The sequence below is a fragment of the Hemibagrus wyckioides genome, linkage group LG29 (genome assembly GCF_019097595.1).
Source record: "Hemibagrus wyckioides isolate EC202008001 linkage group LG29, SWU_Hwy_1.0, whole genome shotgun sequence".
Taxonomy (NCBI): domain Eukaryota; kingdom Metazoa; phylum Chordata; class Actinopteri; order Siluriformes; family Bagridae; genus Hemibagrus; species Hemibagrus wyckioides.
Window position 1 is genome coordinate 18,489,686 of NC_080738.1, and position 72,089 is coordinate 18,561,774.

The window sequence follows — 72,089 nt, forward strand, 5'->3', positions numbered from 1 at the left end:
TGGTTTTGCTGGCCCAAAACATTTTGATTCTGGGAAAGCCAAGGCAGGCCATGTGGATCGAAATCCCAAAGAAGATCCTCATTTCTTCAGCGGTGGTGTTGAACGAGATACCCTTTGTCTGTAGCTCTCTCTGATTTGTAAATGTTGCCAAGTCTTCAAAGACTTTGTTGTCAATGTACTGTGAAAAGTACTGAATAGGACTCCAGTTTCTACGAATGGTGGGGTCCTCTTGACAGTCAGGAGGCCTGGGCAGCACAGGTTTGAATCTATGATGGGGAGGAAAAAACCCACAAACAATCATTGAGGTAATGAACACTGTGTCTTATCTTATCTTATCTTATCTTATCTTATCTTATCTTATCTTATCTTATCTTATCTTATCTTATCTTATCTTATTCTATCTATCTATCATACATGCTGGTCTTGGCCCACAGAGGACGACGGTTTTCCTGTTCATCTGTGTCTGTCAGCTCATCTGATGAGCCTCCTGCCTCTTCTTCTGAGCTTTCTATCTCTTCTTCAGCAGGAGCAACCTCATCCTCAGCATTTTCCTCATCTGACAGTTCCAGATCTGAATCTCCCTCAACCATTCGATCCAAAATTCTCTCTGCCTTGGTTCTGCCTTCTATAATAGTGTAAAATTCCACAAACGGTTCCTGCGACAACAGCGTGTCAACGACGCAACATCTAGTACAAATGACGTATCCCAGGTGGCATGCATGCTTATGTTTTTTTTTATATGCTACCGAACGCCGCTAATTGGCTAAAACACCAAACAATTAACCATAGGGGCAGTTGCCCCTCCTGCCACACTACAATGGTGAGTCACTGATAAACTGGCAATGTAAATTAACCATACTCTGTGTGTGAAACGTGGCACATTTTGTTTTGTATTTTTTATTTTCAAATCCTAATATCTTTGCAAAAAGAGACATGATACTCATAATCTAATCTAACTACAGTGTAATGTTTTTGCCATTTGACAGCTAATTTCAGTGTTTCAGCTAAGTTCTTTTGCATCTCTAGTCCTTATTTGTCCTGGACTGATGCTCAGGCTTACTGCCGAACACATCACACAGACTTGGCCAGTGCTCTTAACAGCTCAGATAACAACTTCCTGTTTCAGCTGAGGAATATCCAGGGTGATTCCTGGATTGGGCTCTACAAAGTGGTCAGATGGGAAGTGGTCAGATGGGTCAGTCGTTACAATCCTACCATAGGCTCCTGGAGAACCTGATTCCACTGTGATCTGTGAACTGCCAGCAGAACATATAACCTGACCACCAGCTGTGGTATTTTATAATGACTGCCTTCAGATGGCTTCATTCTGGATCTGCTGTGAATTCTGGAGTGTATTATGGGCTGGAGTGTGAGTGTTTCACTTTCTTTTCATTCCAAAATACCTGATGCTGTGAGCTGCATTTAGCCTTTAAGCCTAGTGTTTGACACATATGGTCTAAATGTTTTTTTTTTATTATTATTTAACAGACAAACATTTCAGCTTTACACCAGTAGGGGGAGCGTTAGCATCACCTAGCAAAGTAAACAGAATTTTAGTGGGCAGGTTGTAACACACCCTTTTTAACTTCACCGCTTCAAATGACAATAGTTTTATAAAACATATTTAATATTTAACACATTGAAGTGTTTACTGTAAGTGGCCACTCAATATGATGATGAGGAAAAGATGCAGAGGGCAAGTCCAGTACTGGAACAGAACGTTTCTAGAATAATCTTAATATAAAAGTTATAAAATGTGATAGAACTTTCTAACCAATGACATGGGACTTAAACAGTCAAACATTCTTGCTAAAATCAATGTATTTCTTTCTTTTTAAAAATGCAATTTTCTTTTTCTACACACATTATAATATACATAAGTCTAATAAAAATCAGCTGTTACTACTTTGTAGTCATAATAGAATTATGGCCTGCTATTATTAATTCAATATACAGCATTTTTATATTCATCATCACATCAGTTCAAAACTGTTCTCATATCATCAGCAAACAGAGCAAAGGGTCAGAATTTAGAAAGGTTTCATATAAATCAGTCAAGTCAAGAGTCAAGTGAATTCACATATAAATTGTGACACTACAAATAACATTAATTACACTGAACACAAGATAAACAGGAGAACAATCTGTAACACAAAACAGAATTACTTCCTGACTTGACATGCAATGGAAATTATATAACAGCGGTCATCTGTTTGGGAAGCAGGTGATGAGGTTTGCATGTACTTACTCAAAGGTCAGAATGTTTTGTTGTGTTTTGGATCTGACTGACTTTTGAATAGTTACTGTTTTGGTTAGTTGGTATGAATCATTTAATCTCCTGCTTCATGCCAACATCTGAAGGCATTAATGACTCCAAATCCCAGCTCAGGCACTCTGACTACTGGAAATGTATACAGTTTTAGTGACATTAGGATTTAATCTAGTATTGAATTTACAGTTTTGTCCACAACTTTGTAATATGAGACTCAGTATCGTAGAACCTGGTGATGACTAGCACATGGGTTGGTTTAGTTTGCATGTTTGCTCTCTGGCCTTAACATCATGAATTTGCATACCCTCTACAGTGATACTCTTGGTGACCAGTGAACGACAAAGCTGTATATCATTAGCTCCTACTTGGAAAAATTACCTTTAAAAACCTACACTTGACAAAAACACCAAGATAACCTGGGAGCAGGTTCTTGGTATACAGTTAACCAGCGTTATTTTCACGGATAAAGGTAGTACTAATGCAGGAGGAAGAATAACCCAACATCCTGCACTGAGCACATTGAACAAGCTGAATGTTGCCAAGTTGAGTGTTTAACATACCTTAGCAAAAGCTTGTTGGTATCATTTTATAGAAATACAACATGGATGGACTCCGCTTGCTGTTTTAGACAAAACAAACAAAAAAAACACCAGAGAAACACCTTCTTTTCCTAAGAAAAAAAACGAGTCTTTATATTTACATTTCTATTCCACCATGAAGGCTTATTGTACAGGTCAATCCACCACTGGAGAGCTGTGCTAATTTTAATTTGCTTAGAAAATGTATTCAAATAGACACAGTGCACTTCATCTAATGTAAGGTGTAAGAATCCTGACCTGACCTTTTTCTGGCCTTTAACACATCATGTAGATCTTCCTTTATGAGTACAATACTCTGTAGCTCCTTCGTAGATCCATCATTTTGAAATCATTATGATTAAAATTCCTCTACATTTTTCCTCTGGTTTCCCAATGGGTTAGATTTTATCTCACTGCCCAAAACTGCTGCCTCCTAGTTAACAAGAGGCAGTGATGATTTTATAAAGCAGCCATGATAATATTGTACATGTTCATTGTTGGATCTGATTATTGGCACATGACTATTCCACACTGAAGGAACCTGATCAGGCTCCAGGACTGAATTGCACAAAAAACTCTCTCTCTCTCTCTCTCACATACTCACACACACACACATACACACACACACACACACGCACACACACACACACACTCTCTCTCTCTTTCACCTGTGTGGACACACACACATAACTTATTGTTCACTATTTATTTCAGTACCTCAAACCCTGTTATTATTTCATTACACTGCTATGTTTATATTTATGTTTATGCCTATTTCTATTTGCACTTCCTCAACCTCTGTACATCATTTCATTTTTATTCCATTTCATTTTTTTACATTTCACTACACGTTCTTGTTCTTTCAGCGCTAAGTGTCTTGTCTTTGTGTTGCCTTTTTCTTTTTGTACCTACTGTTTTTGCACTGTCTTGTCTTTGCACTGTTTGCACCTAGTTGCACACTTTGCACTTTATGTGGCTAAGACAAAAATCTTGGTCCTAGCTCTGTGTTGTTTTTTGTATTTGATCTGCATGTTGTATGTTTCTGTAGCAGCAGGTCCTGGAGAAACGTTGTTTCATTTCACTCTGAACTGCGTCAGATATATGTGGTTGACATGACAATAAAGCTTCTTGAATCTTGAATCTTGATGAACTCCTTCACTTCCTTTCTGTGCTGAAATCTGAGGAAGAGGGGTCAGAATTTGGTTTTGTTTATTTAAGGAGTCTAGTGTCTATATGAAAGTTAAAGTAAGATGGAAATCATTCTGCATCACGTGTGACACCATGGAACAGGTGAAGTAAAGTGGCAGATGACGGAGTTGTTTGTAAGCAGTGAAGCTCCAAAAAGGAACTACTGAAGAAACACCATCCTTCATATTGTCATATTACAGGTATGTTTTAATGCTCAGTGCTTCTCCATATCCTTAGAAATGACTACAAATTAACCATAAAATGTCAAACTTTGTCAACGTTTGGTAAAATACACCAATTATAAGCAAGTAAAAGTAGCATATTTATTAAAATATAATGATAATTAATGAATAAAAGTTGAGTAATTTGAGAAAGTAATTTTAGATATATATCGAATTAATATTAAATAAATCTTATATGGTTAATATGGATTAATTAAAGTAACACCATGCAAAACTAATACATTTTTCAAAAGCTGTGGGTTTCTAGTAATGTAGAATTCCTGCTGTTCTGCTTTTCCACAAATTGCTTAATTAATATATTTATTAATTGATCCAAAAATATTATCAGAAATCTAGAAGCAAATTTTTTATTGGGAAATATCTTAAATTACCAGATTTTCTGAAGTCTGTCTTAACGAGTGTGATAACATTAACATTATTTATAACCAGTGGTGTAATGTAACAAAGTAAAATTACTTCATTACAGTACTTAAGTATTTTTTGAGAGTTTTTGTACTTTACTTGAGTTTTTATATTTCTGTCAACTTTTACTTCACTACTTTTTTGAACAAATTCTATACTTTTACTCCGATACATTTTCTGTTCGGCATTTCCGTTACTTACTACAAAAAAACCTGTGTCCAAATTTGCATCCAAGTTTGTGGTTAGTGATGAATTTACGTCCACACGTAGCTGGGTATTTTTCTACTTCGTTTTTTTTTTAATTCTGTCCACACGACCTATGTGGTAAAAATATCTTTGTCCACATCAAAACGCCCTGTTAAGTGCTGTCAGGAGCCTAGCCAATCAGAAGCCTAGACAAAACTTTATTACCGGTTCTGGTAGTTTAACAACAATGCTCACAGAATGATGTCAATTCATCAGAATCTCCGTAACCCTTGCACACAACACCACTGAAAACGGTGAGTTTTGGAAAATCTGCTCTTTGGAAGGAGTTTTCCAAAAGCTCCGTTTTCAATGACCTCAAACTGCATTAGCATGTGGACGAAAGGTCAAAACACAGAAATCTCCCTTCTTAAAAATCCCCGGGTTCGAGTGGACATGGCCTTAGTTACAAGTGCACATGTATGGAAACACTGATACTGTACACTTCATTACAATACAGTTCTAAAGGCCTCTTCTCTTTCTTTCATGCAAGTCTTGTTTTTTTGGTGCTGCACTTATTGAGAAGTTTAAGAAAGAAAGCAATACAGAATAAAATTCATAATTCTCCAAATTATCACAGTCTTGCTTTTTTATTAATTTACTTCTACTTTTACTTTCCATACTTGAATACATTCATGAAAATACTACTTTTGATACTTAAGTACAGTTTATTTCAGATACTTTAAGGCTTTTAATCAAGTAGAATTATAATGATTGACTTTATCTTTTACTGGAGTCATTTTCTAACAAAACACCTGTACTTTTACTCAGGTGTGGCTTTTGGGTACTTTATACAACACTGTGTATAACATACTACCTGATCGTCCTTCTATCATTAAGCAGTATTGTGAATGGTCTTTTATGGAGGTTTAAATAAGAATAATTGTGCTGCAGTGTTACATGGTGCTTTGTTTGGTCCTCTTTAAAAACAACATAACTCTATGTACTGAAAACAACATAATACAGGGTTAGATGATTATCAGTGTGTGCTGCTTGATAGTAAACATCACATAAATTAAGACGTGGACAGATGAGTTCTAATCGTTTCTTTTTTTTCAGTGTTCAAGATTCAAGATTTAAAGAACTTTTATTAATCTCAGGGTTAATTAGTGAAATTAATTTAGTTAAGTTTAATTAGTTAAGTTAATTTCCTTAAAGATGAAGGGTTTTAAGACAAATGTAAGTGTTTCATTTTGAGTAACAGATAAATAAAGACTGGACACAGACTATACAAGTGTGAAATAAATATGTCATGGATCAGATACCATCTATGGCACTACTTACAGCAGACACTAGACTAGGAGGGTTATTTAGGTGTAGGGGCATGTCTAGAGCATTGTCAGTGGGGTAGGGGGGGCATGCTGGGGCACTACTTCAAAACAGGGTGGCCACCAGCGACCTCCCCCGGCTAAATCTATAGTATACCAAGTAAATCCTGTTGTTTATTGTTTTTAAATTAAATAAAATCAGTTGTATTCAAGTGTAATAATGTCCTTTTTTGTCATCCCTGTATAAGTTATTAAGTTAAATTTATTTAATTACCAGTATTTATTTTTTCAATGGTTTTCATAAAACTAACTGAAGTTTATAAAATAATTCTAAGCAGTTTTAAAAATACTCTATATTGACCATTACAATATACAGTATTTTTATTCACAATATCTTACAAAAATAAAAGCTCACACAATTTGTTCAAAAATCGCCAAAAATTGTTCAAACTGTAAATGAAGTGCAGAGAACGCATCCATGTCATTTCACGTGTAAACGACTAAATTAATGCTAGGCATTTTCAGAACATTCAGTGTGTATTGCCATTTGGGGCCATCTTGCATCTCAGTAATTGTCTGCAATGGCAGATGGTCAATAGGGGGCGCTGGGGCACCGGACCATTAAAGTTAGTCAGAGAAGACTGCTACTTTAACACGTTAACCATAATTATATATTTTAATAATGAAATAAAATCATCTGGACAAAAGAGTGTGTTTGTAGGTCCATAAACTTTTGAAAAGCATGTGACTTGGGGCTGAGCTCTGATTGGCTTGTTTCAAATTGTCCTTGGGGTGCCGCACACTGCTCCACAAACTTTTGTTGTTAGTGAATCAGTATTGTTTTTATATATTTGGCCTCATGTGATTGGACCATTCTCAACAAGTCTCATCATTGGGGGTGTTGGGGGGTTGTTATCTTGGGTGGCCACCATATAGACCCGCCCCTGTTTAGGTGTGATTTAAATACATTTTGCATCAACTGCGTTCAGGTGTTTGTGATCATGTGACACTATTGGCTCTAACCTGACACCTGATAATGATGATCTAAAGCTTGATTAGATAATTGTTTAATATCCATTTGTGAAGCAGTACAGATGAATCACTTTGTATTTAATACTTAAAACTTTGTACCTTTTTTCTCTCCAGTGACTCTACCATGAAGCTGAATCTTTTTCTTCTGCTGTGTCTCACTGGTGAGAGATTTTTTTATTGTATAGTTGAGTTATAGAAATGATGGTTAATATTACACAAATTAATGCATTCTGTGTTTTACTTTTAAACCTATTTATATCATTGATCTTTACTAAACTGTGTGCTGATCCCAAAACAATTAGTTCTGGATGATTAATGAAGTCATAAAATTGAATTAGGATTAAATTAAATTGATAAAGTGATAAAATCTCACCCACAGGTCTCACCCCAGTTGTCATATCCAGATTAAGAACCGTCCATCACAGTTATCACCTGATCATGCAAACATATTCATGGCCAATGGCTCAGAATTACTGCAGGGTGATGTACACTGACATGGCAACGATCGTAACTGATGATGATTGGTTACGACTAAACAAAGAAGCAGTGAGCAAAGGCTACACTGGATATTCCTGGATTGGATTGTACAATGATGTCAATAGCTGGCGTTGGTCATTAAACGAGCTCCCACTGAAGAATGTCACTTATACAAACTGGTACACTGGACAGCCGGATAATAATGCTGGAAAAGAAGCGTGTGGTATAATTAATAGTTTTGGAACCTGGGCAGATATTCCATGTACACGTCTAAAACCCTTTATATGCTACAATGGTGAGTCACTGATAAACTGGCAATGTAAATTAACCATATTCTGTGTGTGAAACGTGGCACATTTTGTGTTGTATTTTTTATTTTCATGTGCTAATATCTTTGCAAACAGAGACATGATACTCATAATCTAATCTAACTACAGTGTAATGTTTTTGTCATTTGACAGCTAATTTCAGTGGTGCTGACAGGTTCATCGGCATCTCTAGTGCTTTGTCCTGGACTGATGCTCAGGCTTACTGTCGAACACATCACACAGACTTGGCCAGTGCTCTTAACAGTTCAGATAACAACTTCCTGTTTCAGTTGTGGAATACCCAGGGTGATTCCTGGATTGGGCTCTACAGAGACACGTGGAAGTGGTCAGATGGGACACCTGCAACAAACCTTCCATGGGTTCCTGGAGAACCTGATAATTATTATGGCAATGAGAACTGTGCATCACATATTAACAAAGTGTTCAATGATTATTTCTGTGGCACAATACAAAATTTCTGCTGTCACACCAGTGAGTCTCTTTTTTTCTTGCTATTGATTCTAATATCAGATCAATGAAGATGCCAAGGAATTGTCTGTGTGTGTGTGTATGTGTGTGTGTGTGTGTGTGTGTGTGTGTGTTCCACAGTTCTACCAGTGAGAGAACAGCAGATAGTGAGACTGCAGGTGAAGTCTGATGGCAGTGTGTTAGATCCTGCTGTACAGTCGTCTATTTTAGAGCAGGTGAGTCTCAGGACATCTGTAAAAAAATTTAAAAGTGCACTAAACAACAAATATTTATTTTCCTTTAATATTTTCTAATTAATTTTTGCTTCTGATCTTCAGATTAAGCAGAAACTGGCAGAAAAAGGCATGTTGGAGAACACCACAGTGACCTGGAGGGTGCAGACAGATGGAAACATCTTCCAGAAGAAAAACAAGGATGATCTGTAATGTCTAGGTCAGGGATGTCACACTTAGATACAGTCTGTCAGCATTTTTAAGACATCCTAAAAAGTTTTAAAAGTCCTTTTTGTTTTCATATATCTAATATATTCCTTTAACTAACACCAATAACGGACTCAGAAAATATCAGTGGTGGGCTGTCAGGGTCAGCAGGTCCATCTCTGCTGGCCTAAACAGCAATATTCTGAATCACTGACTTGCATTTTAATATATTTAATATATTTTCCATGAATGTGTATCAAATTATTCCCAATAGTCTGTTCTCTACATTTCATAGCTTTCCTTTTGGTTGCGCTGCTTCCAGTACTGTATATTTATGATAAGAGTATTTATCCAATCATATTTCAGCAAGTGACTGACATCATGTGTTGCCAGGGTGAAAGAAGTCTACCTTAAGGCCTTCAGAATCAATAGTGCAGGCCCCCGGAGCTTAAAGACATCCTTACAAATGCATTCTCAAGGCGGACTGTAATAAAATGTACTATTCCTTGTGAGGTGTGAAATACTGTAGCCTAATTTCTATTGTACTTTGCTATTTAACGGTTGATTAGTATCTATTGCCATGGCGTCATAATAATGGTATAGAGGTGGATTAATTCAGGAAGGACACCAATGAAATGCCTAGGTGTGAAATGCACGGCCCGTCACTGGAAAATAGAATAGGTATGTCTATAGGAAAATAAAGGGATAATAGAAACTTTTTAAATGCCTACTAGAGTTTATTATAACAGAAACTTGGATCAGGATTTATAATATCTAAAGTTCTCCTATTATTAACATGCTGTTATTCAATCTCACTGGAACTTCCATATATATATATATATATATATATATACTACAGATTACAGAATACTATTGATATGTGCAGATTTCTTAATAATAAATCACAAGTTGGTGTGACTCATTTAACTAACTTTTAGGGAAACAATCATGATTTCAATTTGGATGCTTCTTAAGTGCTCTGAAATTCATTTCTGGTCATTCCACTTCCAGCAGAACATATAACCTGACCACCAGCTGTGGTATTTTATGGTGACTGCCTTCAGATGGCTGCACTATGAGTCTGCTGTGAATTCTGGAGTGTACCATGAGCTTTTTCACTTTATTTTCATACCAAAATACCTGATGCTGTGAGCTGGATTTAGCATTTAAGCCCGGTTTAGACACATATGGTCTAAACATATGCGACTTTTTTCAATTTTATTTATTTAGACATTTCAGCTTTACACCAGTAGAGGGAGCGTTAGTGTCAACTAGCAAAGAAAACCGAATTTTTGTGGAGAGTTTGTAACACACCCTTTTTGACACACCGCCTCAAATGACAATAGTTTTACAGAAAAATAAAATTAATATTTAACATATTTAACATGATGATAAAGGGAAGATGCAGAGGGCATGTCCAACACTGGAACAACAAGTTTATAGAATAATCTTAATATAAAAGTTATAGAAATGATATGTTACTTGAACAGTCAAATATACTTGCTGCAATTATTGTACTTTTTTTTTCATTATATAGCACTTATAAAATGCTATTTTCTTTATTTACACACATAAAGTCAATAATAACATTATTAGGGTCTGCTATTACTAATTCTTGTCATCAGTTCAAAACTGTCCTCATATCATCAACAAACAGAGCAAAGGGTCAGAATTTAGAAAGGTTTCATAGTCAATTCAATTTCAAGTCAAGTCAATTCACATATAAATTGTGACTACAAATAACATTAACTGCAATAATTACATTGACCACAAGTTGGCAGTAGAACAATGTGTAACACAATACAAAATTATTTCCTGACTTGACATACAATGGAACAGTTGTCGTTTGTTTGGGAAGCAGGTGATGAGGTTTGTATGTAAATGTTTTCAGTCTGCTTTGCTTTTATAAAAAAAAAAAAAAAAATAGCAGTGACTCTGTGGTGTCTAATTTTCATTGGCTATGACGTACTTACTCAAAGATCAGAATGTTTTGTTGTGTTTTGGATCTGTCTGACTTTTCAGTAGTTACTGGGTTGGTTAGTTGTTGTGAATTTCTTAATCACATGCTTCATGCCAACATCTGAAGGCTACACACTAATGACTCCAAATCCCAGCTCAGGCACTCTGACTACTTGAAATCTAGAAATGTGTACAGTTTTTTTTTTTTTTTCATTCATATTAGGATTTAATCTAGTATTTAATTTGCAGTTTTGTACACAACTTCGTAATATGAGACTCAGTATTGTAGAACCTGGTTACATATTGGTTGGTCATGGATTGTCACTGATTAACTGCATCTGACATCATATCTGCTAATTTGCACACCTTGGCAGTGTTACTCTTGGTAACCTTTGAACAACAAAGGTGTATATTATTAGCTCCTACTTGGACAAACTACCTTTAAAATCTTATGCTTGACAAAGACTGTCTCTTGGTATACACCTAACCAGTGTAATTAACACTTTTAGCAAACTTTGTTAGTACTTATGCCTGAGTAAGAATAACCCAGCATCCTGGACTCAAGTTGAGTGTTTAACATACCGTAGAAAAAGATTGGTATAATTTTAGACAAATGCAACATGGATGGTCTCTGCTTGTAAATTTTAGACAAACAAACCTAAAACATTCTTCCAAAAAATGAAAATGCAGCTGAGGAACACCTTCATTTACTAGGAACAAATGAGTCTTTATATTTATATTTGTATTCCACCATGAAGGCTTGTTGTACAGGTCAATCCAACACTACAGAGCAGTGCTAGTTTTAATTTGCTAAGAAAATGTATTCAAATAGACACAGTGCACTTCTCCTAAGGTGTAAAAATGACCTGACATGTTTATGGCCTTTAACACATCATGTAGAGCTTCCTTTATGAGTACAATACCCTGTAGCTCCTTTGTAGATCCATCATTTTAAAATCATTATGATTAAGAGGTCACTACATTTTTCCTCTGGTTTCCCAATGGGTTAGATTTTATCTCACTGCCCTAAAATGCTGCATCTTAGTTAACAAAAAGAGTCAGTGATGATTTTTAAATCAGACATGATAATATTGTACATGCTGACTGTTGTTTCTGAATATTAGCACATGGCTATTCCCCACTAAAGGAACCTGATGAACTTCTTCACTTCCTTTCTGTGCAGAAATCTGTGGATGATGTGTCAGAATTTGGTTTTGTTTAAGTAAAATCTAAAGGAAAATGGAAATTAGTCTGAGTCACACATGTCATAATTTCACCTTTAAAAGAGGACAGGTGAGGTGAACAGATAAGATTTGAGGATTTGTGTGTAAGCAGTGAAGAACTCAAACGGAGATACTGAAGAAACACCAGCTTTCAGATTTTTTACAGGTACGTGTTAAAATTCAATGTATATCATATTCTGAATAATAAAACCCTTGATTTTGGAAAGCAGTAGGTTTCTAGTACGATATAGTGCCTGATTTGGGGGTTTTTAACAAATTGCTTAATTAATAAGCTTATGTATGTACTTAATTCTTCTGAAAATATTATCAAAAATGTAGAAGCAAATTTAGGAAATATCTATTACTTAATGGGTGTGATAACAGAAATTATTTACAACATACTACATGACCATACTTCTGTCTATAAACAGTATTGTAAATGGTAATTTATGGAGGTTTAAATAAGAATAAAGTGTTTGCTAGTTGATACTAAAGACTAGAACTATGTAACAAAAACAGTTTAGACAAATGTATTTAAACCTGACACTAGACCTGGCATGCTATACAGACTTGATTTAAATAATAGTCCTTCATTGTGACTGAGACTGAGAGAGAGAGAGAGAGAGAGAGAGAGAGAGAGAGAGATGATTTTACTGAAGGGGCGTGTTGGAACATAAAAAACAAAAATTCACTCAGGTTCTGTGGTGCAGACCATTAATTGATTTATAGGTGACTATTTTATATAATCAATGAGGAATTTGATTGGGAGCCAATGTAGTATAGATAAAATAAGCATGATGAGGTCATGTATTCTGGTTGAAGTAAGAACACTAGCTAGTGATGTTGATGATGTAAAACATTATTATATATGCATTTGCAAATAAATCACTTTGTCTTTGACTCTTATACAGTTTTATTTTGTACAAGAGTGATTTTTTTTTCCTCAGCTATCCATCCATTATGAAGCTGAATCTTTTTCTTCTCCTGATTGTCTCTGGTGAGAGCGTTTTAATAAACCAATTATTGATCATCAGTTGCATAGTTTACAAATAGTTTTACATATATATAACATGTAACATTAATTTGTCTTATATAAATTTTGTAAACTATGCAATTCTTCTTCTTCTTTCGGCTTTTCCCTTCAGGGGTCGCCACAGTGAATCATCTCTCTCCACCTATCCCTATCTTCTGCATCCTCAACACTTACACCCACTAGCTTCATATCCTCATTTATTACATCCATATTCCTCCTCTTTGGCCTTCCTCTTTACCTCCTGCCTGGCAGCAGCCCAACATTCTCCTACCAATATACTCACTCTCCCTCCTCTGGACATGTCCAAACCATCTTAACCTGGACTCTCTAACTTTGTCCCCCGAACATCCAACATGAGCTGCCCCTCTCGTTCCTAATCCTGTCCAACCGTGTCACTCCCAAAAAGAACCTCAACATCTTCAGCTCTGCTACCTCCAGCTCAGACTCCTGTTTCTGTCTCAGTGATACTGTCTCTAAACCATACAGCATGGCTGGTCTCACCACTGTCCTGTACACCTTCCCCTTGATTCTCGCTGAAATTTTTCCATCACACAGAACTCCTGACACCTTTCTCCACCCATTCCAACCTGCCTGCACTCGCTTCTTTACCTCTTTCCCACACTCTCCATTACTCTGGACTGTTGACCCCAAGAACTTAAACTCCTGTACCTTCTTCACCTCTTCACCCTGTAATCTTACAGGAAGGGGCTCAGAGCCGATCCCTGATGCAGTCCCACCTCCACTCTGAACTCCTCTGTCTGACCTACAGCACACCTCACCACTGTCCTGCTCCTCTCATACATGTCCTGCACCACTCTGACATACTTCTCTGCTACTCCTGACTTCCTCATACAGTACCACAGCTCTTCTCTTGGCACCCTGTCATACGCTTTCTCCAAGTCTACAAACACACAGTGCAGCTCTCTCTGACCATCCCTATACTTCTCCATCAACATTCTCAGAGCAAAAATTGCATCTGTTGTGCTCTTTCTGGACATGAAGCCATACTGCTGCTCACAAATTTCCACTACCTTCCTTAACCTAGCTTCCATTACTCTTTCCCATAGCCTCATTGTATGGCTCATCAACTTTATCCCCCTATATTTGCTGCAACTCTGCACGTCACCCTTATTCTTAAAGATCGGCACTAATACACTTCTCCATTCCTCAGGCATCTTCTCACTCTCTAAAACCCTGTTAAACAAACTAGTTAAAAATTCCACTGCCGCCTCTCCTAGACACTTCCAGACCTCCACCGGGATGTCGTCAGGACCAACTGCCTTTCCACTTTTCATCCTCTTCAAAGCCTTCCTGACTTCATCCTTTCTAATCTTATCTACTTTCTGTTCCACAGAGTTCAACCTTCTACTCTTTTTTCCCTCTCATTTTCCTCATTCATCAGCTCTTCAAAGTACTCCTTCCATCTCCTCTGTACACTCTCCTCACTTGTGAGCACCTTTCCATCTCTATGCTTAATAACTCTAACTTGCTGCACATCCTTCCCATCTCGATCCCTCTGCCTAGCTAACCTGTACAAGTCCTTCTCTCCATCTCTAGTGTCTAACCTAGTGTATAACTCATCATATGCCTTCTGCTTGGCCTTAGACCCCTCCCTCTTCACTCTGTGCTGTAACTCCTTGTATTCCTGTCTATTCTCTTCAGTCCTGTCCATGTCCCACTTCTTCTTGGCTAACCTCTTCCTCTGAATACTATCCTGAACTTCCTCATTCCATCACCAAGTCTCCTTATCTTCTTTCCTCCTTCCAGGTGACACATCCAGCACCTTTCTTCCTGTCTCCCTGGTCACTTCTGCTGTAGTTTCCCAGTCATCTGGCAGCACTACCTGACCACCCAGAGCCTGCCTCAACTTCTCTCTAAATTCCTCACAACATTCCTCCTTTTTCAGCTTCCACCACTTGGTCTTCTTCTCCATTTCTATCTTTGACCTCTTCTTCTTACAGACCATCAAATTCATCCTACACACCACCATCCTATGCTGTCTGGCTACACTCTCTCCCACTACCACTTTACAGTCACTAATTTGTTATTTGATATATTTTTTTGTTATATTTTTCTACCCTAATTTGGGTATTTTAGTATTTTTGTTAAATTCCTTCCTATTTTATCTATTACCTGTGTTTGTGGATACTGCTGGAAACTGTGAATTTCCCTTTGGGATGAATAAAGTATCTATCTATCTATCTATCTATCTATCTATCTATCTATCTATCTATCTATCTATCTATCTATCTATCTATCTATCTATCTATCTATCTATCTATCTATCTAAAGGATTAAAGCATTAGCTGGACACACAGTAAAAGTATTCGTTTACAGTACATGTACTGTGCAAGATTGGATTGTTAATTATACAATGCTAATTCTGTGTTTTAAAAAAAAATTAAAATGTCACTAACAGGTCTGGTCCAATTTGCTGTATCTCAGAGTTATAAGTTAATGATGACAAAGGTGAACTGGTCTGATGCACAGAATTACTGCAGGGAGATGTATATTGGCCTGGCAAAAGCCATATGTGATAGAGACTTTCTAAGACTGAAGACAGAAGCAGCAAGCAAAGGTCTGTCAGGATCTGCTTGGGTCGGATTGTACAATGATATCGATAGCTGGCGCTGGTCCTTAAACGAGCTCCCACTGAAGAATGTTACTTATACCAATTGGTCTGTTGGACAGCCTGATAATCTTGATGCAAAAGAAGCATGTGGTATATTATCTGCATATGATGCATGGTGGGATGTGTCATGTACACTAAAAAGACCCTTCATCTGCTACAATGGTGAGTGAATATCATGATACTGATTTGATTAGCATCAGCTTGATTAGCGTCAGTGATTTTGGTTGTATCTTGGTATCATATTTATATATCTCATATCATGACTCAGTCAGGTGACCATTTTTTCCTTTTTTTTCACAGCTGGGTTCAACAGTACTGCCAGGTTCATTGGCATCACCACTCGTCTGACCTGGTCTCAAGCTCAGGCTTACTGCCGAACACATCACACAGACTTGGCCAGTGCTCTTAACAGTTCAGACCAAAACATGTTAGTGCAGATAAAGAATATCCAGGGTGATTCCTGGATTGGTCTCTACAGAGACACATGGAAGTGGTCAGATGGGACGATCACTACAGGCATCCCATGGGCTCTTGGAGAGCCTAATAATTATGGTGAATTAGAGAATTGTGCAGTGGTTAAAAAAGGCCTGTTCAATGATGTACCCTGCAACAACTTGTACTATTTCTTCTATTAAGTTTGCTTTTACTGCTATTTCTATAAATATCCAGTCAAAAAACAAACAAACAAAAAGGATAAAATTTTGAACTGTTAAGGGTTCATTAAAAGGTTTTTAAAAATGCAGGAGAAAGTAGCTCACAGGTTTTTTAAATAAATGATGAGATGATGTACAGAATGAGGAAAGAGGAGGAAGTTCAAATATGACACAATTGTTGTATTTTGGTGCTAATGTCTAGTAACTTAAAATATGACTGAATTTTACATAATATAAATAAAAATATACCAAATGAAATCTAACAAAGTGGTTGTGCAATTAATGTAAATTTAAGATTTTACTCATTAATACATATCCCAAAATATTCATTCAAACAGTGCAATAGGAAGAGGAAACCTGGTGCATTATAGGGAACAGTTAAACTACTGTATGTGTGTGTGTGTGTTTATACCACAGCTATCTCTATGAGGAGTCAGATAGTGAGACTGCAGGTGAAGTCTGATGGCAGTGTGTTTGATCCTGCTGTGCAGGCGTCCATTATAGAGCAGGTGATTCACAGGATGTCTGAAATTTGGAGAAATTTAGTCTAAAACATTCTGTATAATATAATTTAATTATAAATTCTCTGTGACCTTTTCTTTTTGTTTTGAATGATTAAATCTTGATTCTTTTCTTTAGATGAAGCAGAAACTGAGAGAAAAAGGCATGTTGGAGAACACCACAGTGACCTGGAGGGTGCAGCCAGATGGAAACATCTTCCACAAGAAAACAGATGACTTGTAACTGACTAAAATTTATTTAACCTCCTTATTGAAAGCCAAGATCAACTAATTAGCCTGCTCTCTGATTTGTCTGCTGCCTGGCCTTGACTCTGGATTATCCCAGATTAACTAGGCCTGTTATGAGACTATGTGCTACGCCAGAAGAAATGAGAGGAACACCACCCTAACAGTCCAGTTTATAAAGAACACATTATTGTCAGAGTACAATCCAGACATCCAGCAATTCAGCAACCCCAGGTTTCTGTCTATATTGCCTCGGCACAGTGGGATGGAGCCGGAGCATAGTGCAGCATTGGACATTGCCTTCACTTATTTACCCACCTCTACAATGTTATGCTTATTAACCTCTGACTGATGAAGGCACAGAGCTTTTTTAGGTTTCTTAGTGGATGCTTCAGTGTAGAGAGAAAACCTGTTAGACACATGAGGACTGGTGCTTCCATGAGCAAGTCTAAGCTTTAGCTTTGGCTTTATTATTATGCCACAGAGTCGTCACACCTTCACCCCACACTGAGGGCTCTAATACCATAGTTTAGTGATTGTTAACTTCACCTTGTTATGTCTAGTCACATAGTCTTTATTATTATTATTATTATTATTATTATTATGGGCTGTCACAAGTCCTATGTTCTTTTGTATTTGTGTTTTTGTGTTTCTTTTTCCTCCCTCTTTTTCCTCTCTGGCTCCTCCTAATCAATCCATCTGACAGGTAGTTGATTGCCCTCAGGTGCCCCAACTTACCAGTCAAAAGGGAGACAATATAAAAGCGAAAGGTTGAGAAAAAGAAACTCTTTCTTCAGAGTGCTGTCTCCTTAAGCCTAGTTCACATGACAGGATTTTAAGCCCGATTTAAGCCCGATTTGCAAATTAACGAGCTGGCCGACAGATCGGTCTGTGATTGTAGGAAAATCAGCAGGTGATCAGCGCTCGGCAATCTTTGTGTGAACTACTCAACGACGCATCAAAGAGGCTCACAGACACCTCGCAGACAAAATCCAGATATCTGGCATGTTAAATATCTGGGACGGTCGGCCGACTCGACATCACGTGGTGTCAGTTGTAGCTACGACCTCCAGCCAATGAGAGAGCAACTCAACAGAGTTGAAAGTTGTTGTCAGATGGTGTGGTGTGTGATCCCCTCTTGTGGATCATTTACGAAGCGTCACATAGTGTGAACACCACAAGGACAAAAAGACATACAGTGAAGTCATGTAGTCTGAACAGCAAAGCGATCTGCTGGCGGTTAAAGTCTTGTAGTGTGAACTAGCCTTTAGCTGCTTAATATCATTACTCTGTGGTGTTTTTCACAATATCTAGGTTGCTATTTTTTTCTTTTTCTTTGCTAGTTTACCTAGATGTTTTGCTGCCCCAGGCAGACAGTTTTTTGTTTGTTATTTTGGCCTTGCCCACTCCTGAAGTTATTGCTTCCCCATATACATTTATATTTAATTTATTTAATATATCTTCTATTTGTTCTTTGAGCTGTAAATAAAAATCTCAAAGATACATTGTTTGTTCATGGTGCTCAGACTAGCACTCTTTAAAACCTAGACACATGTTGGATGTAACAACATAAAGCATCCAGACATTCCCCAACAGAAACCACACTGCACACTGCCCGAATGTGCACCTCTAATGCTGCAAACTTCTCTGTCAGGGAGCTAACTAAAATACACTTCTCACAAATAGATGTATTACTAAAGATAGAAGAAGAGTGACTCAGCATCCTGCACTCAATACAGTGAACAAGCTGAACGTTTTGTGAATGTGGAAAACTAGTTTCATTTTGCTAAGACAATTTATGCAAAAAGTCACAGTGCACTTCTCCAAACATTGTATGGTGTGTATGAATCTAGTCCTGACCAGGTTTTGGCCTTTAACACATCAACAAATGCATTGAATAATTAATGAAATCCATTGTAGAAAGGTAAGTAATTTAAAAAAGCATTTTTTGTAGCAATATTAATACATAAATCTTTTCTGGATAAGTTTTTCTGGTAGTTTCAAGGGTTTACTTAGTAATATCATTCAAAACTATATCTATTAAACAAACAGAATAGATTAAGATTTCATTTTGAGTGAGAACATTATGAACCACATTTTGATAATTAGTTGCATAGTTTACAAAATTTATATATTTTATTTTTACAGGATTTACCTCTATACCATTTATGTTACTGATTTTGTAAACTATTATATTTCATTTATCTAAACTGTACACACATTTATATCATTATAATGACAAATATTGCATGGAAATGGAAACATTTGGATTAAATAATTTAATTTATAGTTAGACAAAAGCAATAATAATTTCTATTTATTCAGTTGTCTATATGCAGCTCTGGTCAGGGCAGCATGGTGGATTAGTGGTTAGCACTGTTTCCTCACAGTAAGAAGGTACTGGGTTTGAATCCCAGGTTTGAACAGGCAGGAGCCTTTCTGTGTGGAGTTTGCATGTTCTCCACGTGCCTGTGTGGGTTTACTCTGGGTACTCTATGTTCCTCCCACAGTCCAAAAAACATGTACATTAGGTTGATTGGTAATTCTAAATTGCCCATAGGAGTGTGTGTGTGGTTGTCAGTCTATATGTGTGGCCCTGTGATGGACTGGTGACCTGTCCAGGGTGTACCACTGCTTTTCGCCCAGTGTATGCTGGGATAGGCTCCAGCAGATCCCCATGACCATAATTAGGAATAAAGCTGGTACAGATGATGGATGGATGTAACAAGTCAGCATTAAATTAAGTTCAGTAAGCAAGTGCAAGAGAGGAAAGAAGACAAAGCACAAGTACATCACACTCTGTGTTTAGAGTAATTTATAATCACACTCTCCAGTGTCACCCAAATGTAGATGGGTTCCCTTTGGAGTCTGGTTCCTTTCAAGGTTCTTCCTCATAGCATCTAAGGGAGTTTTTCATTACCACTGTCGCCTCAGGCTTGCTCACTAAGGATGATTTTATCTAACATCTAGGACATGTTTTTTTGTTTCTTATGTTCTGTAAAGCTGCATTGAGACAATGTTCATTGTTAAAAGCTAATAAAATTGAATTGAATTACTTATTGTCAGTGAACTGAACTGCAGAACTGAATTGTTAATTCCACCTATGTCTATCACTAAAAGATCTGGTGTAATGTGCATTTGTCCTGTGGACCGTCCCTCACAATTTCAAATACCAAATGTATTTACAGTATTTAGTAAAAATATATTTCCATATAGCCACATGAAAAAAAAAACATGTTACAACAATCATCCTAACCACCATGACCAGCAAATAAGACTTGAACCATGAGAGGACCATGATAGTAAAATTTAATTCACCACTTTAACCAATGCTCTCTCTGTGCTATGTTTGTGATGAGGCCTGAATGCTCTCTGATACATTTCATGAATTTCATGTTATTCCTATGTATAAGAAAGCATAAAAAATTCTCTCAGTTCTTGGAGATAATCACACACACACACACACACAAAGGAAGAGCTGAAGAGGTTAATAAGTTTGATCTTTTGAAGGGAAGTAAAATGTTCCAATTGCTGATCTGCATAGTTAGTTAGTTGGTTTTAGATTTATAGTCTGATTTCTTTGCCCGATATTTTCAATTCATGATGTTATTGCTGCTATATGTTGATATTGTGCTTGTTCCTGTGTTTGTCTTATTCCTAATTAATTTGCCTAGAGTATTAAATAAGAATCTAGGATTATTTTTGTATATCCTATTACAGTATAGACATATGTACATTGACTTAGCAGAAATTAGAGATGAAATAAATATTAAAGTCTCTAACAATTAATTCATCTACATTTTTCAGCTTTCTCAGCCAGAGCTTCACTGTTTCATATGAGCTGGAGGGGAGCGGTGCAATGTGAGGGCTTTAATGCTGGAGTTGAGGGATTTCCTAACTCTGTCAAAGGCATCCAGGCTTTCTCCTACAGAAACTATAATGCTCACACACTTAATAACCCTCTCTAGAGTCTCTAGATACTGCTATCTTCTCTGTCAGTGATGATTGAGAAGTCATGATAATATTGTATATGCTGAATGTTCCTGATTATTGACACATGTCTATTCCACGCTAAACCTGATGACCTCCTTCTGTTCCTTTCCATGCTGAAATTTGAGTATGGTGGGTCAGTATTTGGCTTTGTTTAAATAGTAGTCTGGAGACTAAAGGAAAAATTGAAAAAAAAATGGAAATCAGTCTATACTTTCCATAATGTAATATTTCCATTTTCTATCTCCAAGGACGTTGAAGTAAACATATAAGCTTTATTAGAAAGTTTTGTTTGAGTTGTGTCCAGTGTGTCCAGTAAAACAGAGCTACTGAAGAAACAGCAGCATTCAGATTTTTATATTTCAGGTATGTTTTAAAGTTGATTACTTGTGCTTATTGTTAGAATTTACTGAAACAACATTTAAGTAAAATGTTAAAACATGGCAGTAAACCAATAATAAACAAGTAAAAACCAACATATTTATTAAAATTTAATGATTAATTAATGACATTTTGTCTATTGTAAAGAGTTGAGTATTTAAAGAAATGAATTGTGTACTATATAGCTTTAACTATAATATGGTTACAATTTGAAAAGTTTTCATTTAAATAAGACCAACAAATATAATAAAACCTTCAATCAAAAAAGCAGAGTCTCTCTAACACTGTAGCTCTAATCCCAGCTGTTTTGAAATCTGGCAAATTTCCTTCCTGATGGATGATTTGGAGATGGATGCAGGTTCAGTATTTTATTTTGAGTGACATAGAACAAAAACCTGAACTATACATCACATAGATATAGATGTGGCAGACAAGAATGGAATAAACAAGAACATGGCATAAACAACCAACAACAATGGTAACTGTAGTCTTCACATTTTAAGGCATAAATAGCCTGCACCTTTTGATTAAAGTGGGTATAGTGGGTCATATATTAAAGAAAAAAAGGAAGAAAAATTCACCCAGGTGCCGCACTGTTATTAGGTTCAATAGTTTTAACAATACAAAATTTTACAGGGAGCCAACGTTATGTGGATAAGGTGTGGATATTTCCTGTGGAAAAAGGTGCTGACCGAGACATGTACAGTTTTAACTTTTTTCCACAGGCAATTTCAGTGGCACTGACAGGTTCACTGGCATCACTACTCCTATGAGCTGGTCTCTAGCTCAGGCTTACTGCCGAACATATCACACAGACTTGGCCAGCGCTCTTAACAGTTCAGACGAAGACATGATAGGGCAGATATGGAATATCCAGGGTGACTCCTGGATTGGGCTCTACAGAGACACATGGAAGTGGTCAGATGGGACCATTGCTACATACATCCCATGGGCTCCTGGACAACCTGATAATTATGCAGTATACTGTGCAATGGCTTATAACAACGCAGCAGAAAAGTAGCCACAGATTTATGAGTAAATGAAGCCACAAAAAGAAGAAAGGAGAGGAAGTTCAAATAAGAAAATCATTTCATTTTTGTGCAAATGACCAGTAACTTAAAAACATGACTGACTTTCTAAAATGTCTATCTAAAAATAAAAATATACCATAAATAAATGATTACATAATCAAATCTAAAACATAAAGAGATTAAATTTATGATTTAACTCATTAAGCCATATACACAAAAAATGGTGCATTATGGGAAAATTAAACTATTGAAGTGTGTGTGTGTGTGTGTGTGTTTATTCCACGGCTCCCTTAATGAGGAGTCAAGTAGTGAGACTGCAGGTGAAGTCTGATGGCAGTGTGTTCGATCCTGCTGTGCAGTCGTCCATTGTAGAGCAGGTGAGTCTCTGGACATCTCTGAGACTTCAGGAACCTGGTGGAGAAGGTTCGCACCACATCACCCCCAACGAGGATCATTGTGTCAGGACCACTTCCCACATTCCAGCGAGGAATCGAAAGGTTCAGTAGGCTATTTGCATTTAATGAATGGTTACAGTCTTGGTGTCAAGAACAGAATATACCATTTGTTGATAATTGGAATGTTTTCTGGGAGCGTCCTAGGCTCTACTGTTACGATGGCCTTCACCCAAGCAGAGCTGGAGCAGCAGTCCTCTCGGACAACATCTCCAGGACACTGCGCACCATCTGACTGGTAAGTCATTCCTCAGATTACATCTATAATAGCTACTGTTCAACTCGCCAGACTAATACAAGTTCACACATAGCTCGTCCTATAGAAACTGTGTCTGTTCCCCGATTAGTGAGATTAAAGGATAAATTCGTTAATAACTCTCGAAATAATCTTATCACAATTAAACCTGAAAAAGGCCAAATAGGTAAAGAAAAACAATTTCTTAAGTTTGGGCTTCTCAACATTAGATCCCTTGCACCGAAAGCACTTATTATTAATGAAATGATCTCAGATTATAGTTTTGATGCACTCTGTCTCACTGAAACCTGTCTTAGACCAAATGAATACATTGGTCTGAATGAGTGTACTCCCTCAGGATATTCATATAAGCATGAGCCCCGTCAGACAGGTCGTGGTGGTGGTGTTGCAACCATCTATAATAATTCTCTTACCGCTACTCAGAAAACAGGATCCAGGTTTAACTCATTTGAAGTGCTTGTCCTTAATGTTGCTCTCAGACAGGCATAAAAAAACCCTACTATATCTTGCCCTGGCCACCGTGTACAGACCCCTGGGGCCCTACAGTTTTTTTTTTTAATGAGTTTTCACATTTACTCTCAGATCTTTTGATTAGTTTTGACAACGTGTTAATTGTAGGAGACTTTAACATTCATGTAGACGTTGCTAATGATGCGTTAGGACTCGCATTTATAGATTTACTAAATTCCTTTTGGGTTAAACAAAGCATTAATCGCCCAACCCATCGTTTTAATCATACACTAGACTTAGTTATATCACATGAGACTGATGTTTCCGATATAACCGTTCTACCTCAAAGCGATGACATCACAGACCATCACCTCTTAGTGTACACTCTACCTATAGAACATATTAGACACGTCTCTCCACGTTATAAACTTGGTAGAACTATAACTCCGACCACTAAAGACAGATTTACAAACAATCTGCCAGATCTGTCTCTTACTTACTTACTAGACCCCGAAATGCAGATGCACTAGATGAAGTAACCAACAGCATAGGCAATATTTTTACCAGCACACTAGACACACTAGACATCTGACTACAAAAGGTCAGAGATAAAACACCTGCACCATGGTACAATAGTCATACTCACGCCCTCAAGAGAGCAACCCATAACCTCGAGCGAAAGTGGAGAAAAAACAAATTAGAAGTTTTTAGAATTGCGTATAAAGACAGTCTGTCAAACTATAGACAGGCTCTAAAAGCTGCTAGGGCTGAGCATCTGAGCAAACTGATTGAAATAAACCAGAACAATCCCAGATTCTTATTCAGTACAGTGGCTAAACTAACAAAACATATTTTGTTAGATTTCTGGAGAGAGTATTTCAGCACAGTTTAGTAGTGAGGACTTTATGAATTTCTTCACTAAAAAAATTGATAGTATCAGGAACAAAATATTGGATGTTCAACCACTGACTGCATCCGGTGATCCAGACCACCCTATAGCTCCACACTTAAAGCTACAATGCTTTACCAGCATAGGACAGGAGGAGCTAGCTAAACTTATCACCAAATCAACGGCTAAATCAACAACGTGTTTGCTAGATCCAATTCCAACTAGATTGCTGAAAGAAGTGATACATGCAGCTGGAGAGCATCTTCTTAATATTATTAACTCTTCATTATATCTAGGTCATGTCCCAAAATCTCTTAAGTTAGCAGTTATTAAGCCTCCTCTTAAGAAACCGAAACTAGACCCTGATGAAATATCAAATTACAGACCGATTTCAAACCTTCTGTTTATATCTAAAATATTAGAAAAGGTGTCAGCTCAATTATGCTCCTTCCTACAGGAAAACAATATCCTTGAAGAATTTCAGTCAGGTTTCAGGCCCCATCATAGTACAGAAACTGCACTAGTCAAAATCACTAATGACTTGCTTTTACCTTTGGACCAAGGCTGCATCTCCATTTTAGTCCTGCTTGATCTTAGTGCTGCATTCGACACTATAGATCATAATATTCTCATAGATCGCTTACAAAATCACACAGGTATGCAGGGACAGGCATTAAAATGGTTTAGATCCTACCTGTCTGATCCATACCACTTTGTAGATTTAAATGGAGAACTGTCCAGTGTAGTGCCAGTGAAATACGGGGTCCCACAAGGGTCAGTTTTAGGACCTCTGCCTTTCTCAGTATACATGCATCCATTGGGTAACATCATTAGAAGGCATGGGATTAGTTTCCATTGTTATGCCAATGATACCCAGTTATATATCTCATCAAAACCAGATGAAATATCTAATTTGTCTAGACTAACTGAATGTGTTAAAGATATTAGAAATTGGATGACCGATAATTTCGTATTATTAAATTCTGATAAGACAGAGATATTTCTTATTGGCCCAAAAACCAGTACACAGAAGCTCTCGCAATCCAGCTTGCAACTAGAAGGATGCACTGTTACCACTAGCTCAACAGTGAAAGACCTGGGTGTAATATTAGACAGCAACTTATCCTTTGAAAATCATATTTCCAATATCACAAAAACAGCCTTCTTCCATCTTAGAAATATTGCCAAGCTTAGGAACATTTTATCTGTATCTGATGCATAAAAACTAGTTCATGCATTCATGACCTCCAGACTGGACTACTGTAATGCATTACTAGGTGTTTGTCCTGCATCTTCAATAAACAAGCTACAGTTAGTCCAGAATGCAGCCGCCAGAGTTCTTACCAGATCAAGAAAATTTGATCATATTACCCCAATATTATCATCCCTGCACTGGCTTCCTGTGAAGTTTAGAATTGACTATAAATTAGCTCTACTTACGTACAAGGCTCTAATTGGTTTAGCTCCCACCTATCTCTCCAGTCTTCTAACACGTTACAATCCACCACGCTCTTTAAGATTTCAAAATTGCGTACTTCTATCCCAGAATATCAAAGTCCACAAAAGGGGGTAGAGCGTTTTTGTATTTAGCTCCAAAACTTTGGAATAGTCTTCCTGACAGTGTTCGGGGCTCAGACACAGTCTCCCAGTTTAAATGTAGACTAAAGACTTATCTCTTTAGCCTGTCATACATCTAACACATCCCATAACCCTGTGCTCCAGTACATCTGATTAAATACACATTATCATCTAGTACTGCTAATATTATGAACAGTAGCTACGCTAATGCTGTTCCATTGTTTCCCTTCTTCTACCCATCCCGAGGCATACAGAGACTCCAGTCGGGTTCTGCTTGTGAGGATTGGGATATTCAAGTAGCGCTGTGGACAACAACCTCCTTATTGATTTACATAACACTATACACATGCTGTATCTGTATCACACAGTTGTCACCCAAATGAGGATGGGTTCCCTTTTGAGTCCGGTTCCTCTCAAGGTTTCTTCCTCTTACCATCTAAGGGAGTTTTTCCTTGCCACAGTCGCCTCAGTCACCTCAGGCTTGCTCACTTGGGATAAAATCTAGGACTGTCTGTCTGTTTGTCTGTTTATATGTTTGTTGTTTTCTTATGTCGTTTCTCATGTAAAGCTGCTTTGAGACAATGCTCTTTGTTAAAAGCACTGTACAAAAATAAATTGAATTGAATTGAAATTTTGAGAAATTTGTTGTAAAATGCTGTCAGTGTTTCTCACTGCTTAATTGCTTGAACTTTGGTGATTCTTAAGATTTTGCTCCTTTTATTATTTATTAGCTTCTCTTTGACATGTATTCCTTTTCTTTTTAGCTTGAATAGTTAAACCTGATTCTGTTCTTCAGATGAAGCAGAAACTGAAAGAAAAAGGCATGTTGGAGAACACCACAGTGACCTGGAGGGTGCAGCCAAATGGAAATATCTTACACAAGATAAAGGATGACCTGTAACATCTAAATGCTCACCTTTAAGTCAAGCAGATTGTAAACTGAGTGAAGCTTTAATCAGTAGGAGACACCAGATGACATGATTAACTAGAAGTAGAGAAATAAACATCTTATTTTATACACCTGCAATTTAATGTCAGTTTCAATGTTTTATAAAATAATTACTATTTAATATGTTTAGCTTTTGCTGCAAGTGGCCATTGGACACAGTGATAAGGAAAAAGTCAAAGAGGGTCTGTTCAAATACTGGGTTTAATACAGCATGTGTCGTATGTGTGTCGTAAAATAACTCCTATATAGCAGTTAGAAAGTGTAATAGAACCTGTAAATACAGATTGTAATACAGATAAGTCAAGCAGATTGTAAACTGAGTGAAATTTATTTAACCTACAATATTAAAGCTTTAATTAGTAGGGGGAGTCAGAGGACAAGATTAACCAGAAGTAGAGGAATAAACATATGATTATATTGCTCTGTTTGTAACACACCCCCTTTAACTTTAAATATAACATCATTTTTAATGTTTTGTTAAGTAATTAATAATCGATATGTTCAGCTTTTGCTTCAAGTGTCCACTGGACACAGTGATATGGAGAAAGTTAAATAGGGTTTGTTCAGATACTGGGTTTAATACATCAGTGTGTAGTAAAGAATAATTCCTATATAGAAGATAGAGAATGCAATAGAACCTGTAAATACACTGTGTGAACTTTGAACAGTCAGATATACTGCAATTGCTACTATTACTGTCATTAACTGTCATATACTGTTATATACTGTCATATACTGTCATATACTGTCATATACTGTCATATACTGTTATATACTGTCATATACTGTCATATACTGTCATATACTGTTATATACTGTCATATACTGTCATATACTGTTATATACTGTCATATACTGTTATATACTGTCATATACTGTCATATACTGTTATATACTGTCATATACTGTCATATACTGTCATATACTGTCATATACTGTTATATACTGTCATATACTGTTACATACTGTCATATACTGTCATATACTGTCATATACTGTCATATACTGTTATATACTGTCATATACTGTTACATACTGTCATATACTGTCATATACTGTCATATACTGTCATATACTGTTATATACTGTCATATACTGTCATATACTGTCATATACTGTTATATACTGTCATATACTGTTACATACTGTCATATACTGTCATATACTGTCATATACTGTCATATACTGTTATATACTGTCATATACTGTTATATACTGTTATATACTGTCATATACTGTTATATACTGTCATATACTGTCATATACTGTCATATACTGTCATATACTGTCATATACTGTTATATACTGTCATATACTGTTATATACTGTCATATACTGTTATATACTGTTATATACTGTCATATACTGTTATATACTGTCATATACTGTCATATACTGTCATATACTGTCATATACTGTTATATACTGTCATATACTGTCATATACTGTCATATACTGTCATATACTGTCATATACTGTTATATACTGTCATATACTGTTATATACTGTTATATACTGTCATATACTGTTATATACTGTCATATACTGTCATATACTGTCATATACTGTCATATACTGTCATATACTGTTATATACTGTCATATACTGTTATATACTGTCATATACTGTCATATACTGTTATATACTGTCATATACTGTCATATACTGTTATATACTGTCATATACTGTCATATACTGTCATATACTGTTATATACTGTCATATACTGTTATATACTGTTATATACTGTCATATACTGTTATATACTGTCATATACTGTCATATACTGTTATATACTGTCATATACTGTCATATACTGTTATATACTGTTATATACTGTCATATACTGTCATATACTGTTATATACTGTCATATACTGTTATATACTGTTATATACTGTCATATACTGTTATATACTGTCATATACTGTCATATACTGTTATATACTGTCATATACTGTTATATACTGTTATATACTGTCATATACTGTTATATACTGTCATATACTGTCATATACTGTTATATACTGTCATATACTGTCATATACTGAAGATGCACACAACCAAAAATGTGATGTCCTTGTATGAGGACGCCAGGTTGTAGGGGGTTAAAAGGACAGGGGAAGTAAACAGATAAGATTTGAGAGAGTTGTGTGCAAGCAGTGAAAACAGAGCTACAGAAGAAACAGCAGCTGTCAGATTTTTACATTACAGGTATGTTTTAATGTTCCCTTAATTGTTTGAATTGACTAAAATGTGCATTTAACATTTAAGTAACACTTTCAGGTAAGTTGGGTAATTAACCAGTTGTGATTAAATAAGATGTAGCATATTCAGTAATATTCAATGAAAAATTAATGAAAGAATTTTTGTAGAAAGTTTAGTAATTAACAGCTCTGGAACAAATGGTGAACAAATAAGGTCGCTACTTATTTGATACTTAGAGATTTTTATTTTTTATTTAAGATTGAGATTTTTTTCCCCTTAGCTAGACGTCCATCATGAAGTTGAGTCTTTTTCGCCTTCTGCTTCTTACTGGTAAGAGGATTTTTATAAAACATTAATGGTATAGTTTTTTAATATAACACAATTAATATAATATCTTTTAACCATAACCCTAATTATCATTAATTAATTTTACTAAACTGTGTGGAGTTTCCAAAATCAAAGAAGGTATTAGACCTTTTAATGGGAAATAATATTAGTTAATACATACATTTAGTGTAGATTTAAAAATACATCTGTTATGAATAAATAAAAAACAATAACTTTATATTATTGTGCTTTTATCAATTGCTTTCTGAACAGTCAAATATTCACCAGTTAAAATTTATTACAAAAAGTAAAATGTCACCAACAGGTCTGGTCCAAGTTGCTATCCTACAAACTGCCCTTTACAAATATTACCTGATGATGACAAAGCTGAACTGGTCTGATGCACAGAATTACTGCAGGGTGAACTACAATGACCTGGCAAAATTCCTAAGTGACAGTGATTGGCAAAGTTTGATAACAGAAGCAACAAGCACAGGTCTGTCAGGACCTGCTTGGGTTGGAATATACAATGATATCAATAGCTGGCGTTGGTCCTTAAACGAGCTCCCACTGAAGAATGTCCCTTATACCTGCTGGGTCTCTGGACAGCCTGATAATCGTTATGGAAAACAAGCCTGTGGTCTCCTTGGTGCTTTTAATGCATGGTGGGATGAACCATGTACAGGGCTAAGACCCTTCATCTGCTACAATGGTGAGTGAATATCCTGGTACTGATTTGATTAGTGTCAGTTTGATGGCTGGTGTTTAACATTTTAGGTTGTATCTTGGTATCATATGTCCTGTAGAGACAGGTGCTGATTGAGAGGTGACTGTTTTTTTTGTTTTTCACAGCTAATTTCGTTGGTGCTGCCAGGTTCATTGGCATCACCACTCTTCTGACCTGGCCTCAAGCTCAGGCTTACTGCCGAACACATCACACAGACTTGGCCAGTGATCTTAACAGTTCAGATCACAACATGTTAGTGCAGATAATAAATATCCAGAGTCATTCCTGGATTGGGCTCTACAGAGACACATGGAAGTGGTCAGATGGGACCATTGCTACATACACCCCATGGGCTCCTGGCCAACCTGATAATTCTGGAGGACATGAGAATTGTGTAATGATTTATAACGGACAGCTCAGTGATGCATCCTGCACCAACACGTCTAATTACTTCTGTCATTCCTGTGAGTCTAGTGTTTTCTTTTTTATTGCTATTAATGTCAATTTGATGGCAGCTTCAAAATACTCAAATTGCTATATTTATTTCATCTTTACATATTTTTTGTACATGATGGTGTCAAACATTTTATAATAATAAATGCTTCTCTTTCTATTCATGAACAAATTTATCTAGAATTCATTGCAGTGATCAGTGCTTCTGGGTAAACTGTCTATTACAAATTTACTGCTATGTTGATCCAACTTCCTTTGAAATAAAGTATAGGTTAGGGGAAATTGATTAGGACTCATTAAATTATGTAAATGCAGCAGAATTTTAGCTCACAGTTCAGGAATAACTGACAGTACAAGAAGAAGAAAGTGGAGAAAGTTCAAATTAGACAATTGGAAAAGGAAATTAAACTACAGCATCTGTGTGTTTATTTCACAGTCATCATGAGGAGTCAGACAGTGAGACTGCAGGTGAAGTCTGATGGCAGTGTGTTTGATCCTGCTGTGCAGTCATCCATTGTAGAGCAGGTGAGTCCCAGGATGTCTCTGAAAGCCCCTGCTATAACTGCTCACCTGTTCAAATTTCTGTCATTTGCTCTTTTCATTAATTCCTGTTTTCTGGGTTATGTGTATTTTTTTCTTTTTGTTTTTGAATAATTAAGTCCTGATTCTGTTCTTCAGATGAAGCAGAAACTGAAAGAAAAAGGCATGTTGGAGAACACCACAGTGACCTGGAGGCTGCAGCCAGATGGAAACATCTTCCACAAGATAAATGATGACCTGTAACATCTAAATGCTCGCCTTCAAGTCAAGCAAGTTTATTTAACCTACAGTGTTTAAGCTTTTTTCATTGCTCTGTTTATAACACATACACCTTGACTTGGATCACCATGGATTTAAAATCAGTTTTAAATGTTCTGTCAAATAATTAATATTTAATCTGTTCAACTAGTGCAAGTGGTCTCTAGCCACAGTGATGAGGAGAAAGCCAAAGAGGGTCTGTTCAAATACTGGGTTTAATACATCATTGTGTGGTAGTAAAGAATAATTCTTATATAGAAGGTAGAGAATGTAGTACAACCTGTAAATACACTGTGTGCACTTCAGTGGCAGGCCATGCATTTCACACCTAGGCCTTCACTGGTGTCCTTCCTGAATTAATCCACCTCTACACTATCATTATGATGCCACGGCAGTAGATAATAATCAACCATTAAATAGCAAAGTAAAAAAGAAATTAGGCTACAGTATTTCACACCTCACAAGGAATAGTCAGTTTTATTACAGTATGCCTTGAAAATGCATTTGTAAGGACGTCTGCAACCAAATTGATTTCTTCTCCTCTGTCAGCCATTGTGAGATAATATATTTACATATATATATATATTTATATTTTATTTAGTTTGTTCACTGCCTCTGATCAATCAAAGGATGGGAAATTGCTGACGTAATCGTATGCCTGCTAGATGGCCCCAGTGACACCAACTCGAAATCTGATGGGTTAATGTAATAATTCCATTGCCACTTACTTTAAGCTACAGGCGCCTGCACTATTGATTCTGAAGGCCTTGAGGCAGAGTTCATTGAGTCATTTTCTTCATTTATTTTTATTTTAAAATATTTAATTCTTTCTTGTGTTTGATTCTATTTTCTGTACTTATAAGCTATCGGAATGTACATTAATTTGATCAATAAACAATTTTAATTATAAAGGGTCAGAATTCTGTTAAACTATTAGTAGGACCTATATGAGGAATATGTTGACTAGCTGAGCTACAGAAGTGCTCACTCCAGTTCCCAGCATTTACACTCTGACTGCTGGACATTTTTAGCTTTGTCTGGAGCTGATGATTATGGGCTCAACTGCACGCCAGGAACATGCAGAACATTTAGCAGAAGACATGTAGACATCAATGTAGAAGGTCTAACACACATTTTTAGCATGTTGTAGACCTTAGGGAGGTTGTGTTGAGTGTATGTACTGTAGGGGCCACCTGAGAGAGACTAAAAGTAATTCCACCTGCTCCACCTGTGTGTTGCCTATTTAAGCGCTGCTTTCAGGTTGCTTAGATGTTCAGTTTTGATTTCTCCTTGTGAGTGCCAGACTAAGCTGCTGTAAGGAACTTCCAGACGCAGTGGACCATATGATCCATATGTACCTTTTAATACTCAGCAAACTAAATCAACAGGCAGAAAACGAAAACAGGCAGAATGATCAGAAAACAAAGAACACTAGCAAACAAAACCAAATCACAAAATCAGAAAGTCAAACAATGAGAAAACTAAGCAAGATCATACACTTAATAATACAATGGAACACAGGACAACAAGGAACAATACTTTGCATCAAGCATGGTGTACACGTCGTTTTTATGTCCCTGTAGAATCCAGAAGTCATTTTGTCCCTGAAAACAATTTTGACACAGAAGTTCTAGAACTCTGGTTCCCTCTGGTGGTCTGTTCATGGTGTTGCTGGTCGAGATGTTACAGATGTTACAGCTGTTGTCTTTTCTCTGTTCTATTATATATATATATATATATATATATATATATATATATATATATATATATATATATATATATATATGTATATATACACTACCAGTCAAAAGTTTGGACACACCTTCTAATTCCATGGTCTTTCCAATGCTGAAGGCGCCCGAAATCCACAATAATGTCCTTTGAACAGTTGATATTGAGATATGTCTGCTACTGATGCTCTGTAAAGCCTTCATAACGCCTCTAATCTGAGGTGCTGTTAATTGGTGATTTCTGAGGCTGGTCACTCTAAATGAACTTCTCCTCTGCAGCAGAGGTCAGTTTTGGTCTTGCTTTACTGGGATGGTCTTCATGTGAGCCAGTTTCATCATGGTGCTTGATGGGTTTTGCAAATGCACTTGACAATACTGTTCTTGCAAGAACTATTCCAGAACACCTGACCTTCGTGTCTTAAAATAACAACTGACTGTTTTTTGTTGTCATTACATATGGATTACTTAAGTCCATGTGTGTTATTTCATAGTTTTGAAATCTCCAGTATTGTTCTAGAATGCAGAAAATAAATCCCTAAACAAAAAACATTGAATTGAAAGGTGTGTCCAAACCTTTTGGACACAAACCTTTGACTGGTAGTGTATATATATATATATATATATATATATATATATATATATATATATATATATATATATATATATATACACACATACATATCAAAGCTTGAGTGTAATCGCCAACAAACACCTCCAGATTACCCGAAAAGAAACCACCAGGATTACCTTTACTTCAACAGGTTGGAAATAGCCTGCCCATAATTATAGCAAATGATGGAGCTGTGAATTAGGATGCAGTGTTAAGTGAATTTCACAAAGAACCGAGGGCAGGAGATCCACACAGTTTTGGCTGTTCATTTGTAATAATGCTTTAGTGAGTGCTTTAGTTTTTAATGGTTCTATTCTTTCTTTTTACAATCTCTGAACTTCAGAAATGGTAAAAAATGTGAAAATTCTAGTCAAGGGAGAGATACTGACAGAGTTTCTGAGTCATTCTTGGTGTGAAAGTTGTACCATTAATGCTGTCAGTTGATTGTGGGATACCATACCTACCCTATGATTATGACACAGTAAAAGCTGCGAGTCTATGAGCTTGTACCCGAAGCTTATCGTCAAAGGTTTTGGAACTTCTGAAAGACACAGACACAAACTTATGGGCTCTGCTTTTTGATCCGTGAACTGAAGCTAGTAAGTATAACAGTCAGGAAGCAGTGAGGGAATTACTGCTTTTGGAGGATTTTAAAAATGATCTGCCTGAATGATAAAAGTATTGGGCTATTAGATAATACAATCATTTATTGTAGTGTTAAAATACACCTGTCATTATATTCTAAGTAAATAAATAAACAAAAACTTTATATTAGTTGGCATTTGCTGTTTTACTAATACATATATATCAATTTATCATACTCATAAAACATTTTATTTTATATTTTAATCCTTAAAAAACTGTCACAATCTGCAATAATTGTTTGATGTATTTATATTTTATTTAGCTAGACTGATCACATCTGGGCTGCACTTACCGAAACAATTTTAAATAATTATAATGACATATAACTAAATATAATTTAATGAGAAGTTATGGAATTATCAGTATTAGTTTTAACTTTTAAAACTGAAGGTCTGGGCAAGATCTAAGATGCACACACACAATTAATCTCCCAATCTCACAATTATAACATTTGTATTAAAGGATTAAAGCATTATTTGAACACAGTATGGTTTTTATTCATATTTTTTTCAGTTCTGAACATGCAGATTTAACACACTATTAAAATTACACAAGGTTATTTATGTAACCCAGTTCTGTGTCATGGCTGATGCTATGGGAATGCTTCTTTGCGAAAGTGTTAAGTCATGCCAATTATTTTGCTAGGGTAGGTCATGTGATGAAGCAAAGCACTCCTGCAAGACCATATATGGACATCTACATCACATTACTCCAGCTTGTATTTGTCTGAAGGAATTGTCGACACCCAGAGTCTGGCAAGTGACACAGCATCTCAATACCTTCTCAGGGAACCGGGTTGCATACATAACCTGGTTCCCCTTGAAAGGGAACTTAATGCTGTGTCAAGGCTGATGCTATGGGAATGTCAATACGCTGCCACACGCTAGGAGATGTCTGTCCCAGTGGTGTTAAAAGGGCACAAATGAGATGGAAGCAGGGCACCACTAGCCCTATAAGACCCAAGACCAAGGAGTGAGGTCCTGGTCCAGGTTATGGAACCTGATAAGGGTGTACATAGAGGACCTGCATCATCACAAACATTCTGGATGGGAACACCCCTAGCCAGAGTTCTGGACAAGGCGATACCCTGAGTGGAAGGAGCCCTAGAGGCAAAGCAGTGACGCAGCTGCTCAGGATGCTCTCAATGGTTCCTCTGTAGAACATGGTCAGGATGGAGGAGGGAGATGGAGGTGTTCCTCAGCCTCCACAGGATGTAGAGACACTGCTGGGCTTTCTTGCTGATGGAGCTGCTGTTGATTGACCAGGTGAAGTTCTTTGCCAGATGAACATCAAGGAATATGGTGCTGCTGATGATCTACACAAAGTACAGCAGAGAATGCCCACTCTATGCTCTCCAAAAGTCACCAACAATCTCATTAGTATTGTCAACATTCAGAACCTGTCACATGCGGTGGGTGTCTCCATTTTCCTGGACATGGCCATGGATTCTCTGGGTGTGTTTATGCTTCGCCTCTCTGACGGTTCGAGACAGTTTGGCCCTTGCAGTTTTTATGGACGTTTTGTCCCCTGCTCTGAAGGAGGAGTCTCTAGACTTCAGCAGCGCATGCACCTTTGCGGTCATCCTCTGCTTCTGGTTGGAGCGTGTGGTGATGGTCTTGGAGACTGTCATGTCACTGATGCACTTGCCGATGTAGCTGGTCACTGATGCATGTACTCCTCCCAGTTGATAGAGTCACCATTGGTTGCAGCCTCCCTGAACACAGGCCAGTCAATGCACTCAAAACAGTCCTGAAGAGCAGAGTTGGCTCCTACTGGAGAGGTTTTTACCTGTTTCAGAACCGGTTTAGAGCATTTGATGGGTGTCCTGTATGCTGGAATTTGCAGAGATGTGGTCTGAGTAGACGTGGAGGGGTACGGGGCTCTGTATGGTACGCGCTGGGGATGTCAGTGTAAACAAAGTCCAGCTTGTTCACCCCTCTCATTGCAAAGTCCACATGTTGATGGGATTTAGGAATCACTGATTTGAGACTTGCATGGCTGAAATCTCCAGTGATAATAAACAGTCCAATGGGGTGAGGATTCTGCAGCTCGCTAACAGCCACATAGAGTTCACATAGTGCCTGCTTAACATTAGCGCTGTGCAGAATGTACACTTTGAAAATTAAATAGTGGTGAATTCCTGAGGTAAATACAATGGGAAGCATCTAACAGTCACAAACTCCACTAGTAATGGACAGTAACTAGAAACAAGCACAGAGTTCTTGCACAATTCCGTGTTGATGTAAATACACACACCACCCATCTAGCTGAATTGCAGTATCTGGAACTCACATGAAAACAAATCTCCACATCTCCATGAAAACAAAGATGCAGCAGTCTCTAAACTCTCGCCATGTGATTTGCTGGAGTCGGATGTAGTACAGTTTACTGTACAGAGAGCAAAAGTTTGACAGAACAATGGACGAGAGAGCCGGATGGCTAGGGTTTGTTTTTAGCCTAGCACAGACACCTGCCTACTTCCCACACTTCTGCTTCCTTGAGCACTGCTTTTGATGTCCCTGCTCCTGGCCATCAGCATCAGTATCTCTGCACCAAGCCGAGGTTGTGAATTTTTTGAAGCACATCATCATGCAGGTTGGTTATTGCATGATCTCTGAACTGTAATAATGTCACAGACATGAACACCACTGTATTTGTTTGAACACTGCTGAGATTTTGGATCTGAAGTGGCCACTCAGTGCTAGAGTTCCTGCCAACCTGCCTCTTTAAGAGCCTATCAACCTCTACATTGAGGTATATGTGGCAGTCATTGCTGTGAGTCACATGCCTTCTGTGTGCTGACAGGTGGCTGAGGATTTTCCTTGTTTAGCACTCTGGCTAGGGGTGTTCCCCTCGTACCCTGGTTCATACAGGGCTAATGGTGCCCTTTCACAACACTCAGGACCGACATCTCCCAGCATGTGACGGCATTGGTATTGGTGTTCCCAAAGCATCAGCCATGACACAGTAATGAGTTCCCTCGAAAGGGAACTACACCAGGTTATGTATGTAACCCAGCTACCTGAGAAGGGAACTGCAAAAAATTGCCAATCACTTATTACAGTTTAGAGATTCCCTGTTTACATGAATGTACAATGTCTGCCAAATTTCAAACTAAAAAGCATTTTAGTCCATTTGCTATTGTATTTATCATGTTTTATAGAAAGCACAGTGGCTTAGTGATGTTTCCTCCAGGTTCTCTAGTTTCCTTATTCTGCCCAAATGATTGGTATCTCTAAATTATGAATGTGTGTTTGCAGTTTTGGTTTTGCTTTGTTTGAGGGGATATTATTTAGACCAAACAAAACATTTTCTAAGCACATTTATATCCAATCTAAATCCTTCACCAGTCTGTTCCAGTAAACTATACAAATTTCCAGGTAAATATTTTAAATTTTAAAGTTTTAAATATAAATCATTAAAATAATGCCATCAACATTAATTTCTCAAACAAAAGGAAACAAAGCTGTACATCTGAGGTAGACGATTGTAATCATGTGCCCAAAACAGAGGGTCTTGGATCCAAATGCAGATTTAATGCTAAGGAACAAATCCAAATCATTAAACAGATAAGTGTAATTGGGTCACAGGAGGAGAAGAATCAAAAACAGGAAAGCAAGAAACACTGGCAAACAAATCTGATAAACAAAACCGAAACTTGAAACACAAGGAAACACTTTAAAGGCCATACACAGGTAGACGATACATGCAGGAATATGCGGCTTGATAAGTCTTACGAGAAACAATACTTCACATCACTGATAGCATGCATAGTGCTTAAATGTCCTTCTAAAACCTGTACGGGTTACTTCCTTGGCAGTGCTAGAACTGGTGATCAGATGGGATTGTCAGCCGAGGTGGTGTATGGATCCTGACAATGCTAGTTCAATACTTTCCAAGGATCTTATTGGAAGCACTGGTCACACCATCTAGCAGTTGTATTGGAAACTACATCTGATGGCCTGATGGAAGTGAAGTGTTGGCATGGCTGTGTAAGTGGATTTTTGACAGAAATTGCCAAATTTGAGGCAAATTTTGCTGAGATAAAAAAATATATACCAGCTTATTGTTTACTTCTACTTCTGACATATCGGAATGCACTACATGGGATGAAAATTTTGGAAGTTATTTGCAGATTTCCCAGCTTTTATTGTAACCAGTACTATTTCTTCAGTCATTCTAGAGATTATTGTGTTTTTGTTTTGTTTTTCCTTTTTGAAGTGTTGGTTGATGAGGGCTGAGGCTTTCCTGCAGACCATGTCTACCCTCCTGGGACCTCTCAGTGGTTCCCTAAGCCCCTTTGAGCCAACGGAGTCAGTTTCTGACCCTTGAAGCAGTTTTGTCAAAAGTCTGCTTTTGTGACAGACTTCTCCTGGCATGTGGTGGTAATGTTTTGGCATTCCCATAGCTTCAGCCATGACACAGTGTCTCTTTCCCATAAAAGGGAACTACACCGGATTACACATGTAACCTGGTCCCCTGAGAAGGGAATGAAACCACACCTCGGTTGTACACACATGCTTCTTACAGATAAGTAGAAGCTGGAGTAATAACATATATGCCCTTTTAAGGTCTTGCTGGTGCACTCCACTTTGTCACATGGGCTAGTGAAATCAGCATGATTTCACACATAGCTTCGGGCACACCTTCCACAAAAAAGCGTTCCCATAGCGTCAGCCATGAAACAGAGTCTGGGTTCCTTCTTAAGAACTGGGTTATATACGTAACCCGGTGTAGATTAAATTAGGTAGTAAAAGTATGATTCAATGTAGCCACATTCAATGAAAATCATATTACAACATTCATGTAGACCAGGCGTGTCAAACCGTATCCACAAAGGGCCAGTGTGAGTGCAGGTTTTCATTTCAACCAAGCAGAAGCCACACTGAGTCTACTGAAAGCCAAGATCAGTTGATTAAACAGGTGAAATCAGGTGTGGCTTCTGCTTGGTTGGAATGAAAACCTGCGCTCACACTGGCCCTTTGTGGATACGGTTTGACACCTATGATGTAGACAATGACACACAAAGATCCTCCAACTTGTTCAACTGTTCGGGCAGCAGGTGATGATTAGGTTTACATGTGAATGATTCCAGTCTGTTTTGCATTTATATGTTTTGTTTTTTTGTTTTTTTGTTTTTTTTAAATTATTTAACCTTTTTTGTTCACAGCTGTTTAATAAGATACTCCTTCTGGGACATTTAGACCAGTGAAACTGAATTATGGAGTTCGGTAAAACTTTGGTTTTCCTATGTAAAACAGATTTTTTGTTTACATATTTGTAAACTACAGGGTGAAGGCTCGTTTTACATTTTATCCTCCTACAACCTGGTGTCCTCATACGAGGACATCAAGTCAGGTCAAGTCAAGGAGATTTATTGTCATACTACTGACACAGCACATTGTGAAATGAAAAAATATTTCTCCAGGACCCTGGTGCTACATAGACAACCTAGAACATATAACAACAAAACAGAGCTAGTGACAGAAAGTTTGTCCTAGCTACATAAAGTGCAACATGTGCAACCAGGTGCAAACAGTGCAAGACAAGGCAGTGTAGAAACAGAAAGTACAAAAAAAAAAAACAGCACAAGACAGTACAGGACACATAGTGCCGAAAAACATGTGCAACATGTGCAAACTAAAGGAATGGTAAAACCAGTTGTATCTAATAACATATATGTTTGTAAACATATATATAGCTGCAGTAGGTGACAGTGTGAAGTGTGCAAAAATGGCAGTAGCAGCAGTTGAATTAGTGCAAATAAAATGTAAACATTTATAGTCAGTTCACACAGGTGTGTGTGTGTGACTGTGTGAGTGAGTTGATACACTTTCACTTCTGGATGTTGAGGAGCCTGATGGCTTGAAAAAAGAAACTGTTACACAGTCTGGTTGTGTGGGCACTCCCAAACCAGGCAGTGATACAGCTTCTCAGGATGCTCTCGATGGTCCCTCTGTAGAACTTAGCTCATCTCCAACAAAGACACGCAAGTGTCTAAACTTAGCAGCACAGCTATTCAGAAAAAAACATATAGAAGAAGCCTAAGCTACATCTACACCATGGTGTCCAATCCCAGAGGGGCTGCTGAAAAGAGAAATCCTCAGGATACAATGGGTTGACTACTCAGAGACACATCTGCCTGAACAAAAATATGAGTTCCAATACTTGTGGGTTGAGACGCCATTCCCAGGACCTACATATATAAGGAGCTTTGATGTCATTATGAAGCATTATACTACAGAACTTCTGCTTCAATCTAGAGCAAAGTTCTATAAGCATGGAGACAAGGCCAGCAAAATATTAGCACGGCAGATACGACAAACATCTTCATCTTGTCAGATCCTTTAGATCCAAACACCTTTAGGCATAACCATGGAGTCTGCAGAAATTAATAGAGCATTTAAGGACTTCTATATGTCTATTTAATCATCTGACCAAACATCTACGTCATCTGATTTTGATGGTTTCTTTAATAAACTGTGTATTCCTAGTATAGACCAGTTTGTGGTAGGGGATATGGAGAAATCAATCACTACTGACGAGCTTAATGTTGCCGCAATATCCCTACAAAGTGGGAAATGCCCAGGACCAGATAGTTGTCCTTAAAATAAAATAAAAAAATTCTGGCATAAGCTAGCTTCTTTGTTGATTGATATGTTTAATAAATCATTCAGTTCTGCTTGCTTTCCACATACCCTTATTCAAGCTTCCATCTCTCTCCTCCTGTCAAAAGGTAAAGATCCTTTAGACTGCACTTCTTATTGTCCCATAAGTTTGTTGAATGTTGATTTCAATTTGTTATCTAAAATTCTGCCATTATGACCAGAACCCATTTTCCTATCTATTACCTGTACAGATCAAACAGGGTTTAATCGAAACAGACATGCCTTTTTTAATATCAAATGATTGTTCAATATAATTTCTAATGCTTCAACAACTGATACTCAGGGGTCTTTGAAATCACTAGATGCTGAAAAGGCTTTTGACAGAGTGGAGTGGACTTACCTCTTCGGCTTTGGGAGGAATTTGAGAGAAATTTGGTTTTGGGAGGAATTGGATTTCATGAATTAAGCTGACCTATTTCTTTCCATAAGCCTCTGTTAGGACAAATAAAACCCAGTCTGAATACTTTTGCCTTTACAGATCAATAAGGCAGGGCTGCCCATTAAGCCCACTATTATTACTGTTGCAATTAAACCCGTTTCACTAGCTTTGATCTAACCCTCAGATTACTGGTATACTTGTAATGTATAAGGATATACTTGTAATGTGAAGGTCTCCCTCTATGCTAATGATCTTTGGTTGTATGTTTCTAACCTGCCTGTTTCTTAGTTTCTTAAACTAAATGTAAACAAAAGTTAATTATTTCCTATTAATTCTTAAGAACTATTAATTATTAAGAACTATCCTCTACATAACCTACTGTTTAATATTGCCCATCATAGCTTTATATCTTGGGATTCATTTTCTGCATAGATTCAAGGATCTTTTCAAGGCTAATTTTGCTCCCTTACTGCCTCAAATTCAAGATGATTGCAAACGTTGGTCTTTGCTTAATCTATCAATTTGATTAAAATGAATATATTTTTCCACAGTTCATCTACTTGTTTCAATGTATACCTACGTTTCTTCTGCAGACCTTCTGTTGCAAAGTGGATTTCCTGGTCTCTCCATTTGTCTGGAGCAAGAAGGTTCCTAGGTTGTGCAGGCAATATTTACAGAGCCCCTTGTTCATTCTCCTACTCACTCCTCTATTTCATCCCATACTAAGAATGTGCTTAGTATGGGATGAAATCTCTCTCAGAATCTGGGCTTAGTTTTTGCGTTAATATGGTTTACTTCTGCCTATACCCCACTGGCTGCTAATCATGCATTTCCACCCTCTTTGGTAGACACTGTCTTCTTTATGTGGTCGAATTTTTATATTAATATCTTTAAAGACCTATTTTTGATAACAATTTTGCATCTTTTCAGGAATGATTGGATGTATTCACTTTCTAGGCAACATTTTTTTTTTCAGATATCTGCAGGTTCGTAGTTTTGTAAGAAGTACTTTCCCCGCGTTCCTTCAGTTACCAAAAGACACTGTGCTAGATGTTTTTTGACACCATTTCCAACTCTGAAAGGCTCAATCTTATACATTTATAATCAGATCAATCTTTACAATCGGTTACATAAATTCCATGAAGACACTATGGGAGGGGGATCTGCAACAGGAAATCCTGGAGGAGGTTTGGTCAGAGGTTTTGGAACGCATACATAATTCTTCTGTTTGGACAAGACATGGCCTTATCCAATTTAAAATAGTACATTGTAAGTATTATACTTAAGCCCGGTTATCTAAGATGCATAGCAATGTTTCCACAATGTGATAGGTGTCAACAGTCTTCTGCAGATCTCTTACACGCTTTAATTTTGTCCATCATTTTACAACTTTTGGATGGGATTCTTTGATACCTTATCAGAATTGATTGGGGTAAAAATAGAAATGCAATCTTATTGCATTGTTTGGCGTCTTTCCCCCATTGTCTTCCCTTTCTATGATCAAAAAGGATGCCCTGGCCATTGCTATTCTACTTCTATTAGAAGACTAATATTGATCAATTGGAAATCACCAAAACCTCTGTCTCTTTCTTATTGGATTAGAGATATTTTTTTTGTAAAATTTGAAAAGATTTGAATTTTATTAAGGGGTTATCATAATGCATTTGGGAAATTATGGAGCCCTTTTGGATGAGGATGGATTTTTCACCATCCTTGGACGAATATGGGTGCTATAACAACACGAATATGTTGTTATAGTTTGTTATAGTGGGGATGATGGTCTGGTTGTTCATTTATCTATTACAGATTGTAAGGAATTGCCAGAGGTGCTGTGAAAAGGTTTTTGCCCCCTTCCTGTTTTTATAATTTTTACATATTTGTCACACTTAAAAGATTCAGATCATCAAAGAAATTACACAAAGATAATGCAATGAATACTGCGAGACCTGTTGAATCAAGAAATCATTCAAATAGAACCTGTCTGACAAAGTGAAGCATGCTTAAAAAGCAACACATGTCGCAATCTAAAGAAATTCAAGAACAGATGAGAAACAAAATAGTTGACATGTATCAGCCTGGAAAACCTTGGGACTCCAAGGAACCACAGTCAGAGCCATTATCCACAAATGGAGAAAACTTGGAAAAGTGGTGAACAAGGACTCATCCAGGCCTCACTTGCCTCAATTAAAGTCAGTGTTTATGATTAAACAATAAGAAAAAGACTGGGTAAAAATGGCATCCATGGGCATGAAACCAGCACAGCATTTCATAAAAAGAACATCATACCAACCGTCAAACATGGTGGTGGTAGTGTGATGGTCTGGGGCTGCTTTGCAGCTTCAGGACCTGGACGACTTGCCATAAGTGATGGAACCATGAATTCTGCACTCTATCACAAAATCCTGAAGGAGGATGTCCGGCCGTCATTTTGTGACCTCAAGGTCAAGTGCACTTGGGTTATGCAAGTGCGCTTGATAAAATAAATGTAACAAAAACATGAGTAGACAGCATACCTGATAACACATGAAACAAATGTCAGTGTGGTTTTCACCCCTCTTGTCTTTTCTGTTAAAGCAAAAGTGCAATGCATTAAGCTAAACATGCTTCAAGTGCATTGATGAGATATCAAAATTAATCACAGCCTCAATTAGAATAAAAACATGAAAATAATGAAACATACATTAAAATAAAGTTATAAATATGGTTTAAACAGGAAAACTAACTTTGAAAGTGATTTTTAAAGTAAAGATGACATTAAATTAATAAGAACTTAACAAAACCCACCTCTCCCATGTGGAGACAACACGGAAAAGGAAGAGGAGGTGTAAAGACAGGAAATTAAACTTAACGTTGCCGTAAAAATTTAAAGGGGAGACAGATAGGCATATCAGGGATACTTCACTAACATATTGTTGTGTAATTCTACATGTGAAATGAATATATAACATTCTATACCTGTTACACAAGCACACCAGCAAGTCCACCTCTGAATGGCTCAAGAAAAACAAAATTAAGGTTTTGGAGTTGCCAAGTCAAAGTCTGGACCTAAATCCGATTGATATGCTGTGCCATGACCTTAAACAGTCCATTCATGCTCAAAAACCCTCCAATGTGGCTGAATTACTGTGAAAGATTCATTGCCAGTTATTGCAAACACTTGATTGCAGTTGTAGCTGCAAAGGGTGGCACAATCAGTTATTAGATTTAGGGGGAAATTACTTTTTCACATAGTGCCAGGCAGGTTTGGACAGCTTTTTTTCCCTTACTAAATGAAATCATCATTTAAAAACTGCATTTTGTATTTACTTGCATTATCTTTGTGTAATATTAATTTTTTTTTTTGATGATCTGAATCTGTTGTGTGACAAATAAGCAAAAAATAATAAAAAAAAACAGGAAAGGGGACAAAAACCTTTTCACAGCACTGTATACAAAACAAAGGTTTAGTGTTTGGAATTGTCTTTAAGCAACAAAGGCATTAGCAGAAAATTAAAGTGATGGGTGATTGTGTTTACAGGTAGGTTGATGATTCTATTGAGAAAAAGGATTATTTAACAACTGTCATGGAGTGTCTGTTTATCAGAACAAATGAGAAAGAATTTCTAGGTCAAAGCAAAGGAGATCATGGTCATAAGGTGAGGTCATAAACAAAAGACATCAGAAGGTCAGCACCAAGTGTGACGACAAAATAGGTGATATCCACAGGTGAGAAGTGCTTTTAACTTCTAGTTTGCTAAGAAAATGGATTCAAATAGTCACAGGGTGCTTCTCCTAGGAGGTGTGAGGACCTAGCCCTGACCTGCTTCTGGCCTTTAATTAAAGGTTAGGTCAGGGCTAGGTCCTCACAATTCCTAGGAGAAGGACACATTCTTTATGAGTATAATACTCTGTAGCTCCATTGTAGATCTATCATTTTGAAATCATTATGATTAAGATTCCTCCACATTTTTCTTTGGTTTCCCAGTGGGTTAGAGTTTATCTCACTGCCCAAAAATGAATACGAAAAAGAGTCAGTGATGATTTTATTGATAATATTGTACATGCTGAATGTTGGATCTGATTATTGATCCAACTGATGCACTTCTTCACTTCCTTTCTGTGCTGAATTCTAAGGAAGACGGCAAAGAATTTGCATTTGTTTAAGTAAGCAGTCTCTAAGACTCTGAAAGTTAAAGTAATATGGAAATCAGATCACGTCACACATCAGAATCTTTCCAGGATTAAAAGGATAGGGGAAATAAACAGATAAGATTTGAGAGAGTTGTGTTCAAGCAGTGAAAACAGAGCTACAGAAGAAACAGCAGCCTTCAGATATTTAGATTACAGGTATGTTTTAATGTTCTCTTTATTGTTAGTATTGACAAACACGCACATTTAACATTTAAGTAACACTTTCAGGTAAGTTGGGTAATTAACCAGTCATGATTAAATAAGATGTAGCATATTTAATAATATTCAATAAATAATTAATGAAAGAATTTTTGTAAAAAGTTTAGTAATTATACAGCTCTGGAAATAAAATAAGAGACCACTGACTAATCTCCAGATTTGAACCCTATTGAAAACCTCTGGAATGTCATCAAGAGGAAGATGGATGGTCATTAACTATCAAGCAAAGCTGAGCTGTTTGCTTTTTTTGTAAAAAAGTGTAGTATAACCCCAACAGCAAATTGGGGTTATTCCACCAAATACTGATCTCTTAATGTTATTTACACAAAGCATTAACACATTTTGTTTACAAATGATTTGCATTTTGTTCTATTTGAGTTATTAAAGCTCTGCAAATACTGCATGATCTTGGGTTATTTTGATGTGTTGTCATTTCCTTTAAATATACACTCTCAATAACAATAGTTATATTCTGAATTTAGGAGAAATATTGTCAGCAGTTCACAGAAAATAAAACAAAACTCTTCATCTCACCAATACATGAACCTGGAAGAAAAAAAACAGAAGAAACTCATTATTCTGCAGTGGGCTCTTATTTTTTTTCCAGAGCTGTATGCCCTACTGTTCTGCTTTTTAACAACTTGCTTAATAATTTTTTAAATATTAATAATTCATCCAGATATATTGGATGTTGAATCTAATTTTGTTAAAGGAACTATTACTGTAACTTTTACTGAATTTAAATTGTTACCAAAATTCCACTATTTCTGAAATCTCTGTACAGTGTCTTAATGGGTGTGATGATAAACATTATTTACAACATACTACATGACCACACTTGTATTAATAAGCAGTATTGTGAATGTTCTTTTATAGAGGTTTAAATAAGAATAAATGTGATGTAGTGTTTTATGGTGTTTAGTCCTGTCCTCTTTAAAAACGTGAAGTTTTAAGAGTAAAATGTTTCTTTTATTTTGAGTGAAACACATAGGAACAAAGACTAGGACTATGGAACATCAACATGACTAGACAAACATATAATAAACATGAACATGGAATGGATCAGACACTCCACATTGATGATACTTACAATAGACACTAGAACAAGTCCTAGTGTTTTACAAGTAAAATAGTAGTGCTTCAGTGTCCTTAGACATCAGGCGTTTGTGATCATGTGACTTGGTGTGTGTTGTGAAGGTGTGCAGTGCTTCTGACCTGGCCTCAAGCTCAGGCTTACTGCCGAACACATCACACAGACTTGGCCAGTGCTCTTAACAGTTCAGATCACAACATGTTAGTGCAGATAAAGAATATCCAGGGTGATTCCTGGATTGGGCTCTACAGAGACACATGGAAGTGGTCAGATGGGACCATTGCTACATACATCCCATGGGCTCCTGGCCAACCTGATAATTCTGGAGGAATTGAGAGTTGTGTAATACTTTATAATGGACAGCTCAGTGATGCACCCTGCCCCAGCATGTTCAATTACTTCTGTCACTCTGGTGAGTCTTGTGTTTTCTATTTTATTGCTATTAATATCCAGCAACTTTAAAATACTGAAAAAGTGATATTTTTGTACATGATTGTGCCAAAGATTTTATAAACATAATTGCAAGCAACGATGATCGGACCCAAGCAACGGTGCCATCGCCACCCAGGTGCACCAGACACAATGGGCACAGTGGGTACATGCATTTAAAGGGGATATACCAAAGGACAAGTGTGACAATTTGCGTCTAATGAAAGTGATCACAGCAATGTCCACTGATGGCAAAAAGACAACTGCCTCTCCATCTAAACTATATAAGGGCAAAAGTGACAGTTTGGGTGTAATGAAACAACAATGCCAAGAGACTATATATATATATATAATCACCCAGAAAAATGTCTACACATTTCAGGAAAAAAAATATTTTATTACTAAATGTATTGCTATATGTTATAGATTGATATATGTATATGACAATATCATGATAGTAATATGATATTATTAAAATTATACTAATATAATTTACATCATACTATTTTTCTTTTCCTGAAGTGTATATACATTTTTGGTTGACTCTGTATATATAAATTGTGAACATAAAGCCATATTAAAAAAAAAAAATAAATAAATTAAGGGGAAAGAGCCTCTAGTGGACATAGTCTAGTACTGCAGGAGTTAGGCCAAAACCATGTCTAGTCAATGGACTATATAAATGTAAAAAATTGTTGTGAGCCATGCGAGCATCACAAAATCATGAAACTAAGCAGAATCACTCACAACCAGTTGTTCTTTCTATGTAAAATATTTTGAAACATTAGGTCTTTCCACTGTTAAGATATAAGAACGTTAATTTTCTTCTCTTATGTTCTTATTTAAATTCTCACCATAGCAACATCATTCACAATATCACAAATCCCTTCACAGTTTCACATCAGCCATGTCCTGACATGAATTTGACTGATTTTGAACAAAATCATGTGAAAGTAATGGACAAAACATTAGATTTCTAAAAGTGACACACTTCCTGCTGCCAGTTGGTGGCGCTATGACTGAGACTTATAGTTTTCATATCCATGTTATCAGCTTTCTACTCTTAACATAAGGTTAAGGAGGTTTGATGTACATCACTCAATATACACCGAAGTTATTAGCCACTTCCTGTTTCCTTTTATTCGCCATAAGTTTAAGGGTTTCTCACGGCTGAACCGTTTGAGATATCAAGAACCCCTTCACAATTTTGCATTATCAATTAGCCTGTGTTTGGTGGCGGTTGTATCAATGTCTTGAGATCATATTAGCCTGGGTTTGGTGGTGGTTGTATCAGTGTCTTGAGATCATATTAGCCTGGGTTTGGTGGAGGTTTATCAATGTCTTGAGATCATATTAGCCTGGGTTTGGTGGTGGTTGTATCAATTCCCTAGGAGGAGTATTTCAAATTCCATTGGGTGCGTTTTGCAAACAACTCAAAATAACTGACTTCCTGTGGATTAGACTTAATGACATGCAATGAGAAAGTTGTTCAGCTCAATGAGATCTATGTGTGAACCAAGTCTTACATGTATCCGTGTAAGTGTGTATCTGCTATTCAGCAAGATTTTCCAGGGGGCACTGTGACAGGGACCTCGTAATGGCTGCAGATTTTAATGAGTTTATGAGCATGTTAAGACCCCTAAAAGTGCCCGGATGATTGAAAAAAAAAAAAAAAATAATAATAATAATAAAAAAATAATAATCTTTAGAAGAACAAGAGGGCCCTTTGCACTGCTTGTGCTTGGCCCCTAATAATAAATGCTTTTGTTTCAATTCATGAACAAATTGATCTAGAATTCATTGCAGTGATCAGTGCTTCTGGGTAAACTGTCTATTAGAAATTTACAGCTATGTTGATCCAACTTTCCTTGAGATAAAGTATAGGTTAGGGGAAATTGATTAGGACTCATTAAATTATGTAAATGCAGCAGAATTTTAGCTCATAGTTCAGGAGTATTTGACAGAACAATAAGAAGAAATTGGAGGAAGTTCAAATTAGACTACTGGAAAAGGAAATTAAACTACAGCATCTGTGTGTTTATTTCACAGTCATCATGAGGAGTCAGACAGTGAGACTGCAGGTGAAGTCTGATGGCAGTGTGTTTGATCCTGCTGTGCAGTTGTCTATTTTAGAGCAGGTGAGTAACAGGACGTCTCTGAAATTTAGAGAAATTTTGTTTTAATCCCCTGCTATAACTGCTCACCTATTCAAATTTGTGTCATTCGCTCTTTATTTATTCCTGTTTTCTGGGTGATTTGTATTTTTTTTTCTTTTTTTCTGAATAATTAATTAATTCTGAATAAATCCTGATTCTGTTCTTCAGATGAAGCAGAAACTGAAAGAAAAAGGCATGTTGGAGAACGCTACAGTGACCTGGAGGGTGCAGCCAGATGGAAACATCTTCCACAAGATAAATGATGACCTTTAACATTTAAATGCTCACCTTCAAGTCAAGCAGGTTTATTTAACCTACAATGTTTAAGCTTTAATCAGGAGGGGGAGTTAGAGGACAAAATTAACCAGAAGTAGATGAACACACAATTTTTTTGCTTTGTTTATAACACACCCACTTTGACTTTGTCACCATGGATTTAAAATCAGTTTTAAATGTTCTGTCAAATAATGAATAAAGTCAAAGAGAGTCTGTTCAAATACTGGGTTTAATACATCAGAATAATTCCTATATAGAAGATAGAGAATGTAATAGAACCTGTAAATACACTGTGTCTTCTTTGAACAGTTAGATCTAATGCACTTGTTACTATTACTGTCATTTTCTTTTTCTTTCGATTTTAAAATGTTTAATTATTTCTTGTGTTTGATTCTATTTTCTGTCTTTGTAAGCTATTGGAATATACATTAATGTAATCAATAAGAAAATTAAAACATAAAGAGTCAGAATTCTGTTAAACTATTAGTAGGACCTATCTGAGGAATATGTAGACTAGCTGAGCTTCAGAAGTGCTCACTTCAGTTCCCAACATGTCCACTCTGACTGCTGGACATTTGTAGCTTTGTCTGGATCTAATAATTATGGGCTCAACTGTATGCCAGGAACATGCAGAACTTTTAGCAGAAGACATGAAGATAGTGTGGAAGACTAGACCGTAGGAAGGTTGTGTTGAGATACTGTGTTGTACTGTAGGGGCCACCTGAGGAAGACAATGAGTTATCACTTCATAATTAGTTGTATCTGCACCACCTGTGAAGAACCCATAAGTCACTCTGGCCTCTGAAACAACTTTGACTTCAAAGTTCTAGAACATGGATGAGGGTTCCATCTGGCTGTCTGTTGTGGGTGTTGCTGGAAGCGATGTTACAGCTATTGTCTTTTTAAAACTTCGGGCTCTACTATAGTTTATTTCCTGTGCTGGTTTGGCCTTGCCTTGTCTACCTAGCTAACTTCTTAAATTTCTGGATTCCTACTCTAGGAAAAAAAAAAAAAAACTGTTCTTACTTCTCTGTAATCTCTGTAGTGAGTGTTCAGACATTTTACATTAGAAATATTATATATAAATATATTGGAAATGATAAACTTTTAACTTTAATTGATGCTAAATTGTACTAATAAAATTGTAATTCTAGTGTAAACTGTAAATACACTTTGTCTAAGTCAGATGTAATACACTTGCCACTATTACTGTCATTTTCTTATTATTATTTCTGTTTAGATATATTTACTTATTTCTTGTTTTTTATTCTATTTTCTGCATGTATAAGTTATAGGAACATACATTATTCAAATAAATATCAGCAATAAACAAAAATAAAACTTTGTTTTTTGCAACCATTATAGAATAAAGCTTATTATGGTCTGTTATTATTAATTTAGTAAGATTTATATTCATCAGTCTGATTTGCTTTTACTGTATATCTTATGGAACTCTGACTGTTGAAAATGCAGAGATGTGTACAAGATCTTCACTAACATTACAATATAATGTTTTATTTATTTATTTCCACAGCTTTGTAATAAGATACTCTTTCTGTGACACTTAAACCTGTGACACAGAATCTTGGTCTTAGGTAACACTCTTTTCCTATGCAAAACAGAGCTCTGTTTTTATGTTCGTAGACTGCACCATGAAGACTAGTTTTACACCTTAATCCATCACTGATGATGTAATTTTACTTTACTTGGAGTCAATGAAAAATTCTGAGTCATGCTGTCACTACGTCTGAGCTGACTGATGGAAGAGAATGCCAAATGAACCACACAGAGTTGCTGACTGAACAGCAAAAGCTCTACAGAGTTTACTGAGAGAGACAGGGAGTATTTATACAAAAATACATTTATAGATGTTCGGTGGAGTAACTCACTGAATGGGCAGACCCATCCAGCAACATCATCCCCTTATTAGTGATCCAGATGATCAGCAGTATGAAATATTCAGAATGAGTGGTGGAAAAGACCGATTGAGCAGTGCGTGAATTTGGAGTTCACTTTGTCACCAGGAGCAGCAAGATCAAGTCAGTGAGGTAAACACTACTCTCAACAGCCACACAGCAGCTAAAAAAATGGATGAAGGTAAACATCATCTTGAAATTGGTGAGAAATTATGCACACTCTCACGAGAGAAGCTGGCAGAATTCAATGTCTCTCTTCTCCTAACATGAGGAGATGAGATGAATGTGACTCAATTGTTGAGCCTTCTTAGTAAGTATCTTCTGAGAACTGAGCTAGATGAGTTAGAAGATGGTGGCTTGGCTGAACTTTCAACTGTAAATGACAAATTGTATCAGCTCATGGGGACCACAATTAACGCTTCTGAACTAGAGATGGAGAGAGAAGGAAATAAATCTGGAGATGTTAACCCAGTCCAGAGAGCAATACCAGAAATTGGAAAAAGCACAGCTGCACTGTTTTCTGCCATGCAAATTAGTCCCACCTCACCACAGAGTACAGGAGGCAGACAGCATACATAGACCACGGCCCAGTTGATCTCCTGCACCTATTGCAGAGACAAATTCCCTCAGCAAGGCAAAAAGCTACTAAGAGACCTGGGGCAGAAGGATCGGTTGTCATTCTCCAGCCTGGCATGGCAGATAGAAAGTGAGCTCAATAAATGCTATTCAGAACAGGAAATATCTTGAGCTATCTTGAGGGAAAGGCAGGGCTGACACTCCCAATGCTGAGATGGATCCTTCACTCTCATTATTTGGAGAAGAATGCTAATGAGCTATATAAGCAGCTTGCCACAGAAGCTCAGTGCACTAGAGAAATCCCACAAAGCTTTCTAATATGAGCTCTTGATCTTAGACAGAAAATTCTGTTTGCTTCTCAGGAGTATGACTCGTGGTTAAAATATGATCCTGCCTTAGTCTAGAATATGTTTTTGCACACAGTCTTGATCAGTTTGCAAAATGATCACATTCAAAGTGTTCTTCAACCATTCCTGTCAGATCCCACCATTCCAGATGAAGTGCAGCTGGAAAAACTCCATGTCACTTGCTCCAATGAATCTGAAAGACAAAACAAACAAAAAAATTAACAAAGTGGCACTGTTTGTGCTCTACAATTAACTGAGCCTGTCTTCGAGTCAAAAGGTCAATCTTAACAGCCTAAGTTCGATCTAATGTCACAGCTTAAAAGCCTGAGTGATGATATCATGCAAATTAAAGAAACCATACAACAGCCTTTGTCTGTCTCTCTGTCTGTTTTGCAGTGTATAACAAAGAGCCAGCTGCAGCAGTGTTCCCACAGCATCAGAACTCATCTCAGGGGTCCCAAAAGACATCAGGATGGATCCAAGCACGAGAACATGCAACCAGATACAGCTACACATGAACAGCAGGCATGTCCACACATGTCCTATCAACAATTTTTACCAAGCCAAAATCATATAAAGGAACAAAACTTACCTTGTCCATGCATAAATCCAGGGCAGTCATCTTCAGTCCCCCAAGAACTTCCCCTACAGTCACAACCCCTACCAAACACTCAGTGTGCCATCCTGCCAGAGCAGTATGCAATATCAGAGACTCACCATGGACCTCCATATCTATATCCTTCTCTTCAGTATCATCCCATGTCCATTCAAATTATACACAATATTACTGCACACAATATATGGTGGCACTACAACCACATACTCATACTACCTGCCAGCCCTATTCATCATGGGCCAGACAGTGTTTCCATTTCCAGCATCATAAAACCAAGGAATCTTGCAACCACTGCTACTGCTGTGGCAACAATGAACACTTCTCAGCTGGCTGTAAGAGTAAAGGTGACAGATCCAAGCTGGGAGCCCCGTTAAAGAGGAGCGGGTTGCCCCTCAGGGACAGGGTGTGACCCGAGGGGTAGAGGAGTCCCACACTTATGAGCTCTGAGCCATCGGAAACAGCTTGACCCTGAGTTGCAGTCACTTGATAGTATTCTAACTGCCCCATGCCAATTTAAACAGCATTCTGCTGTCACTTCATTAGTGGGCAGACAATGTTTTGTGACCTGTTATTTACAAGGAAAAAAACAGAAGTATTATGGGACACATATTATGGCCAAATATGCACCCAACGGTCTGTGCCTGGTGGCAGCCAATGGAGCAATCATGCCATACAGTGGATGGGTGGAGATGTCCTTGAAGCTGGCATCCCCTATTACCAACCAGAGTTAATCATTCCTGTACTTGTCTTGAAGGATCGAGAATTAGCCAGACCTATCATTGGGTACAACATCATAGAACAAATAATGAGACAGAATGAACCCAGAGGATTCATTCCTGTGACTGATGCATATTTGAACAAAAGTGTCAGGAATGCTTTCCCTAGTATAAAGAAAAATAAAACACATACCTTAAATCAATCTGGTGATTGCTAAGAGCCTCAGTAAGTACATAGTAAGAACTATGAAGAAGCCTGTGAACATAAAGAAGCATACCTTCAATGTCAGGTAAAAGTGCCACACTTGAAACAATTTATTGTACTATTGTTTGAAACACATGTTCATCCTGGAACGTTTTGATACTCTGCTTGTGCTGAAAAAGGGGATCAGCCCAGTGATTACTATCATTGTTCAGAATGGAACAGATCATGACATCACACTGCATGGCAGAACTGAACTAGGGACACTGCAGCCAGTTAAGTCTGTCTTATCTGTGGCATCTCTACAGTGTGCAGCCACTGTCTCTGCCATTCAGGGTTCTCCAGAGACAACTGGTGGAGGTGGCATCCAGGACTCATGGGACCCTCCAGTTGATGTGAGCCATTTACTATGCCCCAACAACAAGAAGATGTTGCATGAGGAATTTTATGTCTTTTCAAAGTCAGATGATGATATTGGCTGTGTTCAAGGCTTGCAACTGAGTATTTCCTTAAGCACCTACACATCCATTCCTAAACCATTATACCAGGAAATGAAAGACTACTTACATGACCTGATTGCTCATGCATCCATGAGCAATCAGGTCATGTAAACCACCACGTCTCATTCCCCTTACTCTTCCCCAATTGTCTTCATCTGTAAAAATGTTTGACTAAAGGGAAATGAACAGCAAACAATCCTGGATTTCCAGCCAATAAACAGGGTGCAGGATATCCTATCCTAGACTTACCTGGGGGGCTACGCATGGATGTCCCTGCTGGACCAGGAGAAGGCATACCACCAAGGTTTCATGTCACCAGAGAGCAGGTACTTGACTGCATTCACAACACTGTGGGGCCTCTACGAATGGATTTCTCCTCTATGGCCTCTATGAATGGATGGCCTTCTGCCATACCGTATTTAGATGATATGCTGGTCTTCACTTAGTCCTTTGATGAACAGGTGAAAGTGGTAAGGAGAGTGCTGAAAAGGTTGCATTCCTTCTTAGCGGAAGGCAGTCGTATGGATACTGTGGACAGAGTTGCTGTAATGGCACTCAAGAGGCAGAAACCGAGCATGGTAGGAGAGCTACATTGGATTCTAGGCCTGTTCAGCTACAATGGTCAATACATCAAAAACTTCTCCCGGAACTCCAGTCCTCTCTACGACCTGCTGAAAGGTAACACTGATGGTGATAAACCACAAGGGAAAGTAAAACACAAAGTAAGAAACAACAAAGGGAATCATGTCTTGCCATCAAGTAAGTCAATTGAGTGGACAGAATACCATGAGGAAATCGAAGTTGATCGAATACTTGGTTCAGCCTCCAATTTTAGGATTCCCAGACTTATCCCATCCATTCGTCCTACATACAGACGTGTTCAACCAAGGTCTAGGGGCCATCCTCTACCAAAATCAGAATGGCAAGCTGAGAGTGATTGCCTATGGTTCCCAGACTTTGACAGCGGCAGAGAGAAATTATCATCTGCATAGCGGGAAGCTAGAATTCCTAGCCCTAAAATGGGCCATCACTGAAACATTGATTGAAACATTGAGATTACCTCTATTATGCACCAACTTTCACTGTGTTTAGTGATAATAATCCATTGACTTATGTTCTGACCTCTATAAAGTTGAACACCACTGGTTGTAGAGGGTTTTCAGAACTTGCAGACTTTCACTTTGCGATCCGCTACCGTCAAGTTAAAGAAAATATTGATGTGGACTCACTCTCCAGGATGGCAGTGGATCTGGAAACGACAATGACAAATCATCTGTCTGCATGCCAGATATAATACAAGCCCCTTGCTGTAGCCTGCATCAGAGAGAGTGGTTGTGTGGAGGGAAATGAGGGTCTCCTCAAACACTTACACTTACAATAAGGATCTATGACTTCTCCACAGTAGTGTTTTATTCTTCCACTTAGAAGAATCAAAATGAGCCACCCATTTGAATTAGTGTTGATTGATTTTCTTCATTTGGACAAATGTAAGGGGGGCTCTGAGTATGGTATACTCAGGTATACTTTGGTAATCGTTGACCACTTCATCCGATTTGCATAGTTATAGCGAGTACATGGAACAATGGATGGAAGGGATGCAAGAGGCTTATGAGATAGCTAGAGAACAGGCAAACAAGTGTGCTGAAAAGAACAAAAAGAATTATGACCAAAAAGTGGGGTACACTGACCTGTACCCATGAAGCAGGGTCCTCATGAAAAACCTGACCAGAAGTAGGATTGGGAAGCTGCAGAATTACTGGGAGGACAAAGTTCACTTTGTTATACGTCAGGTAGCAGATGATGCACCAATCTATGAAGTAAAAAGGTATATCAAGGATATTACATTGTAATCTTCTTCTTCTCTGTGATCATCTAGCTCTTAATATCACACCCACTCCAAGGACCAGATCAAAGGAAGGACATCAACCAAGAAACAGGAGAATTTGGCCCACCAAGGGGAGAGAATGTGAGTCTGAGTGATGACTACCTCTTCCAAATGGAGCCTTATCAGATAAGACCACAGGAAAGCAGTGATCAGCTAGAAAGAAGGGATATCCTACCATTACAGTCAGTACCTTGAGAGCATTGTTTTCCAGCATCTGAACCAAGACTGCAGTCCCCTCCAGCTGAGTCAGATAGATCTGAGATAGATCTTCCAGAGCTTGCCCCTGCACCTGCAATAAGACAAGAACTCCATGAAAACTAACTAACTGTTGACCCAAAGGAACAAGACTTGCCTGCTAATGAAAGAGCCAAAGTGCTTGGGTCAAGGGATGGGACCTCAGTGGGGGAAAATGTGTACCAGCCCACCAAGAGGAAGTGATGGGCACCAAGATTTACTTACGACAGCCTTGGAACCCCATCATGCGACAGTGTGCAGATAGTGGGCAATATCTACCACCCTCACTTTGCATTTGGTGGCATAACAGCTGTAACACCCTGGTTATCAATGCCACCTTGTTACCCCCAGTCCTCACCTGTGTGCTATTAACTGTGAATTGCACAACCACATGAACCATTCCCCCCCCATGACTAGTCACTGTATGTCCTGTGTTGAAGGTATTAAATGCCATTATATAGCACATTACACAGAAACTGTTACCAAATATTGAAAATATGGACTGTTCTTAGTTCTTAAACTGTGGACACTGAGTCACTTTGACTTTCTTTTTTACACTTTTGATTGTTTTTGTGTTTGAAAAACTTTTTTTTGTCATTTTTGTTTGTGGAAGCAAACTGAATGGACTGTTTTTTTGGTGGTGAGTTTGAAAAGGACCTTTTTTTTTACACAAACCCATGGGACTATTTACAACCAAATGCCATGTTTGTTCACTAATGAGGATTCTTGTATGGTAAATTGATTAATTCTAACACTGCAAATGCATGCATGTGGCAGAAATGCTGACACTAAAAATAAAAAAAAGAAGGAAATGTTGTGCAAAGAAAAGTTTGGTAACATTTATAGAGTTATAATATCTAATGTATATAACAACTGTTGGGTGAAGTTAAAAGAGCTTAAACACTTTAAATTGTACATTACTGTGACTAATTTAAGCAATGTGATGTCAGGAAGAGATCTTATGTGGAGAGGGAGAGTGTGGTGGTTAAAAAATGAATAAATATGTGTGAACAAGTAAGAAAAACAGTAAACAGTGGTTTTGGAATTGCACCGTCTCAGACCGCAAGACCCTTCAGCATATAGTGAGGACAGCTGAGAAGATCATCGGAGTCTCTCTTCCCTCTATCACAGACATTTACTCCACACGCTGCATCCGCAAAGCTAACAGCATTGTGGATGATCTCACACACACTCTTCACTCTTCTGCCATCCGGAAAGAGGTACTGAAGCATTCGGACCCGCACAACCAGACTGCTGAACAGTTTCTTCCCTCAGGAAATCAGGGATCTCAACAGAGAACTGAGCTGAGCAGGACACATGCACACACACACACACACACACATACACACACACACACAACCAAGATCTGATCTCAGAGGAGAACTGAACTTGTGCTGGACACGGACACACACACACACACATACATAACACACGCGCACAAAAAAAAGAACTGAACTGTGCCGGACATAGTCAGACACACACACACTAAATTGTCCTGTTTGCACGCACATGCCACTTTACATTTATATATATTTATATTAATCCTGTTTACATGTGTCGCTTAAATATCTGCAATCACTGTATACACTGTTCTTTGCACATTGTCTTGCTCATTGCACAAAGTCGGCCTATATGTTGTTTGTCTGCACTGTCTTGTCTTGTCTTCTTGTGCACTTATGTTATATGTCTAGTTCTTAAAGACTGCACCGTAAGTAGAGTTTATTTTTTTTAGTTTAATTTTAATTTTTAAATTATAGTTTAATTTTTTATCTCTGTTATAGCTCTATGTTTGTTTGCATCACTGTACTTTGTCTTTGTTATGTGTAGCACCTCTGGTCTAGGAGGAACGTTGTTTCACTTCACTGTGTACTGCATCTGCTATATATGGTTGAAGTGACAATAAAGCTTCTTTGACTTTGACTTGACTTTGAAACAAATTATATTAAAGTAACACTGAATTTAAAACAGGAGAATGTCATTTTCGAATGCACTTTATAGTGTCTTATCTGTGACGATTAATGTTCCCTGCTCATCCTGAATGATACATTGATGGCTTGATTGTTTTTTCTTGGGAAGTTTTCACCTGTTTGGGGAGGGGGCACACTGCTCATCAGGTGGTAAGGGCGCTACATTTGCTGATTACTGTAGAATACTGAAGACACGAGGAGACAGCAGTAGATTTGAACCCTTTAATAAAACAATAACCAAACCAAACACAGACACCAGTTGGCACTTTCTATAAATGTTATATTCAAACACCCTTCCTCAAGGAAGAACTAAAACACACCCCTCACTATCATTAACCCTCTTAAAGGAGCCTCACATTTAACATTTAGCCAATACACTTTCCCCCAGTCCATAAAATCTGATAATCTTCTTGGAGCACGATGCTTTCTTACTGGATACCTTCTAGAAGGAAGAAATTCTGACATGGCCCCAGCCCCAACAAGCTGCTCACCAGAGACTTCCATCTCCATCGTGGGCGACTGTAAATCAGGCGATTCAGTCCCTGCAGGCTCCAGTACAGCGACAGTGTCACTTTCTGGCTCAGGCCTTGAAGGCCCATTGAGGTTGCCACCCTGTCCAGCAGCTGATCAACATGCCATCTGTGCACCTGTCCATCACCGGTCCTGACCCTGTATGACAAAGGGCCTGTCACATCAATGATGAACCCAGGAATCCACTTAGAGTCCCTGGCATAACTTCTCATGTACACTAAGTCACTTGGTCTAAACTCTCTTACAGTGCCAGGGCATTTCACAGCACTCAGCTCCTGTCTGTGGAGCATATCACCCTCGTGGTCAGGATGCAAATGATCCAAGGCAGTGGTCCATGGCCGATTCATGAGCAACTCTGCGGGATTTTTCCCCGTTGATGAATTGGGTGTGACGTGCTGTGAAAGCAAGAAACGAGCAAGTCGGGTCTGTCACTCGCCCTTATTGATGCACGACAAGGCCTCCTTGGTTGTCTGCACCATGCATTCAGCCTGACCTTTCAAACTCAGGTGATAAGGTGCCATAGTGATGTGACGAATACCATTGTGCCTTGCAAACTCTTGGAACTCAGAGACACCTCTAGCCACTTGCTGTGTGCATCTACCACTACAAGGTATATTTCCCCCTGGAACAATCACACAGCTCCCCCAAAGCACACAGTTCTTATTCCCAGAGTGTTCATGGCAGCGTAATACAAATGGTATCAACTGGCTGTCCAGTACGGCCACCCCTGTAGTACCCAGCATAGTGACACATGACATGATAGGGTCCTTAAGTGTAAGGTTAGCAATTCAAGATATTGGTGAAACTTTCTGACTGCAAAAACAACCGCCAATGCTTCCTTATCAATCTGGGCATAATTCTGCTCAGTGGTGGTCATTGTTCTAGAGTCAAAGCAAATGGGCTTCTCTGGGCCATCAGGCTGCATGTGGAACAGTAAAGCCCCAAGTCTATAGGGTGAGGCATCACAAACCACTGCCAGGGGTTTCTTTTCATCATAATGCACCAGCACCTTATCCGTTTGCAATAACTGACTGACTGGTCAAGAAGGTGATGTAGGGGTTCCAGGACAGTAGCCTTGTTTTAAAGAAAACAGCTGTAAAAGTTAAGCAGCCCCAAGAGTGCCTGGAGCTCTGTTTTGCTTTGTGGAGACAGGGCATTTAGAATAGCGTTTACTTCTTCAAAGGTTGGTTTGATACCACACAAAATAAAAACTCCACTTGGGTTACTGTAAAAAATGCTTTTCTCTTGTTTTTAATGGCAACCTGGCTTCGGCAAAGCACTTGTCATCCAGGTATGGCTGGACACCTGGGATTCCTGTGGGCACGGTGTCCATAAATCTTTGGAATATTGAAACAGCTGTTGACACTCCAACCTGCAAGTGTTGAGCCTGATAAGCCTGTGGTGAGTGTAAATAGTCAGTAAGTCGGCTGCTTTGTCATCCAGTGGAAGCTGCTGATAAGCTTGTTTCAAATCAAATTTAGTGAAAACTACTCCCCTTGCTAGCTTTGAGAACAGGTCAGATGCTGTGGGTATAGGGTAACAGCTGTATTCACAGTACAGTGATAATCGCCACTAATCCTCAAGCCCCTATCCTTTTTTGCCACCAATTTATCCAGCTCCTCATCAACCTGTGCCCATAAAGTGAAGGGAGCTGAGTAGGCTTTGAAGAAACGGGGCATAACTGTGGAATCAATGTCAGTTGAGATTGGGGGCATCTGGCAAACCCCAGTGTCCTGAAATACTTCAGAATATTCAGTCAATATTTCCTCTATGGACTGAACCTGTACTCTGTGCACTCCAGGGCTGTTTTGAGGATTTGAAAACATCAGGAGCTGAGCCCGAAACATCAGGGGCTTTTTAGGGAGAGGGGTTAAGCAAGAATAACACATTTTGTAAGAGCATTTTTTATGTAATATTGTTTAATAATAAACACAAATTAACACAAATAGTATGCAACTTAAATAAAATTTCAATTCATTCATTTATAAAATTTCATTCAGTTTAATCTCTTTTCTGACTCCTCCCACCATTTCAGAGTCTTGCTACTAAAACGGAGTTCATTAAACTCATTACATTTTCTCTCTCACACAGGTATGCCATGCAATATTATCTCTTTTACAGTTTGTGTGTGAAGCAGTGCTGTGTAGATTCTTTTTTATTATTATTATTTTACAATAATCTACATTATACTGCACCTCTTATTTCATTCCTCATTCATGCTGCCACTACTGTATGTATTATTCTTTGTTTGTTTATTTATTTTTTTACAGCCTCTCTTCTCTTCTCTTATTATTCTCTCATCTTGTCTATTTCATGCTCTTGGTAACTTTTCTATCTTCTATTTTTCTATCTGTAAGGTGTTTTAGTCACGTGGTGTGTGAGTGTGTATAGGTGTGTTTGACTTAAAATGGCACTGTGCAGACCGATAGGGGTATGACATTAAAGTATCACATGAGCAGTTCTAGAGCATTTTCAAGCACACACTCTTGCAGTATTTTGGCGTGTGTGTGTGTTTGCATGTGTGCGCATGCATGTGGAGAGAGATGTCAGTCAAACGGCAACAGTGCTCAACTAAACCAATCAAAATTTAATTAGTTCCTCTACACTCCGGTGGCAAAATCCAGGATAAATCATTTGGGGCTAGATTAAAATCATTCAGGGCTCGAGCTCCGAATGATTAGCCCTAGCGATGCCCTGGTGCAATCCTTCAATTGATATCCCGAGGGCGTCAAACCAGTCTTGTCCCAGCAGACTAGTGCCCTGGCCCCCAATGACAAAGGTCTCCAGGTCTGCCATCAACATGTCATCAACCACTGCCTGGTTTTTGAGGGACTCCAACTCACGATTACCACCTGCACCATTCCTCTAAAGATCATGGCAGTGGATCATCATCCCAAAACAGCCTAATCACCAACCAGACCACACCCATCACCCTGCAGATTGGACTCTTCCATATGGAGGATACAGTGCTACTCATCTCAACTCCAGATAACCAGATCATCCTGGGGTTTCCATGGCATTGGTAACTGGTTACGGCAGTGCTTCAAATGACCTCTCCACCTTCCATGTCGCACCATGTCAGTTTAGTGCCCAGACACCACATGAACAGACCATGTACTACAGGAATACCATGACCTGAAAGAAGTTTTTTTAGAGTGTGCCACCCAACGGCCTCCTTCTTTAACCTTCATCTCTAGCTGAAAATCAGGTTACATGCTATCTGCAGGCCTGTACAAGGCCTATGTGTTATGGTTTTAATTTAACAAGTGTTAGTATTTACTGAACTTTAGGCCTTACTAAATTATTAAAACCAAAAACATTTATTTTTATTACATTATAATGTTCTATATACTTGTGTACTTGTTTTTGTGAGGCTCATTGTGGTTGCCTGGCAATTACTTAGAATACTAAGAATTTTCACCATTCTTTAAGGAAAGGATACTATCCTTATTTATTTAGTTTTCTCTCATTGCCTAAGTGGTAATGTGGTAAACTTATTAGCTCTGTTTCTTACTTTAGTTTGGTTTAATTTGAGTCAGTTTATTTATTTAATTTAGGTTGTTTTTTTTCCTTCCCGCGGGAGACTTAGTCTTACCTCCATCCTTCTACCTGGGTAAGTTACCTCTTATCCACATAGGCCTTATTCCCTGTGCTGTGATATACATTGGTTTTTATGTACATTATAGTATCTAAAAGTTTATATAAATTTTACAAATGATCTTGTACTCCCTCAAGCATTCATATCTTTAGTGTTGTCTAAGCCTGAAGGTTTGTTATGTCGTTCTCTCACTTAAGCTCAAGGTTTCTGCATATTCTATGTTCTTTTCCAGCTTGTCTATCCATTTTAGCAAGGACATTCACATACTTTGTTGACAGACTATGCTCTTTTTTCTATTTCACCAGAGTCATGGACCACAGGCGTGGCAGATGTTTTGGAAATGGTTTCTTAGGCCAAAGGCCCAGAAGCCTTTTCCTGGACAAATATCAGCAACTCTGTCACATGGTGAGACTCCTGGCCATTGAACTGGCCAGTCACATGATGGCACTTTAGGATACCCTGCCTGCTACTGTTGGGGTCCCTCTTCAACCTGAGCTGACTCTTAATGGTTTTCCTGAAGAACCTGAACCCCCTGCTCCCTCAGCTCCTGCTCCAAATCCTCCACCTTCAGTACCTCTGGCTTCCCCAAACTCTTCACCCACTGATAATTCTCCATCTTCTCTAACTAATGATGATTATGCTCATCTCTATTGTTTGTGCTTTTATATATATTTTTTCTCTGTAATGAACTTACATGACTTACATGACTATATTTCCTAATAAACTATTACTGTACCTGATTCTATGTATACATTTTATGTGCTAATTTCATCTACTGTTTGTTATACAGTTTAGCTGTCAACTAATGATTTTTTTTTTCATTTCATTGTCTATACTGCTTGTCTGATCTATCCTTGGGTCACAGGGAGCCTGTGCCAGGCGTCATTGGGCATCAAGGCAGGATGCACCCTGGACGGAGTGCCAACCCATCACAGGGCACATGCAATCACACCATATGGGCAATTTAGAGACTAGTAGCATGTCTTTGGACTGTTGGAGGAAACCGGAGCACCCGGAGGAAACCCACCAAGCACAGGGAGAACATGCAAAATAGATAAGATAATTAGATAAGTAAAATTAATATTTATGTAAAGTGAAAATTCATAATGATTAAAGTAGACTTTGGCTTAAAGTAACTTCAGATACTATATTAAAATAATCTTAGATTTGATTTAGCTCAACTGAGTAAGTTTCATGATTAAACAATAACTTTTTCTTATTTTAACTATTAAAAATGAATTAGACTTGCCCTAAAGATTAAAGGAAAAGAATCAAATTTATAAGTTGGTTTGGTTAAAGTAATTTAACCTTGCCTTAATGATTAGTTAAGTTAAGTTAAGTTAAGTTAAAAGTGATTAATGATTAAATGTATGAAAAGAATGATTTTTCAGAAAATTTTCAACAGGAGACAGCCACAGCTTTGTTTGAGCAAATGTTTTGAAATTCTGGCATAATGACTGGAACCCATTCCCATCTATTACCTGTATAGATCAAATAGGGTTTTGAAACGGGCACTCCTTTTTTTAATCAGATGATTGTCCAATATAATGTCTAATGCTTCCACATCTGATGCTCAGGGGTCTTTGAAATCATTAGGTGCTGAGAAGGCTTTTGAGATAGTGAAGTGGACTCTTTGGCTTTGGGTGGAATTTGAGAGAAATTTGGTTTTAGGAGGAATTGGATTTCATGGATAAAGCTGACCTATTTCTCTTCATATGCCTCTGTTAGGAGAAATAATACCCAGTCTGAATACTTTCACCTTTATAGATCAACAAGGCAGGGCTGCCCATTAAACTCATTTCATTAGCTTTGATCTAAACCTCAGATTACTAGTATACTTAGAAATGGCATAGAGGTGAAGGTCTCCCTCTATGCTAATGATCTTTTCTTGCCTGTTTCTGTTCCCACCCTCAATACTCTTCAAAAATTTTGTCAGATATCTGGATATAAACTAAATGTAAACAAAAGTGAATTATTTCCTATTAATTCAGTTGTTAAGAACTATCCTTTATATAACCTACTGTTTAATATTGCCCATCATAGCTTTACATATCTTATATATCTTTTCAAGGCTAATTTTGCTCCCTTAATGTCTCAAATTCGAGATGATTGCAAATGCTGGTCTTTGCTTAATTTATCTTTGGAAGCATGTGTCAATTTGGTTAAAATTAAAATATTTTAGTTCTCCTAACTGTCTCAGTTTTTCTTTCACAAAGTGGAATTCCTGGTCTCTGAATTTGTCTGGAGCAAGAAGTTTCCTAGGTTCTGCAGGCAGTATTTATATATATTTCATCCTATTAGAAAGAGTGTGCCTGTCAAGACCTCTCTCAGAATCTGGGATCAGTTTTTGCATTAATTTGGCTTTCAGCCCCACTGGCTGCTAATCACGTATTTCCACCCTATCTGGTTCTCTAAATGCTCGGATTTTTATATTAATATCTTTAAAGACCTATTCATAGATACCAATTTGGCATTTCAGCAATTATTGGATGTATTCAATATCTTTGGCAACATTTTTTTTATACATATATCTGCAGGTTCATAGTTTTGTAAGAGGTGCTAGATGAAGACATTGTGCTAGATGTTTTTTTTTTAACTCTGAAATGCTCAATCTCAAATGGAAGGTGTGGAAAATTTCTGAAACTTATACTTGTATTATACCTAATCATTAAGTACGTTTGATTTTAATCAGTAAGGTGAAGGTTAATGCTAATTTTAATTCTAATTTTAATAATTTTGAATACATTCTTTTAATCCTTAAGATAGATCCGAGTCAGGTTTAATCATTAAGACATGAACAAAGAGACTTAGATAAATCGTTTAATCATAGATAATTATTAAGGATAAATTGGATAATCATTAGATTCATTCAGTTATGTTTAAACATATGATGATTTTCATTTTGGTAATCAGTACTTACTCTCACTGTTAATCACTGACATGTTGCCTATCTAATTACCGTCTCTAATTTATTGATTATTTGATAATAATCATAATTATTTGATTACTTGGTCATCTAATAATTCTTTCACTATTAAGCACTTGCCATAATCATTAGTCAACAGGTAAGCTTATGATAAATAGATAAAATTAGCACAAACGTAGACATAGAAGGTATAGGACAAAAAAAATATATAAAATCATAAAAATAGAGATGAGCAAACCGGCTGAATCATCGTTAGTGGGTTATTATTCTCGAACTTTCTGGCTTTGGCGTAAACATCACAAGGACATAGACTAGCACATCGTACCATATCATGGTGTTGGCTCCACTGAGACCGAAAACATGTTGACGAAGTTCAGAATCCTTGGGCTTAAGGGTGAGAACACCATAGCAGTCTTATTTAACCCAATTCTGACTTGAGTGTATATTTTAGAAAAATTAAAGTTAAAACTACCTTTATATAATGTACAGATGTTATATCACGTTTTATCATCTTATGCAAATAAAAAGTAGCTTACTGTAGCAAGTGGAAAGTTGGTAAAACTCCTTGTGGCATAAGTAAGAACAAAACAATAGATACCGAGACGGGAGGGGGTTTGGAAAAGATGTTATTGAAGCGCCAGCATAATATTATTGCAGTGGCGGATGTTAATGTAAACATGGGACCATAACACATATAACACACCAAGGAAGTGTAATGGAAAAACACAGACTTTAATAGAGAGGATTTAGGAATTTAAATTAAATTAAATTAAAGTAAACTTACTACTCCTAGCCTAAATAAATAAACAATAAACAAACTCAACGTAAACCAAACTAAACTACACGCAGAGCTATTTTGCCCCTTTTACCTTTACCATATTAGCAGTATTACTTAGGTAACCTGATGTAAATTAAGGATAGCGTTTGCACCCTAAATAGTGGGAATACATAAAATGGTGTAAATGTATATGTGATAATAAAAATAGTGGTAAAGTCCTCATTTCTAATAAATGTCAGCCAGTCACCATGAACTACACAGGAACAACAACAATCAAATACATGGAACATGTGGGTGAATGTTGAATTAAAGGTGTAATGGAAATGAAACAAATGTGTTTTTGGACCAAATACGGTTTAATAGAAGTTAGATAGATCAACAACCAATATGTGTCAATATTAAAACTTGTGACCCATAGAGTGTATGAAAGCCACAGAAAGGTGGGGCTGTTTTTCAGGGGGAATAATGGGTGAACGTCAAAACAATCCATAGAAACATAGAACCCAGCAAGGTTAGGCAGCTGGGCTAAAAGGTATATATACTGGGGGATTTGTGAAGGGGGGTGTACTTGACTGCATCGATTCATGAATCTGTGTATCTGAGTGCCAGTTTCGGTGATATGTTTTTCTAAATAAAACCGGTTGCTTTTTCTCATCCAAGCCTGGAGGAGTTCTGTATTTCTTTGTTTTTCTGCAAATTTCTAATTTGAACTACACAACTATTGGATTATATTGGTAATTGGAGAAGGCTCTAGGACCACCCTGTGCTGTCCACCTGGAGGGAGGCTCTGGGTTCCGACAAAGGAAATACCTGAGGAGGTTTGGTCAGAGGTTTTGGAGTGTGTACATAATTCCTCTGCTTGTGCAAGACATGGCCTTTTCAAATTTAAAATAGTACATTGTATGTATTATACTAAAGTATAGTTAGCCAGTCATCTGGATAATTGAGTACATGGATGCAGTAGTGCAATGATGCCAGGGCAGATTCCATGCACTTTGTGAGAGTGAGCGATAAGACTAGGCCGAAAGGGAGAACCCGTCACCAGCATGCTTTTCTTTCCTGCCTCAGCAAGCCAGGCTGGGGTTGGTTGACAGCCCTAGCTCCTTGCTGCAGAAAGGGAAGAACAGGTCTTTAGGATAAATCTGGGTAAGTAGAAGAAAGGTTTTGTCCTTTTCTTTTATCTCTATCAAATTGAGCTACAGATGGCTCTCTGTGGCAACCAAGGCACCCATGGAAGGGCTGATGGTGCAGGCTGTCTGCTTTGTGGCCGGAATTGCCAACATGGCCTGACAAGGTTTTGATGGGAGCGTTGGATGCACAATGCATTTCTTTAACCCTAGTCATCACCTTGGCCCACCTATGCAGAATAGATATAAGCGGCTGGAGAGAACAACCTGCAAAGTAAGTATTATTCCACAATGTCAGTGTCTCAGTGTGGAGGTCTGGGAAAAATGAAAGATGCCTATGTGGAAGTGGAACATGGTGTGAAATTAATTAGTGGTCATCAGGTTTAAAGCAAACAACACTAACCTTTGCAACAACATGTGTAATAATTGTGTGCAATTTAACTGCTGCTTGCTCCTCATCTAACACATTGAGCTCCTCAGAGTTTGATGAAGACAATAATAATACAGTGAAACCTTGACATATGAGTGACTCAACTTACGATTTTTCTGAGATACGAGCCGTCGCTCGGTCGATTTATTGCATTAAGATATGAGCCGAGATCTGAGTTACGAGTGAGCGAGCTTACCCCACCCGCCACTTGGTAGCCCAGCCAGCATTCAGTTCACGTGGTTATCTCTCCTGGTCGTGAGTTGGCGCTGTGTAACAATACTTCCTCACTCATTTTCCAAACATTTTGAAAGGGAGGAAGAAACTTCCTTGGACAGGTTTTTATTGAAACGTTCTGCAAGTGAAAGTGAGGAAAGTGTGGAGAAAAAGGCAAAAGTCAGTGAAGAAGATGATTAAGTGAAGTGAAAAAAAAAATAAAATAAAATAAATAAATAAATAAATAAATAAATAAATAAGTAGCAATTAAGTTTAGCGATAAAGTATAGCATAGTGTGTAAGTTAAATTTTAGCAATTAATTGTAGCATTAAGTGTGTAAGTTAAGTTAAGCGATAGAGCATGAAATGAAAAACGCCGAGCTCCTCCACCTCCACTAGCATCTTCGTCTGATCTTCAACGTAAATACACTTAATAAAACCAGTTTATTTCTTTACATTTTCTTTTATTATTTGTTATTTATGAAGTACATTTTTCTTATTTAAAAAACATGTAACAAAAAAAAATTGGTGTGGTTTTTGGTGGGCTGGAATGGATTAATAGCATTTCAATTCATTTTAATGGAGAAATTTGATTTGACATACTAGCAAATTGAGTTACAAGCTCGGTCACAGAACCAATTAAACTCGTAAGTCAAGGTATTATTGTACCTCATTCAGGTTGGGAGACATTGCAAAGCTAGCTTCAGGAGCTAAAGAGGGGAAATTCGAGTCAGGAGATAGGAACCTAGCCTTCTCTATTTTGACCTGTGAGACCCGTGATCTAAGTGGGCATGCTACCTAATAGACATGGGACCCAGGCCACGAGGCACAGCCTCCAGTCAAGAGCGGTGGTAGACTTACAAAGAGGAAAAGTGTGCACTGCATGCCACCAGCTCCCTCAAGAGCCACATGTGCATGCTCCTCTCCCAAAAAACATACAGAGAAAGTTACAAGTCATCCCCTGTAAGGTAGTGGGGTCACAGCTGCACACACTTTCTGAACCGTTTGCTCTCTATCTTTCCTAAACCTGTTTTTCCCTAATCTATAAAGCTTGACAACAATCGACACAAACATACACAAAGGACTTCCTGAAGTCAAAGAAGCTGGAGTAATGTGAGATAGATGCCTTTATATGGTCTTCCTGGTATGCTTTGCATGATTTTGCAAAATTGGCATGATTTCACACAGGGTTTCAGACACAACACGCTATGGGAATGCATCTTTGTGCAAGTGTGTGAAGCTCCATGTGAAATCACCCCAATTTATCAGCTTGGATAGTTCATTTGACAAATTGCGACCAGCAAGACCATAAAAAGGCATCTATGTCACATTACTCCAGCATCTTTGTCTTCAGGAAGTGCTGTGTGTATGTTTGTGTCAATTGTTTGTCCTATCTGTCTAGACTAGGGGAAAAGAAGAGACATATAAAATAAATTTTTCTAATCTAGTATTGGCATTCCCAAAAGCGCTAGCATCAAGTTCATCCTTCAGACAAGTAGTCAAAGTCAAAAAGAACAGAGTCAAAATGAGTGCAGGACAATTCTTGCTCGAACATTTTATACAGTGTTTCCTGTGTGTAATTAAACTTTAGAGTTTCACTTTAAATGTAAATTATTGTAAGAACTGAGTATCCCCCAAATGGCAGGGTGATACAATTGTATAACCAGATGTCCTTAAATGGCAATCACGGTCACGTACACCTTGGCTTGGTATTGTTATAGGTGTTATCACCCAAATGGTAATCATGGTCATGTATACCCTTTGTTCAGTGATGGTCCTTGATTTCTCGCTGCCGCTCCCATACTAATAATTGATTTGATTAAGTGTTCTAAATGTTTGGTAAGGCTGCTTTAATCCAATGTAAAAAATACCATACAGATAATATGAACTGAAATAAACATATTTCTATATGATGTGTAAGGCTTTTTGGGAATGAGCTCTTTCAGATGTGTACTGTGGAGTGGAATCTGGGTTGAGGCAGTCTGTAGTTTCTTACACTGGAGTAATGTGATGTATATGCACTTTTATGGTCATGCTGATGCCCTCCACTTTGTCAAATGACCTACCCGAGCTGATAAATCGGTGTGATTTCAGACACTTCCACAAAGAAGCATTCCTACTGTATAGTGTCAGCCATTACACAGTGTCTTGTTCCCTTCTAAGGGAACATGCATAATCTGGAGATTTGTCTAGTTCTTTAGATCTTAGATCTGTAGATTTATCTAGTTAGTAAATATATACTTCCATGTAGCCACATGCAGTGAAAATCATATTACAACAATCATGTCCACCATGACATGCAAAGATCTCCTACTTGTTCATCTGATGGGGTTCGCATGTGAATATTTTCAATCTGTTTTGCATTTAAATGTATTATTTAAATTGTATTATTTCAATTATTTAATTTTCTTTATTTTCATATTTGTAGACTGCAGGGTGAAGGCTGGTCTTACATGTTAATCCAATTATAATGAGAGAATTTTATTTTACTCAGTTTCCTAGAAAAACGCTGAGTCACACTGCTACTAACTCTGAGTTGATCGGGGAAGAGAGTGCCAGATCAGAGACACGGAAAAGAAAGTGTTATCTGCCACAAAGTGTCTGAAGAGAAAGAATGTCTAGGTCAATGCAAAGGATATGATGATCATAAGATGAGGTCATAAACGAACATCACAAGGTCAGCACAGAGCATGCCAACATATGTTCAAAATATACAAACCTTGAGACTGAGCCTCTGGAGGAGGTAACATGTTGTTTGGCAGTTTTACCCGCCACATTTTTCATCTTGTCACCTGCTCTCAAGGCTGAATCTCTGGACAGGGCACAAACCTTTGTGGTCATCCATTGCTTCTGATTGGAGAATTTGGTGATGGTCTTACAGTCACATCATCAATACACTTGCCAATGTAGCTTGTCACTGATGCCATGTACTCTTCCAAGTTGGTTCCTTAGCACATTTTGTTGGCACAACTCTGTGTAAACAAAATTGCAGCAGTCTGTCTGAGATGATATCAGGAAAGAGCGTGCCAAAGGTGTAGTATTTGGAATTGTCTTTAAGCAACAAAGACATTAGCAGAGAATATATGTGATGGGTGACGTGTTTATAGGCAGGTTGATGAGTTTATTGAGAAAAAGGATTATCTAAAAACTGTCATGGAGTGCCTTTGTTCATGAGAACAAAACAGAAAGAATTTCTAGGTCAAAGCAAAGTAGATCATTGTCATAAGATGAGGTCAGAGAAGTGCTTTTAACTTTTAGTTTGCTAAGAAAATAATTAAAATAGTCACACTGCGTTTCTCCTAGGAGGTGTGAGGACCTAGCCCTGACCTGACCTTTAATTAAAGGCCAGAAGCAGGTCAGGGCTCGGTCCTCACAACTCTTAGGAGAAGCGCACGTTCTTCATGATTATAATACTCTGTTTTGAAATCATTGTTTCCATCATTTTGAAATCATTATGATTAAGATTAGTTAGAGTTTATCTCACTGCCCAAAAATGCTGCC

General features: G+C 37.7%; 2 protein-coding genes across 2 annotated transcripts in view; one reads left to right on the forward strand and one right to left on the reverse strand.

Moving 5' to 3' along the window:
* LOC131349153 (piggyBac transposable element-derived protein 3-like) overlaps positions 1-590 on the reverse strand; it is a 1,411-nt gene extending 821 nt beyond the window's left edge. The window contains exons 1-2 of the mRNA XM_058384568.1: positions 415-590; positions 1-266 (exon numbers count right to left, since the gene is read on the reverse strand). The exon at positions 1-266 is cut by the window's left edge and continues 821 nt beyond it. Of these exons, the coding sequence (XP_058240551.1) occupies positions 1-266; positions 415-590 (442 nt within the window). The remainder of the gene's footprint in view (positions 267-414) is intronic.
* Positions 591-45,857: 45,267 nt separating this feature from the next.
* On the forward strand, positions 45,858-51,169 carry LOC131348924 (collectin-12-like). The gene is made up of 4 exons (XM_058384166.1): positions 45,858-46,009; positions 47,270-47,577; positions 49,644-49,732; positions 49,919-51,169. The coding sequence occupies exons 2-4, from the start codon at positions 47,364-47,366 to the stop codon at positions 50,021-50,023; spliced, it is 408 nt and encodes a 135-aa protein (XP_058240149.1). The 5' UTR covers positions 45,858-46,009; positions 47,270-47,363; the 3' UTR covers positions 50,024-51,169.
* Positions 51,170-72,089: the final 20,920 nt, after the last annotated feature.

Coding starts and splice junctions, on each gene's coding strand:
- LOC131348924 (XM_058384166.1), top strand. CDS start 47,364: ATGTTAGTGCAGATAAAGAATATCCAGGGTGATTCCTGGATTGGGCTC. Junction 47,578..49,643: donor CAATTACTTCTGTCACTCTG/GTGAGTCTTGTG, acceptor TTTATTTCACAG/TCATCATGAGGAGTCAGACA. Junction 49,733..49,918: donor AGTTGTCTATTTTAGAGCAG/GTGAGTAACAGG, acceptor TCTGTTCTTCAG/ATGAAGCAGAAACTGAAAGA.